Source organism: Brachionichthys hirsutus, unplaced genomic scaffold (genome assembly GCF_040956055.1).
Source record: "Brachionichthys hirsutus isolate HB-005 unplaced genomic scaffold, CSIRO-AGI_Bhir_v1 contig_985, whole genome shotgun sequence".
Classification (NCBI taxonomy): Eukaryota; Metazoa; Chordata; class Actinopteri; order Lophiiformes; family Brachionichthyidae; genus Brachionichthys; species Brachionichthys hirsutus.
In genome coordinates this window covers 73,350-145,178 of record NW_027180408.1, presented here as the reverse complement: position 1 = coordinate 145,178, position 71,829 = coordinate 73,350, and the positions used below count along the sequence as shown (strand labels likewise).

Genomic DNA, 71,829 nt, shown 5'->3' with positions numbered 1-71,829 from the left:
AGGAATTAGAAGATGAGCAGTCTTTTTTTATTTTGCCATATCTGGAAAAATAAATAAGTAAATAAATTTACTGATAAATTATTGATAAAAAAGTTGGTCTACCAAACTGTGAAAGATAAACCCAGCAGGCAGCATTACGTCACCTCATTTGCCTGTTACACAACCTCCACACAGGCTAACTTTAGACAAGCCGGACTCAGAAATATGCTTAAATACACAGAGTTATCACAATACACACCGTTTGTTGTAAATAAATCTACCGGTAAATTGATATGGTTTCTAATTGCAGTGCCAATGAAACAACAAATGCTCCAGTATATGAATAAAATCAAATAAAGGTGACAAACAGAGTGCATCCCAGAAGGATCTCATATATTAAAACTACACTGATGAATGGCAAACAAATACAAAGCAAACAGCAATGTTTTTTCCATAACCTTTAAAGCATTCAAAGCCTGAAGTTAGACTGATGTCAGGATGGAAATGTTGAATGCTGATCCACCTCGCCTCACATTTCCATTTGCTAACAAACATGACCACTTTAACTATGACTGAGTCGTAGTCGTTCACCTAACTGTTGGCTGATCGAGGCTGAAGGGAATGAGGAGACAGAGTACTGGCATAGGAAATAGAATACTGAGAGGCACGGTTAAAGCCGGATGTGCCAAAAAACAACAGTGAGTGTAGCTGCAGCAGGGAAAAGCTTCCCCAGACACGAATGAAAACCTGTTAGCCTCACTCCACTGCCTCCTCACTTCCATCTCGCCTGTGATTAATGGAGGAGGACAGGCACAGACGATAAAAGAGCATTGAGCGAGAGACGGAGGGAAAAAAAAGATGACTTTACACAGCGGTTTATCCGGTACTGTATAATACTGCATGCAATGGGATTTATAATATGAAATACTTACTCCACAGACAAAACTACTGCATCTATCTCAGTGACCATTTTTCTGGCCAGCAGATCATATGGAGACATCCCTGCATAAACAAAAGAGACAGAGGCGGATCAGAACAGATGGTCGACAGCAAAATGCAGTCGAGAATCTAATCAGAAGAAGAAAGTACTATAATGATAAACTCACATAGTATTCCTGACATCTTAAGTCACCTTACATGGATGCAAAACTGTAAAGATACTTCTCAGGCAAATCCATCTTACTGTAACCGTTAGTCATTAAACATATTACAAGAACGGTAAGTGTTGTGTCACGTCTTCGTCTTTGGGATTAGCAAACGTGAACTCCATCTGAGGGGTCCAAAGCAGACAGCATTAATTTTCTCAGGAAACTATGAAAGCTCTCCGATTTTTGCTTGACAGTCCACACCTCGTTTACAATCGTGTTATAACTCTGTCATATGGCGTTGATATAAAGGAATAAAGCCCTTTGGCACACCAATAAAACTGACTTTTACATCTTCGGAGTACTACAAGCCTGTTTGATGAACACATCACAGGGATCTTTCTGACAGTTACAAGTCATAAGTTACGCAAGAACCTTTAAACTTACTGGAGCTTCCTAGACACCAGCCGCCGCCATGAAAGTATACGACAGCGCTCCGGAGCTCATCGTCTCCAGCCTGCTGTTTCGGCTCATAGAGCAGTACGTCCACTCCATCGAGCTTCTTCTCCGTCACCTTGACATGCTCGTCTGATACAGGTACTACTTCTTCAGCCAGAGTAATGAAGTACATCACTCCCATGTAGTCCTTCAGCCCCAGTAATTCACTGAGGTCTGCCTGGAAAGATAAACGGAGCATGAGATAAAGAGAGTCTCGAGAACACTGAGATATTAATACTGTCTTTCATGCATACAGTAAAGCCAGGGAAATGCAGTTCATCCCTCAAAAACAAAGACTTTGGGCATAATATTCAAGAAGGAAATGGCTGGGATATGAAACCACGTGGCAATTTTATAGAGAAAGAAAGAGCTGGGGGCTAAAGTCAGCCATGTGACAGTCCCTGTTTTCAAAATGTCAACAGTTTGAGAAGTGATTATAAAATGTTACAAAAGGATCACTTGAACTTCAAAAGGTATACTCCTTTGTTTGACGAGGAAGGGAGTCGGTGGCTGGCCTGATGTGAATCAGCTGATGCCCTTTTCCTGATACCACAACAAGCTCATAGAATATAATAAAATAGAAAGCCTTTATTGGCATTGCATAGTGGATATACAACCAGATTAGGAGTGCTGCTCCGTTTGGTGCTTAGGTACAACATATAATACAAATAAGAGCAGCTCTTACACTGTAAGTAAACAGCTTGGTTAAAAAAAAAAAAAAAAAGATGAAACAATGGGGCATTTTATCTCTCTGCTTTCAGTAATAAAGCCAACTGAAAGTGAAAAGCATGTTTAGAAATGGATAACAAAATAAGTTTCAAGAAATATACAACAATAAAGTAACACATCATCCAATTTAAAGCACTTATCATTAGGCTGGGATTAAATAATCATTGAGACGAGCAGCTGGGTGTCGTTGCTGTTGAACAAGCCAAGATTTACTTCAGAAAATAATTGCGAGTGATACTTTTCCTAACCAAGTATTTCACACTCTCACTATAGCACTGTGTGGTTTACAGGCATCACAACTAATGCTGTGCTTTATTGACATTCTCCTGTTACATACATGTGTACACTAGCTGTGTGTTTTAGAATGTATAAGGGAGTCCTATTAGCAGCACCACAAAGGGATCACAGGCATCATGAACAAGTGGAGTTCCCTTAATAGGGTCTATTATTAGAACAGGTGAGCAGGACTATACCACACACGGATTATCATCTGACATAATCTGGTGTAGCCAGCATGTATATTCGCATTGATCAGAGAGATAAAATAATGAGACGACCTGACACAAATGTATTCTGAATGAACTGACAAAAAGCAAGACATGTTAGCACGTTTGTCATTTAGTAGCCCAGATGTTTAAATCATGTGCGTTGCTTTCTTGTTTTTTATTTACATTTTTTTTAAAGGATATTTCCAAAGTAATCAGTCCAAGCAGTCCCAAAATAAATGTCCTTACCAGGTGGCTGAGACTTCTGAAGAAAGAGCTGGTCAGCATAAGTTTCCATCTCTGCTCAATCTCATCAGGGAGAGGCTCATAAATATAATAAGCGGTAAAAGAGCAGGCAGCGATGAACAAGAGGACTCTTCTTAACCTCATTGTAACAAGGTCCGTTCCGGTCTACAAAGAAAAGCCCGGCTATTGGCTGCGTTTGTTACAAAATCACTGCAGTGCGCGAATAATAATAAATAAATAAATTTACATAGACAAAAAAAAAAGTATCCAGACCAGCTAAATATGGCAGGAGGTGTTTGATGTCATTTGTGTGTTGCCGACTTGCATGGTTGGGTCTCCCGTCGGTCTCCTGCAGCCGCGCAGACTCAATTGAGCTGTCAGTGATATTAGTGTACGTGTACGTGCACGCGCGCGCCCTCCTCAGCGCAAATTCCTCAGGTGTCCCACAAGGGCGCGTGCTGGCGCGCGCTCCCCCCAAAAAAACTTAGTGCCAAAAAAAAAAAAAAAAAAAAAAAATGCGACTGAAGCACAAACACGCGAAGCTGGCTTTAGTTGCAATGCAATTTGTTTTCTCTATTCTTATTCCGTAAAAGTTTGACTCTAACGTTATTTTCCCGAAGAAGCGTTACTCCGAATTCCTACACCTGATTCGGCGAAGTGTCGGCCGTGTGCGCGCTCCAGTCCACCGCGATCCCGCGCCGCCGCTGTAAGCCTCGCGTAATATCCGCGTGTCTTTCACTACGAGAGGACCCCACGGCGAGCGGTGACGCACAAAGAAATGAGGGCAGCTCGAAAAGCCAAAGGGTGCAGGAGGCTAATTATATGATCGGTAACAGAGACGGGCGACAGGTTCGCTCTTGCTGGCAAAGCCTTCCTCTCACCGCCGCCATGAAAATAAGAATAATAATAAAAAGGGAAGCTTCACGTGGAGCCGAAGTAGCGCTGCAGGATATTTGACAAAGAAAATAAAAGTCTCGTCCCTGCCAAGGAAGCGAGCTTTCTGCCCCCATTCTTTCTCTGTCTATCAACTGGATGTGGGCGATGATCTGGATCATTATGTGGATCAATAGTTTTGGCTGTCTGTTGTTGTTCGTCTTTGTTTTTTTAAGAGGATAGACGCAGTTACAAGATATTTGCTTCAAACATCATATACAATAAAAAGGTTTCACTGTAAATGAAAAATAAATAATCCGCAGATTTGCCTTCAAAGTACTTTTCAGTTTTGTTTTAAGATTTAAAATATATGTGTAAAAATAAATGCAATGTTCAATATTGCATTATTGTAATTTAATAACACAATACCTGATTGTACAGCGCTCAGCGTACATTTAATGAGAATTCAAGAATGAAGCAGCTGCTATTAGTAAATTGGCAAATGGATTTGGAGTGTTTATCCACTCTGAACCCAGAACCTCTTCAGAAAATACAGACACTGATTGATCCTAGCCTAACAAATTCCACATGATGAGCTCATTATAGCTGGAAATCAAAATAAATACCACAGTGTTTGTTGACCGTTTGACACTGATTAAACTGGGCTATGATCGCCAACAGAGCTGGGATCAAAAAACAACTTCTCTTTATTGAACATTTAGTTAAAAATTGTGCTCATAAGTTAAAGTCTTATGGGGGAAAAAGGGTGCGAGGATTGCACAACGATGTGACCTATCCTGCGTTGGATCAGATCATTCAGTGCAGTTGTTATGCACAAAGTGTTTCTAGAATCTAATGGGTTTATTTGCTTTATCCAGTCAATTCAGCATTGATCCATTGCAGTTTGCATACCAGGCAGGACAAGGGGTGGATGATGCCAAAAAATAAAAAATATTGACAAAATCTATGAACATTTAGATAAATCTGGTGAAGTTTTCAGATGACAGTGTTTTATTGTCTCTTCTACAGCGCCCTGAATCAGGGCATGGCAGGGCCCTGACTGATTTCATTGAGTGGTGTGAAGTACCAACTTAAATGTGGCGAAAACGAAATAAATGATAATTGACTTCAGGAAAAAGACACCAAACATCGATGTCTGTACTATAAGTGGAGAGAAGGTCGAGATTGTGGATGCATACAAATATTTGGGTACCATATTTGACTCCGACCTCAAATTTGCTAAAAACACAGAGGCTAATGTCAAGAAAGGTCAACAACGCCCTGAACTCTTTCAACGTCTCCAAAGCAATTTTTGTGTACCGGTATCTTTTATCGTTCTTTTATTGAAAGTCTTTTAACCTTTTCCTTTATAACTTGGTTTTATGGGCTGTCAGCAAAAGACAAAAACAGCTTGTCCAGCATTGTCAGAACGTGCTCTAAGATTATGGATGTGGCGATCCCTGACCTACACGCTTTGTGGAGTAGGTAGGTTCTCCAAAAGGCAAAAAAGCATCATTGCTCACCCAGATCACATTCTGAAGGATAGGTTTTCCTTGATGCCCTCTGGGAGGCGCTATCTGTATTGTTGTGTGTGTATTGCTGGTCGTGTCTGTTGTTTGGTTCTTTGCTGCGATCACAGGTCTGCAAACTGAATTGCCCCTTGGGGATAAATAAAGTAATCTGAATCTTGCTTATAAAGTGTTATGTGACAGGTAAAGAAAAAACCGGAAACGCTGTAGGTACTGAAACGACAGAAGATGGTAAGGAAATAAAAGCCAATCCAAAAGACAACGCCCCATCACAAAATAAAAAGCAATAAAGCAAAGAAACAATAAAACTGTAAAACATAACAATAAACTAGGCAAATCAAACCACTAAAACAAATAAAAGAAAAGAACAAATATAATAAAAAGAATGATGAAGGCAATTTGAAACAGTGAGGTTACTCATTCTCCAAGTCTTATTTGCTCAAACAGGTCATTCTGAGGCCAAGGCCAAACATGCATTCATTTTCCAACCTCTTCGTCCGGCACCGGGTCGCGGGTCATGCTGGAGCCTATCTCAGCAGTCAATGGGCAAGAGGCGGGGTACACCCTGGACAAGCCGCCAGTTAATCGCAGGGCAACACAGAGACAGACAATCAGCCACACACACACTCACACCTACTCATTTAGTGCAACCATTTCACCTAACAATGGTCACCTTTTAATTATAGCCTCAACATTGGCACAGCTGGAAGCACCCCACCAGAGGATCCGAGGTCACGTTTGCTCACTTTGTTTGAAGGTAGACCCAGATATGCTTTAAAAGTGATGAGTAAAAGATTTAATATAAATATAAATACACGTGTCAATATAAAAAAGCCGGGTTAGGAGCAATTTGGTGTCATCTCTTGATACCAGTGAGAACTATAGCTGATGCATTTTGATCCAGTTTGAGGTGATTTCGGATTTATACTAGAAAGGAAGGAGTTAGACGTCTAGTGTGGAGAAGATGAATGCACCAAGCACTTTATTCCTAAAAGGCATGTGATAGCATGATTTTAGCAATATATGTAACTGAAGAAAAAGAAGACAGTCTCATTTGTTGAAAAAAGGAGAAATGTGATCTGTAAAGTATAAAGTAACGTTTCTGGCAGCTTATTGTAAGTTACAGAATAATGGAACAAGGTGAAAATCAACAAGGCTGATGGGGCTTAGAGGAGTGAACAGGGAGCCATCCAGGATCCAGCAGGTTTCAGAGGAAGGCCTAACTGTGTATTATCAGCAAAAAGAACATGATAGTATTTTTGTTTGACTAAGAAGTAGCATGTATATAAACAATACAATTGGACCTAAAATGTAACCTTGAGGAACATCAGAAGGACTGTTACATGTGGATGATGACAGAGTCCCTGCAGGATCCAGAACGTCTACCAAATTTCAGAGAGTTCTGCATGACTGCGAAATGTTGCCCAACGCAATTGTAACCAAATATCATTCATTCATTTCTTCTTTTCTACAAAATCTGCCATTTTATTTCACAACAATCATAATACAACCCACAAAACCCAAGAGCGCCCCCCCCGATGCCCAGGTTTCAAATGGTCATGTTTCATAAACACAGTCCATAAGAACAGACCGACAGCTGGCCGAGGGGATACCCGATATGCCCTGGTTGGGATGGGGATAACAAAGATGGTGATTTACAGTACAAGTCTCAATAGTGAATAAAGGTCTGATAAAAAGCTTAACAGTTTGTAGTGTGTCCACTTAATTTCCCAAATCTATATTCCCCTATTTTCTTTCAACTGCCCATGATGCTCTGTTTACAGTTATGTATACAATACAGTCCCATACCCATATATCTTTATTACAGCGCTGCACAACTCCTGACGACATCAGTGGCATCCTCTATTATTATTTCAAACAGAGGTTATCTTAAGCCGCAAACAGCTGACAAATCACATTGATGTCGGTTTGCAAAGCTAAAAACATCTTAACACAAAATACTACAAATACACTATTCTCCTGACATGTCAAGGCACAGACTGCATTATCATAAGCCCTCAGACCTGATGCATGCAACAGAACAAAGGAAAAATCAAGGAGAAATAAAAATAAAAAAACAATGGTTGAAAGTCTGTGTATTCATTGTTTCAGACTTTCCCTCAGTCAAGTTGGAAGAGGTAATTGGCCTGTAGGCTTGTGTCTCCCTCCCTCCGTGAGCCATCGTACTCTCGTGAGATGTAATCTGCAGGATCCAAGGTATAAGGGAGGATTGGTTAAAGCCTCTTTGAGGTTGATGACTGCTGAGTGCCCGAATACTAAATCTCTCATCTGAATACAAAATCCCACTTCAGGCCCCTTTTCTCTGGTCTCCATATACCTCGAAGGAGACCACCTCTGTTGGTGAATAAATGTTTCATGGAGTTCTTCTCCCTCTTTGCATTTTGTAAGTGTGTATCTGAGGGTGCATGGATGTTGTTGCATTCATCTTTGTGGAGCCATGCTGTGCAGAGCTCTGCCACGTGGCTGCACAGCCCCCTGCTGTGTGTGGGCGTAGTTCAAGCTGATGTGAAAGTATGAAGAAGAATCACTTTGAGGCCTGAACAACAAATGGGTTTGAATGAGTCTTTTTTTTAAAACATCAAAGAATGTATGCTTGCTTGCACTTGTTTGTGGATATGCACTGTATGTGAGCAGTCTTGACTTTAAAGTCGCATAAAATACTCATTTTTAATGATTTCAGTTCTGGCTTACGCTGACTGGCAACGTTTGTGACTTTAATTAGCAAAATTCCTGCTGAGATATGAAAGAAAGTGAACTTATTTATATATTGATATAAAGGTTAACACACACACAGTTACACACCCAGTATGTGTTTGTATATGTACTTTATTATATTAGATATCTACTGCTTCATCAAAAAAGATGATTTGTGTGTTTAAATATACTTAGATTTAGATTTATGATAAAGACTCTACCCAAGAATGTGACCCATGTTTACGGGATTCAATAATGAATGAAGCAACAGATTTAGCTGATGTGTGCCCAGACAGAACATTTTGCCACACCATTGGATGTTCCACACTTTTCCCTTCAGGATGTTATACCTCCAGGTGACCCCCCCCCCCCCCCCCAAGAGTCACTGACCTACTGTGTGTTTCATGCAGGAATGTCTACCTAGAATAGATCAATATCTAAGAAGGCTAGTCTGTATCACGGGATCCCAGAAGTGATTCAGCATGCATATAAGGCAGCAAGAGCACCCATGCTGCATAGCATAAAACACTGCACTCACAGAGTTGCAACTTCTGAGTAGCATCTGTGCAATGTTGCAGCTTCACTGACTGAATGTTGCAGATTCACTCTCACTGTAGAGCTAGTCTGAAGAGCTCCTGGGCAGTATACATTCATGATGCCATAACAGGTTAGTGGACAGATGGCAGAAGGTAGGGGGCTGTCTCTGCCTGCAAGCCTAGCATCTGAGCATTCCAACACAACTAAGGTGCTAATATCTGTCAGCTGGGGATGAACTATTGTGTACATGAAATATACGAGTTTAGTTAATTTACTATTTCAATTTCTATTACAAAATATTTGCTTGTAGATTTTAGTTGAAAGACTGTCTATTGCAATTAAAAGCCTATTAAAATTGTCTATTATGTTCATATTCTCTCTAATTTTGTTTTGTGATAGTAATCTCATCTGAACAAACTGGGCTTTTCCCTTGAAAAGAATTACCTAAAGAAAAACAATTTCAACAGGACATATGCTTTTGAAATGCAAACCTGACATTTAAAGATATTATTATTTGGAACAGGCTATAATAAAATAAATTCATGTTAACAATTATAAATTTAGTCTCATGTAAAGATATATGCCAAACAATTTTAGGAAAAGATTGCGAAAAGGTTCACAAACACCATCTCTAAGGATTTGTTGACGCTGTCCAGCAGATGGCGGTATGGCATCAAACTTGAGCTATTGCCCTGCTCGTACGTTTCATATTTGTTCAGAAGGGTGATTATAAACCTAGAATTAAGAAAACAATCTAAACTCTCGAAGAAGCATGAAACATTCAAAACAGTAAGCAATCATAATCATTTTAATGTTTTGAACGTTGCACTTATTAAGAGAGATAAGCAGTTTCTATGACCACAAGAGCCACATTCAATGCTCTCTTAGGAGTCACACATTTTAAACAACTCAGATATGCATGAAAGAAGTTGAGAAAATATTTATCCAGCCTCCAGGGTGCAGATTGCTCTAGATGCATCAATATATTTAGCACAGATGTTTTTCTCCTTTTGCTATCATGCAGATGCCAATAGAGATGCATGCTGGGTAAACATTTCTTCAAACCAGTTTGCATTGTTAATTTCCATAAACTATGTGCCAAAAGTATCATCTGTAAGAAATTTAGACAATCATCTACTGAGATTTATAATATCAGAACTTCACTCAATGAATTACAGAAATACCAGTCATAATACTGGAGAGCTAAGACACACAGAAAATGATGACAGTCAATTTTGCTGCTCTTGCCATCGTTTTTGCACTTGTAATAAAAAATATAAATGGAACTGTTTTAGTGTTCTCTTACTCACTAAAGATTATTTCAAGTTAGTAAAATACTTGTCCTGCAAGTGGTTGTCCTACTCTTGTGCTGAAATATATCAATATAACACTTAACTAGTCAAATACGTCAACAAATACAACATTTCTAACTTGATTACTCTTATAATTTGATACACAATACCCCAAGGTCACTTCCAACCATCTAGCCCTTTACCAGTCCCTCTCTTCACTCATCACCTCCACAAGATGGAAAAAACCCTCCTCAAAACAGGCACCCTTGTCCATACATTCCAGTCACCATAATATAAAGCAAGTCAAAATAACTATCATCATTGTCATATTCTAATTTATAATATGTCATTGCTCCAGATCAGTGGGCTTGTTGTAGCTGAAGGCTCAGGAGATGAAGAATCACCAATGTTTAAATGCAAAATGAAATGTGCTTCAACATCCATAATGTTTTTGTAGCAAAATCACAAATACTGCTCTGTGCAGTTTTATGACTTCCTCTCTTTGAGCTACTACAACTTTGATCTTGCAACAGCTTGAGTGCAGAATACAATTTTCAGTTTCTTTGAACCGAAAAGCTCTTGATCTGATCAAATGTCAAAGAAAGACAGATAGATTTTCTCTTTTTACATGATGGTGGTTACTATGTGGAAACCTTTGTGCCACTTTCCAAGTTGTGCAATGAAGTATTGCTACATAAACGCCCCTCCAATGAAAATAAGAAACTGTTGTGGTGTTAATTAAGAAATAAGACTAGAACGCTCAATTCAGCATGTACCCTGTTAAACTTTTGCATTGATTCAATTAATTACCGTTTTATCTTTATGCAACAAAGAGATCACAAGCTGCTTCTCATTTTTGGCATTCTCCTCTGATGAATTAACGCACAGATGTTCAATGTGGGGATTCTTAGACATGCGTAGATGTAGAGAATGAGAATGAGTAGAGAATGTCACACAGGGCCCACCAGGGGGATTGATATCCTCAAATGCTCCTATATTATCTTTATCCGGGCCCGAAGGACCACTAGGCATGAAAATACAAAAGTCAGACAGCAGCACTTTGTTGGTACAGGTTGGTCGTGGAGCAACCACACAGAGAATTAGATCAGGAACATATGTTGACATCGCGATCAGTCAATGGAGCCTGTAGATGAAAGTGGAGCAACAACTGGGTGTCATAGTATCTACACATAGCATGATCAGTGCATCTTTACATCAGAATCACTTTGTCCAAACAAGAAGAAGGCTGATATACGAATCTCCCGCTCCATCCTTCCCTCACTCGTGAACAAGACCCTGAGGTACTTGAACTCCTCCACTTGTAATGTAATGATTAAGCGCACTTTTCACATTCATTAATTATTACTTACACTTAAGACATGTTTTGAATTTTGATAACAAAGTACATAGCTTTAAATCATCAGTGAACTCGTTTCACTCCAAGAACAGAAATACACCTTAATTTCATGTTCGTTCTTGCTTTAACACATTGGAAAATAAATACACCTCTCAGATTGTAACGGTTTTCCCTTCATTTGAAAAAGTTCTTTATACAGTTTGGTATATTGTTGTTTTTTACTCTATAAAAAATCTCTATTTTAATTTTCACAATGTCACTTAATTTTAAGGTTTTATTTTGTATAAATAATTGATTGGTTGATTCAAGATATCCTACTTTATTTATTATTCTAATAGAGTTTTTTTGTAACTTTCCTTTTACACATTGTCAGAAAAATTGATAGTTTGGTCAGAAAAATCCAGCAAAATTACTGTTTCTGTGTGAAGTTGTATCAGTAAGAACTGACAGAGGAGCCTCTGGTCTGACACGAGTGAAGATGAGCATCAGGGGGGGGGTTAGGGCAGGCATGGGCAAACCCAGGCCCGGGGGCCATATACGGCCCGTTGGTCTCTTTAATCCGGCCCGCCAAACTTGTCCAAATTATATTATTAAATAAAATTGTATTATAATTAAACCTCAGTCATTTGACCTTTTCCCTGTAGTGCTACCTGTAAAAGGCCAAATCCTTTAATGCAATAGCTTTCATGTGTCATTTATATTAGCTCACACAAATACTCCATCCATCTGTTCTTGGTCCGGCCCCTCTGCCAAATTTTAGAACCTATTGTGGCCCGCGAGTCAAAAAGTTTGCCCACCCCTGGGTTAGGGTTAGGTGGGTATGATGGCTCACATACTGCAGTGCGATGACTCAAGCCAGCCACTTAGCAATTAAATGATTCACAGATGGAAGGGGAAGTAATTGAAAACAGCTTTTGAAGTTATTTCAAATAAGTATCATGTCTTCACATCTGTGTTTTGCAGATCAGCATGTTTTCATTTAACCATTGAGACCCAGCAGCATTTATGTTCTGCAGAAAGCAGTGAGCTGAGACATCATTACCGCCACTAACAAGCTTACTGTATGTTTTCAGTGTTGTATGTTTGTTTGACTGTTTGCAGGATGTTATGAAAAGTACTTAACATATTTCTATGAAACTACGTGGGAGGGTTGGACATGTTTCGGCGCGGGTGTTGCATTTTCTGTTTTAATTCTTAAAGATGTCCAGTCAGTGTGAATAAATGACCTGACATGCTTAAGTGAAACTTGTTAGAAGGGTTGGAAACAGAGCAAGGAGGAGCCAGGCAAAGATCTAGAAAAATGAGAAGGTTCAGCTGAGTTCAGGAGAGCAACTAAAACATTGGATGTCCACAATGTTCAGAAAAAACCCTCTTGAATTCTAAACAAAAAGACGGCGACAAATGAAGCCAGCAATGAATTGAAACTGAGCCAAGCCGTTTCGCCGAGAACAGAGCGGAGAAGGAACTGACAGGGAATAAATTACTTTTGCTGCTGTCACTAATTATTGCTTTTTTACTTACCGGTATGTCCGGAAAGCCAAAATTGAACCGTCTGTTTATTATTTGTCTTAGTCTTGCAATTTAAAGTATTCACTTGGCCAAACGACTCACATTACAGTAATCCCAAAAGTAACATTGAGCTCATTTCGACTATTCACTCATCGAGCCGCCCACTATCTCAATCATTCCTTGCTATCATGAGCATCCTGCATGCAGCCAACACTTCTTTACCATCAGTGTGATCCTTAAGCTTGCTGACAAATATTACAAATGACCTATTTACATACCAGCAATCCTAGTGGAAACATCAAATACAGAATTTAAGGGTTTAAATATTTCATGTGTGTACAAAAGCTACCAAATGTGAAACTATGACTATGAGTGTATGTGTCCAAACAATGCATGAAATGCTGCTGTAGCATACACACATACATGCTCCTTCATACACATACGCCCCGCACACATTAGTTTGAGGGTGTCCGTGTCACATGAGCACAGTTACTGCACTCGGACATAATCTTCATTAGGTAAACAATGCTGTAGCCTCAGTATTACATTTCAATACACAGGATTGGAAAATTGCAAGAACTGCCAGTTTTTCTTTTAACAGTGTTTTGACCAAACAGACCTCAGACCACAGTTTATATTCATCATCCTATGATTAAGTGTATGACTGTCAGTAACTGCTTTTTTGTACTATTTGAACCATGATTATAAAACAAATGGCTTTTTTTTTTTTTTACAATTTAAGGATATGGTTTATAGCTACTGTCAGCATGAATTACATTTCCTAGTGATGCAAGAAAAGTTTAAAAACAACACCCCATATGAGCCACATATATTGTGAGCTGCTCCCACACAATAGTCACCATGCCATGTCATCATACTAACAGCTGTTAACACGTGTCCTTTTTTTCATCTGGATTTTCCAGAGTCCATGAAACCTGAGTCATAACGTGTGAAGTCACACAACCAAATTCCAGGAACTTAATTACTCTCAAGTCACACAACACAGCAGATGCCTTTGGAGTCTTGTGTGGGTCACTTGAGCTAAACAGAAACGGCCATCCATTAAAAACTGTTTACCTTGCTCATTTATGCTGCAATTCATAAAGAAAAGGCAAACATAGTAAAACTGCGAAAAAAGCATTATTAAATAATAAACCATTGTAAAATAATTCTGCTGGCTGTCCATCTACAAGTAAGGTATTACCATTCTTACTATTGTTGAATACTTTTCCAAAATATTGTACTTTTTTCCCTTTCCTCAAGTTACCCACAGCCTCAGCAGTCTGCTTGTGATCCACATCTTCTGCTTCCATGGCAGCTCCCAGGACTTCTCTGAGTGCACACAGGCAGTTACAATAGTTTTGAGTTTCTCATCTGGTTGTAATCTTCAGACTATGGGCAGAAAATGGAACAAACCAGTCAGGATCTGACAATGAAAGTATTTACCACGACTTGCCACCTCTTCCTCAGAGGCTCACAATTGCCCTGAACTAACCAACAACCTACTTATCAGGACTGCAACAAGTATCTCTGCTATATTCGTACTATTTTCCTACACGTCTGCTTGTTAGTTTTTTTTAATAAATAATAAAACCTCTACAGAATTGAAAGAAACAGAACAACAGAAAATGTGCTAATTTTTTTTTTTTTTAAAGACACTTCCCACATGAGGAAAAACATGTTCTGGACTCTGACAGAGGGCCTTGTGTCATGTGGTATTTTTTCCAACCACGCTATCCTTGTCAGTCGCCTCCTACAGTGGTGGGTTTTTACTCCAAACCAAGAAGTGAGTGTCAGGAGTTGAGGCCAATGCTGTATGTATCTACAGATTCCTGAGAGCCTACCAGCTCCCTGTGACTTTTAACGGCTGACCCATTTCTCTCGACTCCCTTCAGAGAGAGGAGAGAGAAGAAGGGTGAAATATCAGTTTATTTTCCATTTCAACCAGCCAGTGAGAAGATAAACTGTCTATGCAAACAAAATGAATCATGTTTGCATGCACAGCAACTCAGTCAGTTCCTTAAGTCAAACAATATGATGTCGAGCCAAGATCATAAAAAAAAAAGAAAATACCAGTATTTTTTTGTGTATTGTAGCTTCGAAACTATTACCCTTGTAGTACTCCTGCATCTGGAGTAAATTGAAGCCAAAGGGAAACCATTTCCTTGGCAAGACAAAGGATGGACCAGAATAAACGTTTTGATCAGCAGAATTACAAATAAACAAATCATTTTGCATTGACAACAAAGAGTCACATGAAAAAAACACTATGGGCATACAATAACAGAGAGAGAGAGAATTTTTAATGGTTATTGAATCCACAACATGCCTTCCAAGAATAAGAAATATGTTCTGTTGGCAGATGAAATCCTATTTAATGTGGGTTTACAAATACAATCAGAATGAAGTGAAACAATGATATACATATATAATACATATTTATAGGAATCTGTTTTTATCAAGATTTCCTATGAGCCAGAGGAAGAGCGAAGCGGTAGCATCAACTGTTACATAATTTAAGTGACTCACACCTGTGGCTGTCTAACAGTCACCAGTCCTCATCACTGATGCTAAACCAAGCTAAATCAACACATTTTAATTTATGTACTGCTAAATTACGAAACCCAATTATCTGGACCCACCCTGACCTGAACCCATTTATTGGATCAATCATTATTTTGGCAAATACGTAAAAAAAAAACTTTTTTCACTGTTAGAAACAATTTGCCTTTATTCAAAACTATCAAACACATGCACACTCACGAAAACACACATTACACTGTGATAGTACAACAATGATTTGCTGTAGTGTGAAATAAATGCTCAGCAGTGTTTTTGTCTTGATTGGCTTGGAGCTTGATCTAACAAGATTGTTTGGTTCAGCACAGATGAAACTGTTTTGATTTTGCTTGAATTTGATTTTATGCTCATGGTTGTGAAATGTGGCAAACCAGTTGTTAAAAACTGTACAAATGTCAAAACGTGACACAGAGGAAAAGAGAAGAGAAGAGAAGAAAAGCTGCTGTCCATATGTGTTTGTTTACTGTGCAGATGTTGAAGTAAACATTGATGACACAACGAGAGAAACATGCCAAATATGCCTGCACCTTAAGCAAGAAAGGGATCCCCATAAATCTGCATTTTATTTAAATTACTGGTCAACTCTGATTCCTATACTTCTTCCATACCGCTTTGAAAGTTTTTTTTCATCACATATAGTTTATGAAGACAGCATTGGGACACTATGTCGAAACGTTCTAAATATGTAATTTATTTGTACTATTATAGAGCTGCCCAAGCAAAAATCTAATCGTCCAATTATTCCAGAGCTATAAATACTATTGAAGACCCATTAGTGATTAATAATTCCTCTTGGTCTTCTCGTCAGAAAATCATTTGTCTTTGCGTTTAATAGTCGGGGTGTTTTCTTTTTCGATCAGACCACTTCCCTTCGTATTTCAGACTTGCAGTAACTCGAGAATTACAGTACAGCAGATTACAAGGGGGGGGGGGGGGGCACCGTCTTGTGCGCTCAACTGCAGGCGCGCTCGCAGAAATGACTGCCGTCCCTCTGCGCTTCAGACAGACAGATTGGTCCTGTGTGAGGAATCAAACTGGAGAACGACTCAATATCTACACCCTGGATCTTTAGCATTTACTTTTTCCAACCTGGATTCTTACATCCCGACGCGTGCATCGCTTCAGTTTTCCACAGCTGTGTGCGGTAAAATAGTTATCTGTTACTCGTGAGAATATTTTTAATGCAACATCCTTCTATGCTTCGCTTCACTTATCTCATCTTCAATCTAACCAATAACTCTGCATTCTGTGACACTGATAGACAGGAAACTAATTCTAATAGAGTGTGATGTGTGAGAGGTTGACTGAAGTGATCCAAACGCCACGTGTTTATAGTTTGTCGATTCTATTGTTCCTATAACAGGATTAAATATGTCCAGCTGGATTTCATTCATGGTCGAGGACAAAGTCTAGCCCCCTGTGTTCGTCCAGCTGAAGCCCCCTCCATCAAGCAAAATGAGTGCGCGTGTGTGCAGCGCTTCATCCCTGCGGAGGTGGACGCTGATGGCTGCGTTGTTCTTGGCTGCAGCGCAGCCGACGAGCGGCGACTGCCCCAAAGCATGCGTCTGCGTCGACCCCACGGAGGTGCATTGCACCTTCAGATACCTGAGCGCACTGCCCGACCACGTCCAGCCAACTGTAGTAAAGATCAACCTCGGGTGAGCCTCGCTTTTCTTCCAGCTGGTAGCAGAAATGAGCGTAGCTGGAAACAGCCTTTCAAGATAGACTCAGGCAGCCAGTGGTATCAGTTAACCACCACCAAAAACATGCAACTTAGGTCCAGGTCGTTACTGAAAAAGAGAATTAATTCTCAATTGACTTACCTGGTTAAATAAAGGTAAAAAAAAAAGAAAAGAATGACTAGTATTTAATTAACTATACTTAATTGGTTAATGGGGGGGGGGTTATTTTAAGGTTTCTTTCAGCTTGGCAAACAACCTAACAGGTCAGTATTTTCTTTACGCATTTGTAGCTAATGTTAGTTACAGCTAAGAGCCCCCTTAACTCATTTAGCGAACCAAGAACATTTTAATGAGTAATAAGTATTAAGGAAAGCAGAAATACCCTAAAAAATCATATTATTTACCAACAGGTGTTTGTTGATGACACTAAATCTGTGTACATTTTTTTTATTCTTAAATCTTCTAATTTAATTCTTAAATTCATACAAGTTTAACATATTCAGACACAGAGTTGTCAGATTACTTTATAATTATGTATTAGTGTTTAATGCAATCCTCAGAATAAATGTCAGGAAGAATAGCATGTGGCACATTGTTGCTCTGACAACTGCTTATCATCTCTTTGACTTTAGGTACAACAGTATATCTGTCTTGAGAGAAAATGATCTTGCAGGACTTGAGAACTTAGAGTTGTTGATGCTGCATAGCAACATTATCCAAAGGATTGAAGACAGAGTCTTCCAAGACCTCAAGTCTTTACAGGTAAAACCATATATTTATCAGTCTCTTGTGATCAGATTACAGACCTTGCATCAATCCATTCATTTTCTTCTGCTTTTCCCGGGTCACGGGAGTTGCTGGAGCCCAGCCCAGCTTGCTATGGGCAAAAGGTTTTGTGTCGCTGCTTTCTGCTTACACTGATGTTAAACTAATTAGAATTCTAACAAATGGAAAACATCTAAACAGCAGTTTTACACAACCCAATACACACAAAGAAGAAAAGATACGACACATGTAGCAAAGACACAAAATAGACTTGCTTCAACTCCTCTCTTTTACTGTCTTAATGCAAAGAGGTCAGCACTGCTAGGTTTTTCTATTTTCTATTTATAATCCACAAGCTCGCCAATGACTGATCGCTGGCATTTTTTGAGATTGGTAACATTATTTCGAAATTATACTGCAGCTTTGAAAGTATTTAACGTTATCTCTGTAGTTGTGTGTTAACCTAACAAAATAAATACATCATTTTTTTGGAAGAATAATATCCTCATCATGTTTTCACAGGTCCTAAAGTTATCCTTCAATAAAATAAGGAAAATCAACAAAGAGACTTTCGCAGGCCTGAAGAGTCTGCTGAGACTTCACATAGACCACAACCACATAGATTTCATCAGCCCAGAGGCTTTCTATGGCCTTAGCAACCTGCAGTTGGTCCAGCTGGAGGGCAACCACCTCCAGCAGCTCCACCCAGACACATTCATCACATTGAGACACAGCCAGGTGTTCAAGGTCTCCTCAGTAACAAGCATCCACCTATCAGACAATATACTGACAACTCTGCCTGCAGATATTTTCTCTGGTTGCAGCCAGTTAGAAAATCTATTCCTCCATGGCAACCCGTGGTCATGTGACTGCCGTATGACATGGTTCTCAGGCTGGACACAGATGAACGCAGGTGAGAATGCACTAGCTTTGTGGCATGCAATGTGGCATGTAAAATTGCAAACGTAACATGCTCGTAAGCATTGCTGATCCATTTTGGCTTGGCTTACACTATTTAAAATCTTGAATTTGTTGTCACGAAACAAACAGCTAAATACTACATTGCCTGATTTAAATGTTTGCAGGTGTGCTGAAATGCAAGCGTGACAGGAGGCATCCAAGAATCCAGCTGTGTCCTGTTTGTCAAAGTCCCACCCCTTACCACAAAAGATCTCTATCCCTTCTCCCCACTGATGCCTTCACTTGTACCAAACCGTGGATACAATCCAATCTAAAGCAGAAAAACATCAGCGTGGATGAGGGTGAATTTACACCAGTTACACCTAAGGACTTTATTGCCCCTCTAGGCTCCATGCAATTGAACCTGACTAATCAGTTTCATAGCGATGCCAGTCTATCCTGCAGTGTCCAGAGGCCATCTGCTTTTGAGAACCTGACACAAACCTTTGAGGAAGAGAGGGAAAGAAATGTCACCCTAATTACTGCGAGTATTACTTCATATTTGGTGTGTAATATTGACTACGAACACATACAGCAGCTGTGGCAGATCTTGGCAATATACAGTGACTCTCCCATGAGAGTGGAGAGAGGTGAAATGCTGAGCAGAAGCCCAGAAATGATGTATAGGTATAGTGAGATGGAAACAGATGAAGAAGAGGAAGACATTTACACAGGTGTTGAGGCCGAGATTAAAGCTTCCCCTGCGTGGCTTATGCAAGGAAAAGTAAGCTTCCAGCTTGACCGCACTACAACCACTCTCTCTACTCTACACATTAAGTACCAGTCTGTTGTCAACCTACGCGTGGAAAACACGTCACCGAAGAAGAACCGCTACTCCTGGACCATGATCAGGCGAGATAATCAAACTAAGACTGAGCACACTGTCCTTAGAGGTAGGAAATTATACATAAGAAATTACCTGTTTGACATGACCTTCTTTTCCATCTAAATGCCTAAACTTTTAACTTATATGTGTTTGTAATAACCTACTAAATTACTAAAACAAATTATGTGTTTTACTTTTAACATAGGCGGCATGGCAGAACTAAATTGTCATATCCAGGGTGAGCCAACGCCTTTGCTGGAGTGGATTTTGTCAGATGGAAATAAGGTCAGAGCTCCATACTCCAGTGAAGACAGGAGGATCGTCATCACTGCTGAAGGGAGGCTCACTTTGCGCAGTGCGGATCCCTCAGACACAGGCATATACCGGTGTATTGCCACAAACTACCTGGATGCAGACATACTCGTCTTTCGAGTGACAGTTCTGTCTCCAGATGTAGAAGAATTTCAGGTCAATGGTGCACAACTGGTTCGGCCACTCGGTGAAAGTTTGCTTTTTGACTGTAGCTCCTCAGGGAATCCTAAAGCCTCGATCCAGTGGATACTCCCTGATCACACGGTACTGGACAAGTCTAACAGGAATAGGAACGTTTATGAAAATGGATCTTTGTTAATTCAGGGTCTGACAGAAAGGGACAGAGGATTTTATAGATGTTTGGTTGCTAACCACCTAGGAGCTGACCTGCTAGTGTCGCAGGTGACCGTGACTGAAGAAAAATCTGAGACAACAGTTCTGGACAGTGAAGGGTCGGGGATAGAAATGGCGGAAACAAGTGGCCCTACTTCTTCTGAAATCATAGTTACCCTCAGCGAGAGCCCATCTTCCAGTCCCTCAGAAATAAACAGCCAGGAATCCAGGACTGTCACCTCAGATCGACCCTATGCCCGTTTCGGGTCACAAGACAGAGGTTTAGGGAAGAATAGGAGTGGCTCAGTCAGCAACAGGCGACTGTGGAGTAATAGAGTGCACGACAAAGCTTCCAGGAGAGTGGACCCAGAGAAATTTGCTGAATTAATGAAAAAAGCTCAAGATGCATCAAGAGTGAAGTCTGACACTGGTGCTTCTGTTGATGGGAAAATTGGTTTTGGCGACGGCCATAATGAAGACCATCACATCATTGTTCCAAGTATACCCAAACCAACCGAGGATCCACAGAAGGGTACAGCATACACTGGAGATGAGCTGCACATTAATACAGCTACAGAGGCACGTCAAATCTTTGAAATGGAAACCCACACACTGGCAACCCAGTCATATATTCAGTCAGATTCACCAATCAAGTCCACTTTCACAAACAATCCAAGACAAAGGAGTGAAAGTGAAGTCGATGCATTCACACCATATCATATCATTCCAGACAACATCGGGCTTTCTAGTATTGACGAGATCTCTGACCCAAATGGCTACCCAGTCACTCTCCAACTGACTGTGACAGACTCGTCACAAGAGACTCAGCTCCAGTTCTCTGGGGAAAATCCTGCAGAGCCAGAGATGTATAATTGGGCACCGCCCTCAGTTACCACTAGCCCTAATATCACCCCAGTGAAGGACAAGCCAGATCCAATGGAGATAGTCGAGCACATAGATCGGAAAAGACAAACGACATTCACAGCCGTTGCCACCACAGAGAGACAACAAAACGAAATAACCCTCCGTACAACCCAAACAATCAAATCCCCACACCTTTCTGCTGGATCCACCATCATATCCCGGCAACAGATTCATATCATCCCGCACAAGAACAGCAGAGGAGGAGGGCGCAGGAGGGCCTTCCAGGGCCGTAGGAGGATCATTAAACCCAGCAGGATCACAAACATACAGTCCTTCATGAATAAACTTAAACAGCCCTCAGTGAAGAAGGAAGGAGCTGCTACAGTGCCGTTTAAAATTGAATTGACCACTGGTAAGAAAACCTTTTTGGGAAGTCATTGTGAATATTTTTATCATTGTTTAGTGCACTTCATTTTCTGATATATTAACAATCTGTATTAAAAATGCCAAATGTTTCAAAATTTTATTTCCACCAGACTGTAACCGTGATGAAGATAAAAAGAAGACCACAACTACTGATCTGCAGGTGCTCAAACCAACACCGTCCCCCAGTCGATCCTTACACAGAACAGAAAGACCTGCCTCTACACGAAAGACAGCTGGAGTAAAAACAAATGACGACACCGAGTTGAAGCCAGAGGTTTCCGGCGGCTATGTATCTTCAGTTGATGCCCCCGACTTTGACTCAATGATTGATCCATATTTGGCCACACACGGGAAAAAACAATTGACGTCCACCATGGCTACCACTACGACAACGGCCTCTAAAGTGGTGCGTGGAAGAATTCCGTGGAACAGGCTGTATGGAAATATAGAGAGGGAAAAGATACTAAGCAGGCTGAAGAGACCTTTCATCACCAAAAAAACTACAACTGAAACTACAACAGCAACCTTAAACCCCACCCCTTCCCTTCCTGTTAGCACCACTGTAAAGTCACTGCATGAACTTGGGGTACTGTCTCCATCCAGACACACTGGGAACAACGAGGGCTCCCTAGATGACGACTATGGAGATATGGCATCTGCAGGTTTTGAGTTCCCAACAGTAGAACCTCGTTTTCATCATCTAACTACAAGTCCGCCATCTCGTTCCAGGTTTTCTGCTACTTCTCAGACACCCCCAATATATCTTTCTACCCCACCTTCAAAGGAAAATCCTGATGAAGACATAACATCTGGATCTGGTGGACTACCTGATAGTTTGTTTGTCATCAGAGAGAGACCCAGTGGGAGAGGAAGGCAAGGCCATAGATGGAAGCCCTTTCGGGGTCGGAGACCCTATAATAGGCCCAAAGTCACGAAAATATACTCCAGTACCACAACTGAGCCTTCAACTACAGATGTAAATACTGTGGAAAAGACAATGGAAATGACCACACTGCCACAATGGTCCACTTCCTTCTACAAGCCACTGTACAAACCATCTAGAAACACAATAGCTGTTTCCACTGACCAGATAAAGGAAGATATTGATTTCTATGATGAATATGATCGGAGCAATTTGTCAGCCAGAACGCCCCTGACCCCCACCACCACCTTTACGCCTACAACTACAAGAAGGCCTTCCACGACAACTCGTTCCAGACTGCATGGCAACATCCAACCGCCAACACAGAGTAGTCACAACACTAACAAGCCACCAGCGACGTGGATCAGACCTACTGTGCCAAGCAGGATCGATAACGGCCTTACCTTTGACACAATGACCAACCATAGAGCTGAGCAGGACAACATCATCGCAAACAATAATGCCATTTCTAGTTTTTACGATGATTTTGAGGACATTGAAGCTACAAGTGCCATTATCGTCGGTTTCATATCCACTGCAAGGTCCATAACAAACAAACCTAAGATTGTAGGAGGCAACGCTGCTAGCTTCACTGTGTTATCCAACTCAGACGCTTACATGCCATGTGAGGCTATTGGAAACCCTCAGCCAATGATAACCTGGAAGCGTTTCTTGTCAAGCACAGGTACAAAAACAGTTTGACTGGTTAATTAAGAAATAAAAAACATCTGTAGTAGGTCCAGCTCGGTTAAAGAATTTTAAAAATGACAAATAAAAGTCAGTCTTTATTTTCATGCACAGCTGTATATCTAGTATTTGGAAGTTGGCAAGGAAATTGTAATGTTTTTGTATTCAATGGTGAGAAAGAACACTGTTATATCGGGAATTTAATGATAGTATTATAGTAACATCAAAATGTATCCATAAGCAAAAAAAAACACAATGCACTTGTTATAAATATAAATCACAATTTTACAGTCAAAAAGATTAAAGAAGTACTTTATATCTATTTTAAATGCAGTCATTTTGCATCTGTGTTTCCATCTGTGTTTGCATGTGAATTGTTTTAATGATCTATATTTCTGAGAAGAATTTCTCTTCCTTTCAGGAAACACCGTTACCATTAAGGGGAAGATGGGCAAGTTTGAGGTGTTCAGCAATGGCACACTTTCTATCCAAAATGCCAACATTAAGGACCGTGGACAGTACCTCTGTCTAGCAGAAAATCATCATGGATCAGATAAACTTCTGGTCACCCTCTCTGTAGTGGCCTATCCCTCACGTATCCTTGAGCCAAAAATCCGTGAGCTAAAGTATCATGCTGGAAACACTGTTGAATTAAAATGTAAAGCAGAGGGTCGTCCTCCACCAATGATATCCTGGATCCTAGCCAACCGAACCCAGGTCAGGGGTCTAAACAAAGACATGGGTAGGGTATCAATATCTGGTGATGGGACTCTGGTCATTGAACAGGTGTCTGTTTATGACAGAGGTCATTACAAATGTATTGCCAGTAATCCAGCCGGAGCTGATACCTCTACAGTCCGACTGCAGGTGGTTGCTGCTCCACCAGGAATTGTGGAAGAAAAGCGCCAGCAGTTGAAAGCTGATATAAGACAAGACTTGTGGCTACCTTGCACTGGTCAAGGCAGCCCTCAGCCTACTATTCACTGGGTCCTTGATGACGGGTCATTGGTGCTATACAACAGACCTGCAAGGACCACGAGGATATCAATGCATGTGAATGGAACCCTCCATATTAAGGATGTGACTCAAGCTGACAGCGGGAAATATGAATGCATTGCCACCAGCTCTACTGGCTCAGAGAGAAGGGTAGTAACTCTGACGGTGGAGAGCGAAGAGACTGCGCCGCAAATATTGGAGGCATCTCAGCGTTTAACGGAGTTGTTCTTCGGGGATCAGCTGAGGCTAAACTGTTCGGCGACAGGTGACCCTAAACCCAAGATCGTTTGGAGACTGCCCTCTAGAGCAGTGGTGGACAAGTGGCACAGGTAAAAACACCTTGATCAGCAACGGCAATGTATAAAGTAATCATTTGCAACATTTCTTGCTTGATCATAATTGACTTGGTGAAAGTATTAATTATTTTTGGGGGGGCTTTCTACAATGATCATTCATAGTAAAGAATAAGCTAGCAAAGTGCTTAATGTGATGTTCCTTCCACACTTTTTCAAATTAGATAACAAGATAAATATACCTAAGTGAGCTAAATTTGATTCAAATGAAAATGTGGATATTTCCATAAGAATCAGCCTTTTCACGTACCGGTACATAGTAAAAGTATAGAAAAAGTACACGATCAAGAAAAATAGTAAAAGGAGGATAGCAGCTTAATTTGCATAACTGCTGATAACAACAGTATATTTTCGGAGGAAAATATATATTTTATAATCAGTCATTTATAAGAATTATAACAGTTTTATATCACTTATATAATGGTGATGTACTTGTGTAATGCAAATACAGAACTTCATCGCATGTTATAATTAGCACGTGAAAAAGATATTATAGTATCCATCATGGTAATGTTATGAGATTGTGGTTTAGTTGCATTGCCAGATTTCTTCCCTGTGTAACTAAGATAATTGTCTTATCTTAGCTGTCTTCGTTTCTTGCAATGCAACTCTTCAGCTTTATATCAATGTCAAGTTATGCATTTGTGTGTGCGTGTGTTCATGTGAAAGTGTGCATGCATTTGTTTTTATACTCATATCAAAGTCAGAAAATGCACTCATATTCATATATCCCTCTACGAGGTTTCATTATTTTAGTATTTCCAAAATGCTGATTGTCCCCCTTTCAAATACAGCATGGCAATGAGACCAAAGGTTTTGCACATTCACCAGAGAGCCTACGTTAATAAAGAAATTATGTAGGTCATTATGTCATTGGGCTGAGTTGGGTTGCTTTATTGAACCCAGATGTCCTACAGCGAGAAGCTGGCCAACAACTAACAACAACAACTTGCCAACAAAGCAGCTTCAGACGTTCTCCATTTTCTTAAAATATGAGCCGAAAAAAAACAAAAATGTAAGTAGCAAAGAATTTTAAATTTAAATCCCCAACACACGCATAGGAAAGCCTGAGTGTTATTGCCTCAGTAACAGCACAATGCTTTGTCTAAAAACAATTTATATGACCTCCCTCTGTACATCTACTATATAACACCAATATAATGACATTCCAGTCTTCCTTGTCGATATATTTGTGTATGTGTTTGGTTTAAGAAGTTAGTTCCAACTGTTAATTAACATTAATGTTTATTTTCAGTTAATTTTGTGTTTTTATTTGATGTTTCTTTCAAGAACGCTGAACAGGATGGTATAGATTCAAAATGCAGTGGCACAGACTGACGGTAGAGCAATAGAAGGGTTTAATCCCCCCAAAAGAAGCTTCAGTACATAGAAAACAGTCCACACTGGCAAAGATATCCAAATTGTTAGTCAAAAGGCAAGGTAAAAAAAATCAGGCAAAGGTTTAGAAACGAGACTATGGCGCTGGCGTGAGGACTGAAGACAGAGGGATAAGGAGGCAGGGTGACGAAGGGAATGAGGAGCAGGTGTGACAAACAGAGCAGGTGTGACAACGAGGGGAAAAGAGGTCAGACACAGAACACAGGAAGAAATGCAACAGATAAAGGCAGCGCATGGAAGCAAAAAATACTAGAAAAAACATGAGCATGACAGTTGTTTTCATATCCCTTTACTTTTATGAATATTATTTTTTAAATTACTGTTATTCTGAACATCTGAACACTGAATAGCAACATGCGAACACACTGATAATATATGAACTATGTGGGTATGTTGATATAATATATATAAAAAGTAGAGTTTATGGATTTTAATATTTTGCTCATCTAATTGTCACATTGAACAGCATGAGATAATGACAGTATTAGAAGCCGTGCACTGTAGTAAATGAGGCTCACATGCATTTGATGCATTTTATTCCATTCTCCCAAATACTCAGTGCAATCTGTCATGAATCTCTGCAGGATGGGCAGTCGAACTCAGATCCTGGATAATGGAACGCTTATTGTCAGCGCTGTGAGTGATAAAGATGCTGGAGACTACCTTTGTGTGGCACAAAGCAGAGCTGGTGATGATTTCCAGCTCATGAGGGTCACCGTGTCAATGAAGCCAGCCAAGATAGAGCCAAAGGTCCATGAAAAAAAGCAGGTGCCATTCGGGAATGATGTGAATGTTGACTGTAAAGCCTCAGGAGCACCAAAGCCTGACATCTCCTGGGGTCTACCAGATGGTACAGTGGTCAGCAGCGCTATTCAGTCTGATACAAGCAGAGGCGGTGGTCGAGCACGGCGATACACACTTTTTGACAATGGAACGCTCTATCTTAACCAGGTATGTTATCACCTACCTTATCGTCACAAAATTTAGAATCTTTACAAAGATTTACATCACTGAGTATTTCCTTTCAGGTTGGGATGTCGGAGGAAGGGGACTACACCTGTTACGCTGAGAACCAAGTGGGCAAGGATGAGATGATTGTTCATATTAGCGTGTTAGCGGCTGCGCCCAAGATACGTCCAGCCAAGCAGAACTATGCCATGGTGAAGCCTGGAGGGAATATACTCTTTGACTGTGATGCGCTTGGGGAACCCAAACCAAAGATCCTTTGGCTACTGCCCACCAATGATGTAATTGCAGCATCTAACGAACGCTACCTAATCCATGTCAACGGCTCCCTCGATATCAGGGGTGCGAAGGCTGCTGACGCTGGGGATTATGTATGCATGGCTCGTAACCCTGCTGGAGAAAAAAGACAAGTCTACAAGCTGGATATAGATGGGAATCCACCAGTGATCAATGGCTATCGCCAGAACAGGACCGTCATCAAAGATGTGGCTGCTAAATTCTCCAGGAAGTTAATAGACTGTAAGGCTGAGGGTAATCCCACTCCTACTATTACTTGGCTTATGCCTCACAACATCTTTCTGCCAGCACCATACTTTGGCGGCAGGATTAATGTCCACCATAATGGGACATTAGAGATCCGTAACGTACGGCCTGGTGATTCAGCAGAATTCATTTGCATGGCGAGAAATGATGGAGGGGAGGCAGTCATGGCGGTCCAGCTGGAGATCACCAGTGTGCCCCGTAGGCCGATCTTCAAGAACCCCTTCAACGAGCGCATCGTGTCTGCGATTGGGAGAACAGCAGTTCTGAACTGCACAGCTGATGGGAACCCGAAACCAGAGATTATTTGGACTTTGCCAAATGGAACACGATTTAGCGATGAAGACGACTATGGCTCTCACCACTACAGGGGTGCTGATGGGAGCCTAGGCATCTACAGCTCTCGCAAAGAGGATTCTGGGAAGTATCGCTGTGGTGCCAGAAATTTCATGGGCTACATAGAGAAGCTAATAATTTTGGAAGTTGGGCACAAGCCTTTCATCCTGACAAGGCCTAAGGGCATCATACGTAGTGTGTCTGGAAACCCTCTCTTCCTTCACTGTTTATCTGATGGAAGTCCCAGTCCCAGGATCTACTGGACCCTTCCTGGAGGTCATACCCTTACTCGGCCTCAAGTCTTTGGGCGTTACAAGTTACTAGAGAACGGTACTCTGATTATTCAGGCTACGACTCACCATGACCGAGGGAACTACATTTGCAAGGCTCGTAATGATGCTGGGGAGGCTGTTCTCACTGTCCCTGTTGCTATAATTTCCTACGCTCCACGGATCACAACAGGGCCACCGCCCAATATGAAGGTAGTTGCTGGAACACCTATCCAGCTCAGCTGTGCTGCAATTGGGATTCCAAAGCCAAAAATCACCTGGGAGCTACCAGATCACTCGGTTTTGTCAGCTGCACAACGGGGCAGGCCTGTAGGTAGTGAACTTCTCCACCCTGAGGGCACACTTATCATTCAGAGGCCCACATTCTCAGACTCAGGCACATATAAGTGCGTGGCCAAGAACCGCCTGGGTACGGACTCCAAGGTCACGTACCTTCGTGTACTGTGAGAAAAAGACAAGACTTGAGGGAGAGCCGTGGTATATTTGAATGAGAACATTAATGTGCTGTGCATGTTTAGTCACGTGGATTTCTGAAGATCAGGGCCCATGGAACATTATTGAAATGTGTCTGGATTAAAAACTAAACATCACAAGAAGAAAATAGAACTATAGACATTTTTAAATATTTGATTTTTTTCTACTTGGAAAAACCAAGTCTAGAGTCAGAAAGATTTTATTGTAACTGGGTCTGGAAATTAGGTGGTTCTCATTTGAGTTGGTTCCCATGGGAGTGGCAGGGGCCAGTATAAAGAGTCAGACTGAAATTTCCCTGACCACACATGCAGACATACGATAGAGAAATGGAGAAAATGTTCTGGAAAGAAAGAAAACAAGCCTCCAATAGGGTATTAAGTCCCTTTGGATGTTGTCCAGAAGTTGTTTCTGATGTGTTGCTTTGCCCTTTAACAGCTAATGGAAAATACAGCAGGTAGACTTTTCAGAGAAGCAGGAAAGAAAAGGTTTTTCACCAGATGAACACGGAACTTCCCAAAATAGAATCAGATGTAAGAATTTCATTTTAAGAGGTGGAAGCACATTAATTTATGGCAATTCACAGTTCATTGGTCAAAAATTACATAACACACTATCTGTGTTATACACAATAATTTAAAGTAATGTTATACATTATGTTATGTTATAATACAGTATATGTATTTGTAGTATCTACTTCGTCAAAGTACAGTATGAAAGAAAAAAATACCCAGTTCATCTGTGAGTAAAACCCACAGGGGAGCCTTTGATTCTTGTTTGTGATCGTGTGCTGATTTTACAGAGCTGATGGTCTGCATTGAGAAAGAAACCGGAGACAAAAGCCATGCATGTTAAAGAATTATATATCTGCTACAGATGTATTGCAAACATTAAGAATAATGGTGAGTGAATTTACTTCAGGGACTAGAGTTAGATGGCTTCTATAGTTTTGTTTGCTCTCCACCCACGCATCCAGCAGATTAACATATCATGTGACTTTTTGGTTTGGTTTTGTATGTTCAAAAAGACAAATTCTCTCTGCACTCAGGGCCACAACTGGAAGCAATTTCTCAATTAAAATGCACCTCGTATAAATTTCCTGTAATGATGCGTGCTTATAAATGATAAAAATGTTAATTTTTCCAAAGACTTGTTTATGATGTTTTGACTTGTATGATGTTGTTTTTTTACAGTAATTAGAAAAACAATAGAAAACAATATTTAAAAAATATTCAGCTATTTTTTTTAGAATGGCTCTGTCATGCGGGTGGGGGCTGAAGCCTATCCAAGTTGATATCTTTACCATAATCGGTCACCAGTTCAGCACAAGGCTAACACAACAAAGAAAAATATTCAGTGTCACATTTACACAGGCCATTTTTGAATTGGGGGAGGAAGCATGCAGACGGCAAACAGAAAGGCCCCACGCTGCAAAATGCACGTCTTTGAACTGTGGGATGAAGCAAGATCTGTGTTGGAACCTTCTTGGTGTCAGAAGACATTGTTAATCTCTGCAGCCCACATAAAAACAATGGACTTTGAAGATGAGTCCATGTGACCTGAACTTGTCAGTAAACCCTTTCTATTATTTTCCTATTGCCCAAATTTGAAAACATTAGAAAACTGATTCTTTGCTGCAGTAAAGAAAAGCGTTTATATGAGCTTGCTAACATTCAGACAAATTGTAAACTGGTGGAATGATGTCTTCAAACAACACCCCATTTTAATGTATGACTCTTAATTTGAAAGGTAGCTCCTCATTCACACCACATGCCCTCTGTGGGTGTTTAAGAGTTTAATTGTTCACTTCTGTTTTTGTGGTTGATGTTTGGAGAATAGTGGCATTTACCCTCCGCTGACTTTTATTTATGTGGATTTTAAAAATGGTGTTTTTCCCTTTACTCATTCCTCTTGGGAGTTTTAAGGAAAACAGTTGAAGTCTAAGAGATTAAACTTTAATTTTGTATGAAGCTACTGAAAGGAGTAGTGTGCTTTTTTTTTTTTGCATGTGTATATTTTTCTTTTACTAGGTCAAGTATGTTTTACAACCATTGAAGACTTCGAACCGATCGACATGAACAGTTGCACAATCAGCAAAAACTGTAGTTTAACAGAGTAAATCCTTCCCCATGTCCCAGAAATGACTGAAGTAACAAAGGAACATAAAAGGAAAATGAGGAAATGCTGCTAGTTTCCAGTGAGCCGCCAAAATTGATACAGAATTTAATGTTTATTTTCTTGAACAGTTGATTGAAAGAAAGTATTTCTCTTATCTTAGCCAAAGTATTCCTGTTATCTGAAAGTAACATAATATTCTCATAACATTAACCTACATGTTCTTGTGACCTGAGCCTTATCACAGACCGGAGTATGGACTCAAAATGTGATTTCTGCGCTTCCGCTGGACATAATGTTTCATTAAACCTATAATAAATTTTAGAACAGGGCAATACCTGAACTGAGTATTGGAGGAAACGTAGAGCTTGGTGAGAAAAAGGAGAGGAGGAAGAGAGTCTAGAGTGGGGGCATGGATGAGGGAAACAAGAGAAGGGTGAGACATATTTTTGGTATTGCTGTGCATTCCATACTTTAAATTGAACGCTAACTGTCTGAACATTGAAACTCATGAGAGGACTGCTGGAAGCAGCCAGACAATGCCCGTCTGTTAGGTGAGAGCGTCTACCATGTTTCTTTGAAGCCGCAAACTTGGCAGCCAGTTTTCTGCAATGCAGGCTTGAAGGTGGGGTATAATCTTTACTAAATATTGAATTGGGCACACACACTTTTTTGGTCATACAGTAGACCTGCATTTCTCTCTCTCTCTCTCTCAGTGCTTGGGGTGATGCTGGAATTCCCCACCAGCGTGATAGAATCCACATATCCACCTTCCAGCCACAAGCAAGACAGATTCATCTTTACACTTCTCTGCCAGGTAGCATCCGTCACGCTGCGATGCTGATTCCAGGTTTCCCAGTGCCTTTCAGGACTGTGTTTGATCGCTTCAATTTCATGTTGGCCGACAGCAAGGAAAGGGAAAATATTCAACCGTCAGTTGTTATTTTGCTACCTGGTTTGATTTTTAGACAAGAAATGAGTTGCGGAAGCACTAAATACATCAGTTTCCTTCAGAGCGAGGCCTTAAGTGCTGCAAGGCAGATACAAAGGTTCATTAATCAACAGAATGTGCAGCAATTCTGAAAGCTTTCAGTAATTTGGTGCTGCAGCCTTTAAACACGAGAGATGCCAAAAATAACATACTTTTCCTTTAGAGCATTGAATGCAATACTTAATGGAGTCCTATTTCTCAGTCCAGAGAGTAGGGGAATGATGATATAACCTCCCATAATGCTTTGCTTTTTTTTTTTTGGTCAATATGCATGATCTGTTGGAAACTGGTCAAGTTTGTATAAGGATGCATCTTGGTGTCAAATAATTGATTACATTTTAAATAATGTTCAGAATGTTATGACACAATTTCTAAATAACTTTTTACTTTTCTTTAGGGAGACAGGGACTTTTTACAATAATAATGATACATGCCAAATAAAATAAAATTACTCAAGTATGTCATTATTTTCCACATAAATGCACAAATTGGATCCAGATTCAAATCCTAAGCCACATCAGTGATATTAAATATTATATTGGAGTGGCGTCAACATGTGTCGTGTTACAGTGGGATCACAGAGAAGAGTGGAGATGTTCAAATAATGTCTGTGAGACACATGGAGTAAAATATTGACTAAAAAGAGATACAGATCTTTTCTATTTTTGGTGATGACTCAAAAACCTCTGATAATGAATATTTTATTTCAAATGCTGAGAGCAGGTTTTCAGAGTCAAAGAATTAGGTGGTATAACAATTTGGCATGAAGCATTTTCAAGTATAACACCATCATGGTGACATCACCACACATGTTTGTTTAGTTTAATTACAATGAAGATCTCATTAAAGTTATTTTTTTTAAAGAAGAAGAATGAACATGTGGCTTGCACTCATGAGCCCAATCTGTTCTTCATCCAGAGGCTGAACGATGATGGGAAGGAACCAAAGAGCTCTTGAATGAGAAAACAATTTTCCACGTTTTCAATTCTCAGTGGTGTTGGTGTCTGGAGTTAATTAATAATAAGAGAGTACAAACATAATCTTCATCATCAATGTAGCTGTGATGTAACGTTGTGCCTGCCAACCTCAATATTGACTTTGGCCAGTTTTATTGATTGATTGATTTATTTTATTAAGGTGTACAACCTGATTGAAAGTAACACTTTCATACTTATACATAGAAGGCGACAGGGAAGTCAAAACTCAGACAGACATGCAGACACACGACATCAACACATCCACTACAGTATATCCTCTGTGTTATCCGAACAGTCAACCAACAGATGGTGATAACACCGCATATATATATATATATATACCGCATTTATATTCTGTGATTCTCAATAAATCATACAATTTATGACGTATTACACACACGTCTCTGCAGGAGCCTCCAGATACCACAATGACATCACCGATTGGAAAAACAGGCCCTCCTTACAGCTCTGGGCTGATTGGTTGCTGTTAAAATCACCTTGGCTATTTGAGTCAAATACATTGCTCCCTATCTTATCTCTTGATAACTTACTGCTTTATGTCCAGAGCAGACGAGGACACTGTTAGGATGACTTTGCTCCAAGTAATTGATGCAGTGGCTGTATTTCAACTGGCCTTGACATTTCTCAGGCATTTTTTTCAAATTTTGGTTTGTGCATCAGACCAAATACTTTTTCACTTCAGTCCAGCTGCCTCTATTTGCAGTGCTCACTGTCCTAGATTGTGCATGACAGACATTTCATCCATGCATTCTCCACCTCTGTCGTCAACACCTGAGGACGACACTTTGCTGCTGCCCTCTTTGTGCACACAGAGACATCCTGTCAAGTACGTCTGGAATTCCAGGTCCATTCACTCAAAGGGAGCCGTTCCTCTATATTCCAAGTCTCCAGTCCCAGCTCTGCATCCCTTTCTCGGGCAGTGGGGTGAGGGATTACCAGACAAACTTCAACACATTACTGAGAGTTTAAAACGGGAATGCCACTGCTGAGATGCCAGTTTGCCCCCATTTTGGTTTGACTCTGTTGATGACTTAATTCTTGTATAGCGTTCTCGTTTTCCATGTCCGATGTCAGCGTCAGTCTAAATAAAGCTGTGTTGATTGTTCAATCAAAACTGAAACTTACTGATCTTCATCTTCACTAATTTTCCACATCCATTTGCCAACATCTGCCAAGATACATATTTAATTTGTCAAATTTCTGACCACATAACAAATATAGTCAAGACTGGCTTTTTCTGCCACGTTTTGGTTCCTTCCATCTCTTTAGGGAAATGTGCAGCTCTGTAGCTGCGAAATGATCCAAAATCTTCACCAACAACTTTTTAACCTTGTCTGTCTGCCATTTGGAACTGAGCAGGCAGCACTCATTTATTTTATTTGGGGGGCGTTTAACTGAAAACAGCTGCCAGCTCATGTCTAATATGTCACTGATGAGAGCAGCAAAGATGAACTGCAACTAGTCTGCACAGATCTGAGCCGTAAAACCGAACCAGAGGCCTGAAAGACTCTGACATTTGGTGACACATTTTATAAAATAATCTTAACAAATAACTGCAGCCTATAGTTGGATGGATGTGTGAGCTAAATTAAACAGCTATTAAATCTTGACATGCACTTGAGGGGAGGCATCTTTTAAAAGATCAGGGGCCTCTTCTGGATCAGTTCAGATCTTGAGTTGGACTTAAGTAAAAATCCATGTAGAAGGATCTATAAACATTCACTTTGAGGGGGGAATTATGTTTTTGCCAAGTCAATTCTTTTGACATAAGTGATTTTCCTGCTGGGTTTGTCGGTTTATTGCTGCTGCTTGTTGTTGATATATGCGCCTCAAAGCTTGCAGTGAACTTTGCGTGATCTTCTTGAATGTGAAGTATCAGTATCACTATCCACTATTAGAGTGCACATCTGGCTGGCTTATCTGGATGGCTGATGACAGACCTTTAAGTTTAATTGATATTTGTCCTTACAATTATGTTTAAAAAACAGACTATTTGTAATACTTGTTCATTATTTCTAAAAATAATCTCCACACCCCACTTTTGGAGTCTCGTGACACCCTGATCCCAACTTCAGGATCCCCTAATTCAATCAATACAATAATGTCTCACCTGGCTTTATTCAACTCAGCCATCCCTTGCGATCTCATCATCCCAAACGTTTGTACTGGCATTGCATGAAGAGAAACTGCAAATAAAATGCTGTCAAATAAAGTGAAGTCCGGAGCTTGGCAGCCTGCATCAGCAAAGTTTCCAGTCCTTGTATGAATCAAATGAAAATGACCTGAACACAAAGTTCAAGGATAAATCGAAGAACATTGAGATAAATGGAGCACCAGCTTTATCACTCTTTAGTAGGTCCTTGACTGACGCATATTCCAGACCCAGGATGAGCTTTGATATTTAGTAGCACCCAAACAAAGTGAGTTGCTAAGAAAACACCAATATGAGAAACACCCTGGGCCTCAAGAACAAGCACTTCATGCACCAGTAGAAACTAAAGCTCAGATGAGTGTGTGTGTGTGTGTGTGTGTGTGTGTGTTAGATTGCGCAGTTGCAGACAGTCAACACACCCATATGGGGCTCAGGAGAGATGATGGAATGTACCTCAGTCAGCAAGTTGCCAAAGTAGAGCTCTCACAAAGATCCCACAGAAATAAAACTAGCAGCTTCAGAAGGACAAACACACCGTTTCTAGACCTAAACAGAACTGCGCTTTAGGCCTTATTATATAATGTGGCTTCATCCTTAATAGAAGCGAGTAATCCTGTAGCTCCCAGGGTTAGATCCAGCTCCTTCTGCTGCAGGTGAGGGGCTGTAGAGCCATCTGTCTGGATAACCAGACCGGCTGAACAGAATAAACCTGATACTGTCAAATCAATGCACACACATTTCAACCGTGTTTTATTTAAGCCTCTACCAAAAGAAAAGCCAAAACAAAGACAGTCGCAAACAAACCTCAAGACAGGACCTCCCTGGATGGTTTTTTTCTCTCTATGTGGTGCGGAAATCCCCTTTTACATTTTTCTACCTGTCTCGAAGCCAAAAGACGCAAGAGGCAACAGTTTGTAAAGGTCAAGGGACGCAAGTCGGCTTCATTATGCCTTTACATCAACCAGGCTCACAGCTGGGACAGTTCTGCTTCCGGTAATAGCTTGATGTTTGCCCTCAAACTCCATGATTTATGTGAAATGCATTTTCCCCAGCCTCGCCCTCGACGCCGTCATGAAGCCCCTAAAATTACATCCACACAGAGAAGTTTCTCAGTAGCAGGGCTGCAGCAGTCGAGGCTCCGTGTGCAAAGCAAGGAAGTTAAGTGTTTGATCCTGCACTCCTCAGCTGTACTGTCAACAAAGGGTGGAGGAAAGTGCCAGCGGTGTTAACCAATCCCAGACTGCGAGGTGACTTTGACTGAAAATAATGAGTGGTGACTCGCAGGTCAGCAGGTCAGCAGGTGAGGTGAGGAAAGCAGCACAACAGCATAGCAGATCAGAACAAGCATCTGTGCACGCTGAGGAGATCGTTGAGGAGGCTCCGAGAGGCAAAGCCAGCAAGCTCCCTCTTTTCTTTTCCTTGTTCCCTCCTTCCTGTGGGTGAACCCAGCGCAGCTCGTGTCTGCAACTGTTCATTTGCACCTGATTTGATTACGCCTTTGAGTAAATGATTCATGTAAATGTAAAACATCGGCACTAGAGGTCGGGTTACACACGAACCACTTGTCCTGTAGAATGCTGTCATTTCAGAGCTTGAATGTCAAAGAACCTATAAAGCATAAAACACAACTTGCTTGATCATTCCAGCAGACCGACGGTGAAACCCTAGACATCCAACAGGGACAAGAAGCAAAGAACAAAGAGTCAACCAGAATGCTCGATGCTCGATGTGGCCCTGATCAGACCCAGATGGGCAGAGGACACAGCTGTGGAAAACGTGACTACATGTAAATATGGGTGGCTGCGTTACAGCCTATATGACAGCATTCAGACCGAGCTACACGTGCCGCAATAACTAAAGAGCTCCTTAGGCCTAGTGCTGCAAATAAATGCTGCTGACAGTGACAATTTGGCTCCGGACACAGGAAATCGCAGACAAGTAATAGACTGAACTTACTTTTTAAACTAACTGAAATTGATAAATCAGTTCAAGGTCTTATGATACAAGGGGCAATCAAAGTGATTACTTTGATTCATGAGGACAAGCATCCCTCCACTTCATACTGACACATCCTGATTGTGTAGCCCTCACTGCTGTAGCTGTACACGTAGATAAGATAATACTCAGAATATGTGCAATATTTAGAGGTCTGGATCGAAGCATTCTGCGGCAACATCCCAGATGTTTTGCCCAGTTCTGCAATATTCCAATCCAGAGTGACCGTTATCATCACATACAAAGCCAGGTGTTCAGCTACCTTTGGCTCTCAACCTCAGAATGGCTCTGTGTATCTTCACAAAATTTCTGTTCTACTTGATTGCTGTAAGTTACAATGCTGAAAATAAAATGCATTTCATTGGGTATGCTGCATCTTGGCAACATTCTTCATTCTTGCTTGGACAGCGCTGAGTCTGCTGGACATGAGCCGACTGTTTGGGGAAGTTTCTTCATGTTCTGAGAGAGAGTTCAGAAGGTGAAAATCACTTACATAAGGGACAAATATGCAAATAAAGAATACCATAGTTAAATAGCTTATTATTTCCACTTTTATTTACATATCTGACCTGCATATAGACATTTGTGTGATTCTTTAAAAACTTTACCTGCTCCATTGTTGCTGCCATAACTTGGAATTTCCCTTTGCGGGACTAATAAAGTGAATCTCTTATATCCTATCTTGTCTTATCTTATTTTCGCATTTTATACCAGACAAGTTTTAAATGTGAAAATCCATCTCTAGTTCCGACGGAAGTGAACCTCTGACTAAATAGATCCCGAAGTGTCTGCAGACATCCTTCCTCATGACAGGAAACGGACTGGAGAAGTAAAAGAGAAAGCGCTATTGCAACATATATTTGCTACCAGTTCACGCTGGTGTCTCCCGTTAGTCTGAAACACTGAAGCGCGTCTGCGTCTGACCGAGGAGCCTTGTCAGATCACAGACCTACAGCGTGAGACAAGACAGGCCAGACCTGCACCCCGACCCTGACAGGACTCCACCCAGGTCAGCCGTAGAATATTTAACTGCGTGTATTATTGTTGTTGTTGTTTATTTTTGCTATTGTTTATTATGACGATATTTCACCAGCATCGTTCTATTGTTTTCTAGATGACCCTCATGGAGAGAAATGACACTTTTGCCATGTTCCCTGGCAACCGCAGCTACAGCAACAGCACTTGTTCCCGTGACGGTGTTCTGAAGACGGTGATTTTCCCTGTGCTCTACTCCGTTCTCTTCGTGCTGGGGCTGTCGCTCAATGGCTTGGCTGTGTGGCTGTTTTTCCGCATTCCCTCCAAGTCTCACTTCATCATATACCTGAAGAACATCGTGGTTGCAGACATCATCATGACTTTCACCTTCCCTTTCAAGGTGGGGTTTTCCTATAGCTTTAACTTACAAGACAAATATACAGTATAGGTTTAATAAAACTCTCTGTTTCTCCAGGTGTTATCGGATTCCAACATGGCGTCAACCGGGCTGCGTGTATTTGTGTGCCGGGTTTCCTCTGTGCTCTTCTACCTCACAATGTACATCAGCATCCTCTTCTTCGGCCTTATCAGCATCGATCGCTGCAGAAAGACCCTGACGCCCTTCAGAGGGACCACTGCAGCCCGGCTGGCTCGACGTAAACTCCTTTCCGGAGCCATATGGACCTTCCTCCTTCTTCTCTGCCCGCCCAACGTGATCTTGACGCACAAAACGCCGTCTTCTGCACACTTCAAGTGCAGTGACCTGAAGGCAGAAGCCGGGCTCTACTGGCATGAGGTGGTAAATCATGTCTGTCAGGTTATATTCTGGGGCAATCTGGTGACGGTGATAGTCTGCTACACGCTAATCACCAGAGAGCTGTACAGATCCTATTCCCGCACCAAGGCTCACACCGCCGGAAGGAGAAAACATCCATCACTAAGCGGTGGATCCGCTCAGAAGCCTGGCCAGACCAAAAGGAAAATGAGTGCTAATGTGTTTCTGGTTCTGGCGGTGTTCTTTGTGTGCTTTGTACCATTTCACTTTGCCCGCGTGCCTTACACCATGAGCCAGACCCGGGGCGTCCTCTTTGACTGCAGACTCAAACTCTTCTTCTTTCAGCTGAAGGAAAGCACGCTCTTCCTCTCATCGTTAAACTCTCTCTTGGACCCTCTCATCTACTTCTTCCTCTGTAACTCCTTCAGAACCACTTTGTTCAAGACACTGCATCTGCAGGCTGGAATCTGTGGCTGGCTCGGAGCAGGTGGGTCTGACCCAGAAACAGGCAGCACCCGTCTGAAGGACTCCTCCGCCGGTACATGAAGCCAGTCTGATGGTGCATGCTGTGTTGGGAGGTTACAGAGAATATGAGTACAAATGCAGAAGATGCTGATTTCTTTTATTTGCTGTAAAGAACTGGGAGCGAACTGGAACTGTAGCTCCTCCCACAATTGATGATGAAGCAAGGAACACTTAATTACAATGACATCATCATGCTTTTAAAAACTTGCAAAAGGTTGCAGGAAGTTAGAAAGTATAAACATGAGTAGTCAAGTACTCAAAGAGAGCTGTTTTGTATGAAATGGCTGTATTGCTTCCTACTGTCATTGACTCATTACAGCAGTGCAGAAAAATGTTCTGCAGCAGCTTAACCATGAAGACGTTGAGATTGTTCTAATGTTTGCTTTCCAACACATGTGCCAATTATTTTCATACTAAACCCAGATTGTTCTAACAGCCAGAATATATGAAATATTTACTTTTGAACCCAAACCAGAATCATTTCATAATATAATCAATATAATAATAAAGAAGAAGAAGAAGAAGAAGAGTATTGAGCAATGACAGATGAGTTCATGAACTGGGGTTCGACTGCTGTCCTCCACTCAGCAGCTGCAGCATTTCTCAGGGATCTGTATCCCTCCGGTTGAATACATTTACACACTCTGGTAATGCATCTCGTGAAAATGATAATACACAGAATACACAGTTTGGATTGGAGGATAAAGATATTGTCAGTTCATGGCTTTTTTATATATATATTTATCAATCTTGTATCTTTTTCTTGATGATTTGTAAGTTTTTCTCTCAGTATTTTTTGAGTATGTAGTTTAGTTTACTCTGCATACTGTTCAAATTGGCTGCCTTTTCGTTACACTCATGGGTATTTCCGATACTCTTTTTTTTTTCAATGCTTCACCGCCTATTTTTGATTATTTAAGATATGTTACCACTTATGCTATAGAAATGACAATGATGTTTACGGTTTCAATTTGATTTCTCACTCAGATCATTTCATTTTCTGTTGTGCCGTAGCTATCTAGCTGTGACATAACATCTTATATCTAGTGTATCCAGCATGTTTACAAAATATATATTTATGGACCTGAGCCCACACATTTACTCCAAATTCTCCCTGAAACTGGCTGTTATTTTTCCACTCATCACTAAATGATTACCCCAAGTCATTTTATTGCAAGCATTATATAGTCTAATCCCTTTTATTTCACCATTTGTTCATTTATAGGAGTGGTGTGCTCTACTGCTGTCACTCCTCTCATACTGTTGCTTGTACACAAGTATTACTTTAATGTTTCTATTAAGCCCTTAACATCTTTTCAAAATTGTAGAACAATAACAACAACCGCAGACAGACCCACGTGAGCTCAGAGCGGGAAGAAGTCAATTAATGCACAGATTAATAAAATGTTGAGTAATTGAAGCCAGAAACTAATGACACATCTGTAGTGACAAATGATGCCGTTGTTAGCAGTAATTTTAAATTGTATGTTGTACTGCCCTCTAGCGTTGCGATGAAGAAAAGCATCTGTTGAGACGAAAGGGCCATTAAAACAAAGTATTTAAAAAGGTTATGACGTCAAATCCATCACCAAAAATACACAACGTAAATCCATTATGTGATTTCAAATGGATTGAAAAAGAAGTTCAAACAAAAGAAAAAAACAGCAGCGAGGGTAAAGTTGTTCACATCTTTTTTTTGATTTGATGCTGGATATATTTATTACAAGTACAGTCCAACAAGAGTATGTATCACAGTATAAGTACAGTCAAACACCCTGTCTAAGAGGAGCATTTCAAAAAAGCCCTTGCGGTCTTGTTTCCGTTGAAAGTCCTTTGTACGTAATTCATCGACATTTAACAATACCAATAAAAATCTGAATAAATTACTCAATTTGACTCAATTTGGCACTGCAGATACAATATTATCATTAATTAGTTGTCTGAGTAATTATTATCTACTTTCCTGGGGGTGAAAATGTAAAATATTTAAATGAAATGCTAAAATACATTTTTGAGAACTTTTGTTATTTATATTGTTTTATAAAAGAGAAATAACATCCGAGTTCAGGTCCAACCAGCTCTGGATGTGTCCTGTCTTCTCTGCTCTCAGCAGTGATCAGATTACGGACTGCGTGTGTGATGTCTGACAAGTTTTCAATAATTTTGCATACATCCTGATAAAGTGGCAATCTTAGGACAGCTGAGATGTCGATTTGCTTGCTAGGAAAATCAACTGCGTTTTTATACACCTAGAGCATCGTCACACGAGTCCAGGTTGTTGCTTTGTGTCTGAGAAGAGTGAGTCACCAAATCCAATGTAAGTCATCATCAGCATGAGTTTTATTTGCCTCATTATGTTCTGTTTGATGCATCTCATTTAATTCTCTATAATGCAGTTATGCATGTTGTATTTGCATTAAAATGATAAATCAGCACACTGTAAAAAAGATCAGAAACCAACAAAGTATATGTTTATTTTTGATTTACTCTTAGAAAGAACTTGGATTTGCATTTGAAAGAATTCAGTTGCATCGCTGTCTTTCAAAGTAGAAGAAAAAAAACTTCTTAGAAGTTAGCCATTTCCAGTCTATTTTTTCCAAGTTAAAATAAAGAAGAAGCAGCCCTGTGAGGATTAGGATGTTTTGAGAAGCCAAATTGACTCACTAACTCTTGACTAAGTCTAAAAATAAAAGCAGACAGACAGCAGACTTTTTTTTTTTTACAGCAAGGTCCCTTTGCTTTGTCCAGCATGCAAACCTGATCTGGACGACCAGCGGCTGGTGCATGAATGTGAGGAACTCTTTATTCGTGGAACAAGACAGTGAGTGGAGACATTAAAGAAAATGAAGAAAACAAAAACACTAAAATGCCAAATGTTTTAGCTCTTGCAGATTTTCTCTGTGACATACTATTAGACTAATTCTCCTGAATTTAAAGACGTTGTGCCCTATATTCAAAGTGACGAACATTGAACAATTATAAAACTCTTCCCCTCAGGTGCAGTGATGTCACACAACCAAGCATTCCCCAATGGGTCGGAATGTGTCAGCTTTATATCCAACTCCAATGCCATTCCGGTTCTCTACTTTCTGATGTGCCCCATAGCTCTGCTGCTAAACGGCGTGGCAGCCTGGGTCTCGCTGCACATCGAGTCCTCCTCCACGTTTGTGGTGTATCTGAAAAACCTAATAGCTGCTGATATCGTCATGACTCTGATCATGCCAATCACAGCTGCAGGCGACTTGCAGCAGGCGTCAAAGTTTGTATTCGTGCTCTCGTGTTACGTCAAGCCCGTCTTCTACAGCGCACAGTACACATGCATCTGTCTGTTGGGTCTGATAAGTCTGGACCGTTTCTTCAGGATCATGGCTCCCCAAAGCAATCTGTTCATTCAGAAGGTGATCTTCAGCAAGCTGGTATCGGCTGCGGTCTGGGTGCTGCTGTACGGAAGCACAGCTTTACCTAACATCATTTTAAGCAACAGATCCGCAGCCAATATGACAAAGATCAGCTCCTGCGTGAGTCTGAAAGGACCCGCCGGACTGGAATTCCACAGGGCCACAGTGATTTACCTGATTGCTTTATTCTGGGGTGTCGGTGTGATCATCACGCTTTGCTACATTTGCATCACAAATAAGGTCATCCAGTCTTTTAGGAACTCCGGCAGCAACAATAACCAGGGAAAGCAGAGGATAAAGTTACGCGTTTTTCTCGTCGTGATTGTGTTTTTTGTGTCTTTCGGCCCGTATCACATTTTCAGGATTCCGTACACGTCACGTCAAGTCAGCCGGGCTGCTAATAGTGCCTGCTTGGACTTAGAGGCCAGGTTCATCAAGGAACTCACGCTGTGGTTTGCCTCCACAAACATCTGCATGAACCCGCTTCTTTACATCTTTCTGTGTCGGGAGTTCATGGAAAAATTCACCTCTATGGTGGAAACCGCGTCCTTCTCAATGCAGCTGGCCAGACAGGAGGGAAAGCAGCAGAGCAGATTCTGATGTTTCTTCATCACCTTGAGCTCAGATTTTTACTGGATATTTTGTAGAAAGTATTTCATAATTAGTATTCCTTGATGTTAACCTTTTCCCCTACGCAGTAGTTTTGTTTTCCTTGTCACTCTAAAAAGGTTGAAAGCCCTCAACAGGAAATGTGATAAATATTAATTAAAGAGGTCTGAGCAGCATGAGACAAGACGGTGATGTTATCACAATGTTTTTATACCAATGCAATATATGCACAATACAGATGTGGATGAATAAAACCAGGCTATTGAGCAGAGTTCAGGGACTGACCCTCTAAACGAGCCTGCTGTGCAAAACAAGTAAAATTTATGCTGATTAATATTTGCAACTCGTATCAAGAGAGACTCTTTTAATAGTGGTGTGTTGTGGCGTGTCTGTCAGGCGGTGTCAACAGTTTGCACCATAATAATCATGTAAGAATAAAGAGTTATTGAACTGTAAAAGTGTGTACATCAATAATAGGATGCAATAATCAAAACAAAAATAAACACGTGGATGCCATTCTGCTCACGGCTCTGCTGTGGTTTTCATATTTGTGCAACCGCTGGAAAGTTCTTGACCCGTTTGCGAAACGAACATGACCGTTTGAATGTGGTAACGCTAACGTCATCTTTCATTTGGTACGCTATGCAACCGAATGAGAATCACATGAGCAATCTGCAAACGTTACAAATGCATTGCGTGTCATTAGTCAGCTATGTTAGTCAGCCTGACTCTCTTGGCCACACAGGAAATGTTTTTTTTTACACTTAGGATGTGCTTTTAATATTTATACAAAGATTAAACTGAGATGAGTAGTTAAGTGTATATCTAGTCCTAGTGTCTGAGTCTGTTTGTCTTCATAGATTTGTCACAGAAATATTAAGAAAGTGATATTTGTGGCACAAGTACATCGAGACAAATGGAGATTTTCATTTCACACAGAGACCTGTCTTAAGTGATGCATCTTATTTCTGACATATGTGGAAGGAAGAGTCAAGATGCGCATCATTCTGTCCTCTAAAACCACAAATGTTTGATCTGTAATCTCACGCCGACAGCGCAGAGAGATGAAGGTGAGGTAAATAAGCGACAGGATGGAGGGAGGAGCAGGTTTCTAGATATTAGCCAGAACTGAGTCCATGGTTCTGGTGTGTGTCCGTAAGCAGCTCAACAAAAAGGGAGACTGGCACAGAGCAGAAGGAGCCTCTCAGAACACAATAGGGACAGGAAGCAAGGAAGGAAAGGGTCTTTCACTCAGAGGAAGTGGAAAACGCATTGGGTTTGAGACAAGACAGCCACACAGGAGCTACAGAGACCACCCATTGTAAGAACATTAAACACACACACACACACACACACACACATGAAGAGATTATAACAGTCACAGAAGCTGGACTCGCTTTAGAGGTACTTTATTTCTTGATTGATTAAAGAAGTAAAGCACGCCTGACAATAAGGGGGTTTCAGTTTGGGCTTTTCTTTCATTTCTGTCACATCCTGTGGAGAGACAGGAGAAAGGGGAATTGGTTATTTCACTTCTTCCTTTCTAGATGTTATATATTTTCACGTTGTCTGTCATTTTTCCTCTCGTGCCTTACAGCTGCATGAGATGAAGACACATTAAGAAGGTAAGACTCATTTTCTGGCTCGACAATAACAAAGATCAGAGGATGTGTGTTTGTTTCCGGGCTATTAGAATGTCAGTGTGAGCGCTGCAGAGGAAAATATATGTATATAGTGGTTACCATGGCACCTGCTCCTGGATAAAGACATTGAACACAATGGTCAGAAAGGAGGAGGATTCAGAATAAATTACATTCTCATCAAAAGTGAGGAGATTTTGGTTACTATTCTGTAGGACAAATGTGAGGTACTTGTACTTTTCTCCAGTATTTTCTTTTCTTGTCAGTCTTCAACGATACGTAACAACATTTAAGAGGAGTAAAGTGTTGTTTTCATGGCACTAAACACACTAGTTTAATTTACAAATTAATTTATTTTAATTTCATAAAATAAAATAAAAATATTTATAGATACGGTACTTAAATATATTTTATTAGAAGTTTATCTATTCAAACATCTATTAAAATACAGCCGAGATATTTCATCAAGATTGCGTCAACTGTTTATAGTTATTATTATTATATTATTTATAATTCTTACATTTAAATCTATTCTGAATTATATTTATTATTGATTATTAAAACATTTTATCTCTACAGATTGTGGTATGGTAAAAGTGCTCTTGTGGTTGAAACAACGAGCTTCAAACTTCCTTCAGTAGATCATCAGAAGTGTAATCAACTGCAATTCTAGAAATTTCCATACAGGCGACCCTGACAGCAGAAAAGAAAACACATTACAGAGCTTGTATTTTCCTCTTTGTCTGCTTTATGTAGGGTAAATAAATGGTACGAGTGGTAAAGTGGTGCACCTCAGGTTTTCTTATTTCCTGTCGATAACAACGCTCATCACAACCTCTGCTGCCAGTTATGCATGGTTGCTGGTGACGTCCCATAATGGGAGTGAGGGTCAGTGGCATAGATGATCAGAAAATTATATTAAAAAGAACATCTTGCAGACATCAATGTTATCAGATGACGTTTAAGAAGTGCCACATATGAAATAATATATCTCTTCATCTCATGATGAGAATCTCTGTCACTGATCCACAGGTCAACTAAAGATCAGAAGATGAACAACACCCTGTCCAACACTTCCTCCAAATGCATTCGGGACACCAGCGTGACAGCTGTGGTTTTCCCATGCCTGTACAGCATCCTCTTTGTAGTTGCTCTGATACTGAACTCCTTGGCTGCGTGGATCTTCTTCAGCATCCCCAGCAGATCAACATTTGTGGTCTTTCTAAAGAATGTGGTAAGAAAAGAGGACTTTTTTTTGCTCTGTGAATGACCTTGTTAGTGCAGAACTACAAATTAATGAACAGAAATCCCCACAAACAGGTGGTAGCGGACCTGCTGATGACCCTGACCATCCCTCTGAGAGTCCTGAGCGATGCCGGCGTGGGCCCCTGGCAGCTACGCGCTTTCCACTGCCGGTACTCTGCAGTTCTCTTCTACATCACCATGTATATCAGCATCCTCCTGCTGGGCCTCATCAGTGCGGACCGCTACCTTAAGATCGTCAAGCCCTTTGGGAAGTGTGTCCTGCAGCGAGTGCGTGTCGGCCAGGCGCTGAGTGCAGCCATTTGGGTGGTAATGTTATCTTTAGCGTTGCCCAACGTTATTCTGAGTGACCAACCACCAGGCATCTCTGGAGGCAGAGTGAAGTGCACCTCCATGAAGAGCAAAGCCGGCCTGATCTGGCACGAAGGATTCAACTACTTCTGTCAGGTAGTTATAATACAGCGCATTCATGTGCTACTAGAATAATGGGAAAAACGAGCTTTATGTGAGCATGGCCTCAAGTCAAACATGAAATACTATGGTATGAGGTTGTAACCGTTAGTTGCATGACTGCTGACTGACTTAGCTTAGCAGCAAAGTAATTTAATCCATTATTGTAGTGGACGTATGAAATTTATAGTGCAGCAGAAAATGTGAGAAAACTAGTTTTGCAGCTGTGAGCAGTGCAGCTTTAATTCTAATGAATCAATATATATTAAGGGAAGCTTGTCTCGTACAAGGATTGAATAGTAACAACTTGAGCTTCTTGTCCAAGAGTTGTGGCAATTCATGTTAGTTTCATAATTAAATACATTTGACTTCTTTTACTTAATCACTCTGTTGAACAAAGATGGAACGGCGTATGTTAAAAAAATGTCAAAATATGCATTTCATATATTAATAATATAATAGTTATATCAGTGAAATACAGAGGAATGAAGGTGAGCAGGAGTAAGACCAGAGTATATGTGTGTAAATGAGAAGGTCCCAGGGGGGGACAGTGACATTACAAAGAGTAGATGTAAAGAAGGTAGAGGACTTTAGGTACCTTTAGGGTCAACAGTGCGGAGTGATGGAGAGAATGTGGAAAGGAAGAGAAGAATCGTGTGCAGGCAGGCTGGAATGGGTGGAGGAACGTATCAGGTGTGCTCTGTGATAGGAGAGTGTCAGCGAGGATGAAGGTAAAAGTCTACAAGCCAGTGGTGAGGACAGCCATGATGGACGGCTTAGAGACAGTGTCTCTGGGGAAAAGACAGGAGGCGGAGCTAGAAGTGGAGGAGATGAAGATGCTGAGGTTCTCCTTGGGAGTGACCTGGTTGGGTAGAATTAGAAATGAGACAATAAGAGGGACAGTGAAGGTTAGACGTTTTGGAGACAAGGTCAGAGAGGACAGACTTTGATGGTTTGGACATGTCCAGGCGAGAGACAGGGACTATATCGGTAGAAGGATGCTGATGATGGAACTGCCAGGGAACAGGGCTAGAGGACGACCCAGGAGAAGATGCATGGACGTAGTGAGGAAGGACATGAGAGTAGTTGGTGTTGGGGAGGACGATGCAAAGGACAGGGTGAAGTGGAGAACGTTGAAGGGACAAGCAGAAAGTACAGTAGTAGTAGTTATATACAGTGTAATAAAATGTTAATAACCCAATTGAACATGGAATTACTTGTTGTACAACTGATCAAAACGTGTCACGTAGACTTAATGTTTGCTAAATGTTTCCTGACAGGTGGTTTTCTGGGGAACGCTGGCCTTGATGGTGTTTTGCTACACCTTCATCAGCAAGAAGGTTTATGAGTCATACAAAGCGTCAAAGAGCGGCTCTGCAGCAGCCAGTCGCAAAACCAAGGCAAAAGTGTTTGTTGTGGTGGGAGTGTTTTTCCTCTGCTTCGCCCCCTTCCACTTCACCCGCGTCCCCTACACTCTGACCCAAACCGGAAGCTTTGGGAGCCATTGCAAGGCGCAGAACGCACTCTTCATCGCCAAGGAGACGACCCTGTGGCTGTCAGCCACCAATGTGTGCCTGGATCCTCTTATCTACGTCTTCCTGTGTAAAATGTTCAGGAAAAAACTGACAGCCGCAATCTGCCGCGAGCCACTCCAAAAGGGCGCCACGGATTCTCCCACGGCAACGTCAACTCAGCAGGAGATGACGCAGATAACCAAAAGTAACACGTCGTGTAATGGCAGCCCACGAGTGTGACTGGAGGATTTACTGGGGGGGGGGGGATCAGTCCCTGCACAGAAAATGTCATTTTACTTAAGTTGTTTTTATTTTGATGACGTATCTCGTAGATTTAATACGGTTTGATGGCAGCTTCATACATGCACGCAGGTGGTCCTGAAGATTCCTGCAGACTATGACAGCTGTTTTTATAAAGTACGAACCAGGCATTTATGCTATGTCATCTGACACATTTCCCGAGTAAGCTCACTGTATTTTTTGCACTTCCTTCTCTCTAATCTTTTCCAAACTGAACTTTCCCTTATGACAACAGAACGGACGCGATAACAAAGTGAGCATGGCACTCAAGTAGAAGCAGTTCAAACCTAGAACTTCAGTGTATATTAATGACAGTAAAATTGTAAATAATAACAAGAATAATAAAAATCTTGGTAACATTTTATTACTTTATAAATGCATGACTTCTTGCTGGAGATTCTTGTGCACACGATCATATCTGATCACTATGCAACAGCAGCCAATGAGCACTGAGGACGAAACCATTTCAGGCGGGTTCCTCTTCCACGGAAAAAAGGAATTGTGGACTCATATTTTGTAAGACATGGGACTGCATATCTGCAGCTTGTTTTAAAGCTCTCCATGAATTGTCATTTTCATGACATTTTCTTTCACTGCTAGAGATGCAGTTTTATAGCGTAAATTTAAACCCAAGCTAAAACGACATCCTGGAAATGTAAGAAGGGCCTTTCTCATCAGAGTTAATGCGGCATTAATTTATGAATTGAGCAAGAAGAGAGAAAAAAAAAAATTGAAATGGATATATATTAGTTTTTCCCCAACTTGGCAACACCCTGAGATCGGGTTCAGGATTATCAATGACAAGTCCCTCCTGATTTACATTTGTCTGTGTGTGTGTGTGTGTCTGTGTGTGTGTGATTAATCTAATAATGAAATACGATCATGCTCACACACTGGGTTGGTTACAACATAGAATGATGTTTGCAGGAAATTCATAAGCGACAGAGCGGAAGGACAGTTTGCGACATTTAGATTAAATCCTGTGGCAGATGACCCTGGAGTAATACAGTGTGAAAGATTTGAAATGACAGATATTAAATGAACCCCAGTGTTGAATAACAGTATGGCCAGACACAAGTCAGATATGGAAAAGTGTAGAATAAACACAGAAAAGACCAAATGAAAAGGTCGTGCATCTTGCATGTGTATCGAATTTGTCAAAGATAGTAGTGATGCTGACAAGCAGTTGTTTCATGTCAAAGTGGCTCATAAGCAGCTTATTGTTAGACATAAGCTTTAGATTGGAAAAATAAAGTCATATTGCACATTTTAAAAAAAGTTCAAACTCTTGGTGAGTGAAGGAAAAAGAAACTGGTGGCTTTACCTCATTATTCCCAAACACCGTAACTGAAATTTGGTCATCATAAACACACAAACACAAACAGAGCTTAATCTCTACAACATATGGGACACAGGTAATTTGAACTCTGACACTCAAAATGGAAAAATAGAAAGCCATCAAGCCAAATAAATTATATTATATAGTACTGCTACTACTGTATCTTCGGCTTGTCCCATCAGGGGTCGCCACAGCAAATCAACTTTCTCCACTTCACCCTGTCCTTTGCGTCGTCCCAACACCTGCCACTCTCATGTCCTCCCTCACTGCGTCCATGTATCTTCTCCTGGGTTGACCTCTAGCCCTGTTCCCTGGCAGTTCCATCCTCAGCATCCTTCTGCCGATATAGTCCCTGTCTCTCCTCTGGACATGTCCAAACCATCAAAGTCTGTCCTCTCTGACCTTGTCTCCAAAACGTCTAACCTTCACTGTCCCTCTTATTGACTCATTTCTAATCCTACCCAACCTGGTCACTCCCAAGGAGAACCTCAGCATCTTCATCTCCTCCACCTCTAGCTCCGCCTCCTGTCTTTTATAGAGGTAACTAATGATGCTGCCATATACATATATATATATATATAAAATGTGGCAGATATGCTCACTGGGTGTCCTTATAACTTGAGAAAATTTGATGAAAATGAAGTATTTATCTGTACCTGAAGCATTCTAAACTCGGTACAGAGTGAAGTACACACTATGAAGCAAGTCGTCTTTACATGCTGCTTTACTCAAAAATAATAAAATATATAAATTAAAAACATATTTAATACATTTCGCTGCGCGCGCGCCCTTGTGACGTACACGTTCCACTGGCAGTGACGCGTTGACGTAAAACCCGGATGGACTCCGGACACGCTGCTGACAAAGCGATCACTATCGTCACGTGCCTGCCGGGTCACGTGATCTGATTAGGTTAACTCGTCCCCCTCCCTCCGAGTCCCAAACGGAGTGAATATGGAGAATTATGAAGACCGAGAGACGCTGTTGGGAGATGAAGAAGAGGAGGCAGCGCCAGCCCAGGATCCCGGCAGAGCCATGCCGCTCCTCTGCGACCCCCGACACCTCCCGCACCGGCTGGTTGTCCTGCTGTTTATGTGCTTCCTGGGCTTCGGTGAGCGGAGAAAAAGGGAATAACTTTATCCCGAATAGTTGGGAATCATGTCGTCAAACAGACGCAGCGTCCTCATGGCTGCCCTGCGTAAATAACGCTGGTGTGTTGCAGGAAGCTACTTCTGCTACGACAACCCGGCTGCGCTTCAGTTTGAAGTCATCCAGGTAATGAGGACCGAGTTATTCACTGCTTCTAATATGTCAGGTGGGGGTTGATTCTCACACAAACAGGCGTTACATTCAGCGACACACACTGGGATAGTGAAAGGAACCGACTCCACGGTGTTGGTGTTTGATGATTCATTATGGGGTAGTGTCTATTGGTCTCCTGTTCTGTGATTCGCAGCTAGACTTGATGAAGGTAAAAACGTGTATCAGTGACTGACTGACTGGTTTCTGTGCGGGCTGACTGGTTTCTGTGCTTCCTCACCGGCTGATCCAGGATCTGAAGCTGAACACGGCTACGTTCATGCAGCTCTACGCCTGGTACTCCTGGCCCAACGTCGTTCTCTGCTTCTTTGGAGGATTTCTGATTGACCGAATATTTGGCATTAGGTACAGAGATCAATATTTATTTTCGTGTACTTTGACTAAAGTGTGCATTTGTTGTTTCACCAAAGTGAAATTCAGCTGCTTGTCTCTTCATTAATCATTAAATGTCTTTGATCTTAACAGGCTGGGGACAATCATCTTTTCTCTCTTCGTTTGCGCTGGACAGGTAGGCGTACTTTGAAATATTGACCCGAGGTAATATAATTTAAGATAATTGATATTATATCTCATTATCAATGGGAACTGTAAATGGATGCTAGCTATACGTCTCTGTAGGTTCTCATTCATCCAGGTCCAGGTTTCAACCAGTCTGATTCTCTTGTTTTTTGCTGCCTGGTTTTCTTCTTTATAATTTAACTGTTCCACTCTACCAAGGTAATATTTGCTGCTGGGGCGCTGGTCAATCGTTTCTGGCTCTGTGAAGTCGGACGTTTTGTGTTCGGGTGAGAAAATAAGTTTTCCTTTAACCGAAACCCTTTGCTTTCATTGTGTTTACATGCGACTGTCCCGCAGTGAACACGCTTCACCTCCCTGTCTTGTTGTCCTGCGTAGGATTGGAGGAGAGTCGTTGGCTGTTGCTCAGAACACGTACGCCGTCAGTTGGTTTAGAGGCAAAGAACTGAATCTGGTGTTTGGCCTTCAGCTGAGCATGGCTCGACTGGTAAGGCCGCCGGCGTGAAGCGACGTGTGCGTCCAAATGCCACAAAATCCGTTTCCTTCGGTCCATGCGCCGTCTGCACAGGGCAGCACGGTGAACATGAACATCATGGGCTGGGTGTACAGCGAAATGACGGGCCTCGTCGGCTCCCCCGGACACACGGCGCTGGGCGCTTCACTCATGATAGGTGAATATGAGACGCTTTGTGCTCGGCGGGGGGGGGGCAAATGAGCAGAAGCAAACATTAAGGCTCAGGTTACAAATGTTTGATCTCAAAGTCTGCTGGAGAAATCTGCTCTCTGTCTGAGCATCTCCGATAACACAGACGGTGAGAGGGGGAGAGTAGAAAGTGTTGCTGCTTGCTACGGATGAGTCGGGTGTCAGTTTCTCCTCCGCTCACATTTTAGTGTTTCCATTTATGAGGAGATCAACTTTGAAGAAAACGACATGGCTTCGTCTTTATTTCCTGTCTCCTCGGCCGTGTGGATTAAGCTTTCGTTCTACCGTTTGAGATAAATTTGTCTGAAACCAGCCCATCGGTCATTATTATTGCCTATTTTCCCCTCTGTAGCTGCAGTGACGTGTCTGTTTTCACTTCTCTGCGCCTCGGTGTTGGCGTTCTTTGACAAAAGAGCAGAAAAGATCCTCCACAAAGAAGGTGGCAAAACAGGTGCCAAGTTAAAGTAATTTCTTTTATTCAGAGAATACATTTTACCCAGAGAAGCTGCTTCTCTTCTTTCACCATGTTAGACTGGAATCGTGTGTTCATCCTCAATTTCAGGTGAGGTGATCAAGATGAGAGACGTGAAAGATTTCCCCTTGACCCTGTGGCTCATCTTCATCATCTGTGTGGGCTACTATGTTGCCATTTTCCCCTTTATTGGGCTGGGACAGTGAGTACTGCAGGAGCAAATAAATGTTATGCAAATAGGCCAGAAAACAACGTATGGAAGAGTTCCAGCTTCCAGCTGCAGGAGTTTCCCGCCCTGTGTGACATCGGCATGGTGAACCTGTCATCTTGTCTTTTTTTTTGATTTGCAGGGTGTTCTTCATTGAAAAATTCAACTTCTCCCCGGCACAAGCCAGAGCTGTAAACAGGTAAAACAGACCAGGTGTAGATGGCCTCTGTCATTTATTGGCTTGTCTTGATTTCAGCCAAAGTAACACGAGACCTGTAGCATATGAGTTTTAGAGACTCAAACTCAATACCACAGTGTTTGAGGCAGTGGCACGCAACATTATTTGTTTTTCTGTGAAGAGTTGAAGAGCTAAATAAAATCTTTGTTAATTATTTAAATGTAAAGTTATAATGTGTTTGGATACCTTCACTTTTTTTTTGCTTGAAATCATCCGAGCATGTTTTACTGAAACTGACTCCATATTAAAACACGATTTCAGTACATAGCTCTTTAGTTCTCACCCTCCTTATCCTTCTCCATCGTTGCCAGTATTGTGTACATCATCTCAGCCCCTGCGTCTCCAATTCTGGGCTTTATGGTTGATAAGACTGGGAGGAATGTGACTTGGGTAATGGCAGCTGTGGTCATCACCCTCGCCAGTCACATGATGCTGGCCTTCACCTTCTGGAGCCCGTGGATCGCTATGGTAATGTACTCGGCACCCCCCGGGGCCTGTCACACTGGTGCTTGTGAGGTGAATGAAGCAAATAATGGTTGGTTCTCTCTCTGGGACTGTTATTGTCACCCAGGCAGGATGAAGCAACCGAGTCAAAGAATGAATTTAAACTTATTATGGCATTTTGGCCCGACTGTGGTTGCAAACCTTTTCTTTTTTTGTTGTTGTTGCAGATGACACTTTCTTTTTTTGATGTTTCAGCACTTCCAGCCCTCAACGTTAAGGGAAACGAAAGTTTGCATGAATTGAAAACTAGACACTGATTGTATTTCTGTTTAATATAGAAACCACTGCACTCGACTTCCTCTGCCTTAGCAGGAGGGGTCGAATCGGTAGCTGAACACAAATCTTTCTGTAGGATGTTTAACTCGTGGCACTTTATCAGTCTGACCTTAGGAAGAAGACTTTTCTCTTGTACATTTAAAATAATGACCGTATGTGTGTCCCTTGCTTGTTTTCCAGTCCCTGCTGGGTGTCTCCTACTCCTTATTGGCCTGTGCTCTGTGGCCCATGGTGGCCTTTGTGGTACCGAACTATCAGCTGGGGACGGCCTATGGATTGTAATGGCAATATTACAATTATATCAAATATTTCCAGTTAAATCTGAACATTATTGACTTTTCATTGTTAGTGTGTTATGCAATCCTCACTCCTGATGTTGTTCTTCATCCAATAGCATGCAGTCGATCCAGAACCTGGGCCTTGCTCTCATTTCCTTGGCGTCTGGAGCCATCCTGGATGCTAAAGGATACCTGCTTTTGGAAGTGTTTTTCTGCACCTGCGTCTCTAGTCTGTATCTTCTGACTGTTCTTTTGTATCGTTTTAGTTTTTAGATGATTATTTTGCCTGTTGGCTACTTTTCAGGAGCTTCCCAGCCTTTTCCACATTGTTTTCCTTTCTTGCAGTTGCACTGATGGCAGCGGTGATGCTGTACTTTGTCGATTATCTCAAAGGTAAGGCGGGAACCTCAAACTTTCCCTCAGCTTCATCTCTCTCACTATTCTCTCTGAGAGTGTGACACCTCTTCACTTTGCTCTGTCATTCTCCACCTCATCCCTCTCCTTATCACCAGGCTGAGTAGCTTTTTAATATCCCTGTCTCCCTCTGTTGCTGCAGGAGGAGATTTGAACCGATCAGCCGCAGACAGAGCGAAACTCCTGAAAGAAACTACTTCACATTCAGAGTGAGCAGTGTTGACCCTTCTTCATGCTTCGTCACTTCTTTCCCATCCACTTGCACAACAATTCAAGAAGCATCACTGTGATAATATTAGCAAAGCACTCGTATAATCGAGTAGCTGAGGAAGCAACACTTGGACGGGCTCTGGTTCTTATCCTCTGCGCCTATTACTGTCAAATTGATCTATTTTCTGTTCTAGTTTAGATTCCACTGAGATAAAAAAATTAAGTTAATTTTTTATTAGCATTAAAAACCCAGTTTAAGGATTAAATACACCAACACTGATTCGCTTTTTGTGGTTGGTGTATAAAGATAACAAGGATGTTGGCACTCTGAGTGCTTTTCTAGTTCTAACCGTTTTCAAGACAAAAACAGGCAACGGGATCATTGATATGTTGAACTGTCAACTTGACCTCAGGTAATGAGTGATTTTAGATGGGATCTGTGTGGTCACCATAGTTATGTACCTTTCTTCCACAGCACACATTTATCTGTGGTGTACTGCAAGGTTTAATTTTTGGCCCAGTTTAATTGTCTTCCTGTCGGACAAATCATCAAATATTTGATTACATTGCTATGCAGATGACACACAGATTTACCTTCCCCTGGTACCCTATTTCCAGAGAAGTCTGACTGCTGCGGTAGATTGTCTACATGATGTCAACTTTTGGATGGCACTTAACTTTCTTCAGCTCAATAACCCAAACAAAAATCATATTGTCCAACCCCCACATCCAAAATACCCATCACTCTTAGTCTCTTTTCCACCCACTTGAGCCCACTGCCAGTAACCTTGGACTCTTATTTGACTCCGAATTGAGTTATAAGTCCATATATCAAGAGTAATCCATTCCTGCTTCCTCCAGCTAAGAACTATCTCAAAAATCAAACCAAGGATCTCACTCTGACCTAAAAAAAAAAGTTATTCATGCCTTCATATTCCCAAAATGACCTGCCTGAGGAGATAAGAGTTGCAGAATCAGTAACTTCTCAGCCAGATCTTAAAACTCACCTACACACTTTCTTTTATGTGGCTTTCTCTTTTTCTATTGTGTTTCCGTGGACCTTAATTGTCCTTTAATCATATTATTCATCCCTTCATTTTTCTTTGCGTTCGACGGTCTTCTCCATGTCATTGCTTCCTGTTTAATGCGCTTTAACCTTCTTGCCTGTTTATTGGGCTGCCTATGCTTGGTCTGTGAATCCACTTTGTGAACCCTTTTTCTTTTTTTTTTTTTTTTTCTTTTTTTTTTTTTTTTTTTTAAAAGGTTCCATGTTAAAGATTTCTCTTAGTAATAATAATAATTATTATTATTTAGTTTGACCACACCTGACATGTGAAAAAGACAAGATTCATGAAACTCTTAACTTACTGTAACGGGGTGGAGGAGATGGTCTCTTCTGAGATGAGTAACGATGAGCATTCACAACATCTAATTCTGTCTACCTTAATTAATTTCACTCGTCTGTGTAATCTATATACAGGACATGCAACGCACACACATATATATATTTTGCATCTGATATTTTCCAGATGATGATGATGAGGGAACACGCATATCCCTGGGATTCAGAGCCAGAAGGCTGCACCTGTCCACCTCAGAACTGTCAGTCAACTGCCATGGGGTGGGACTCTGCTCGGTTCTGTCACCATTGGTTCTTCTCAACAGTTCTGTCTGGACCTGGTTGTTGCATAAGCTACCCTGTGTTAGTAGGGTAGCACTGGGGATGATGACTGGACGACACACTGCTGTCTGGACTCCATGGTCCCTCTCTGATATTTCACTCTAACTTCTACATAGTAACTCGTGACTGACTTCTGTCTGAGTCAAAATCCAGCAGGGAATTTTATGTGTTGCACAAGAAATTTAAGATGCTTGAGAAGTGTTTTAAACTGCTACCCTTTTTTTTAACCTCTCATCCTGAAAACGGGCCCTGTGTCAAAAGTTTGTACTTGATTTTATTGCGTGCTAATAGCATTGATGATACAGGCGTCCTATATTTGATATATATGTGCATAGGGGTAACGCTGATATATTTTTCTGTTTACAAATTGCTTCAATATGAATTGTTACTTGCATTTTTGCTGGTGACTCAGCAGTTCACCACAATTATTCCCAACAACCATTTCCACAGACAGATCGAGTTCGTATTCAATTTTAATTCCAAGCATCATTTTAAATGAGACGAGCATATATATATATATATTTTATTGTTTGAATATTTACTGATCATTTCTTAATTCTCTTAATTCCCAATGCTGCTCATTACTGCATTGGGAAGTTCATAAAAAAATATTTTTTGTTGCATCATCAAATGGTTCATTAATATAACTATTTTAAAAGAAATCAGACAATGAAGAAGGCCCACTTTTGAATGTCGTAATCTGTGTAATGATGATCACTATTTCCACTTTTTACAAACTGTTTTATTAGCATGATATTTTAATTTCCACATCTACAACATGTTTTCCAGACCGTGGTTTGGTCAAACTCGGGTAATGACCTTGTTTCATTCTCTGCTCTGTCTGACTGGGGCAAGACATGTCTTTGTGTTGCATATTATGGATGATCCATATTTACTACCTCAGATGAGCAAAACCAGAAAATCTTCAAAATCGTAACAACGTCTTTACCTCGCATGGCTCCACTGATGTAGAAAAGCAATCCAAATTGTGTCAGCACAATGTACCTGTCATAAACATTGATTTTCTGTCTTTATAGTAAAAAATAAAAACGTGCCACAACACTCAGAGGAGCATTGGAGCTGATATGCTGTACTGCTCGCTGAGATGATCAGTGTCATACAAACGGGCAGCTCCCTTCCTCTGCCACTGTGACGGCAGCATACGCTGATAGTGTTGACTGTTGCTGACAAGTAACAGAGGAATCTATGTACAGTACTATTAAAGATGTTGAATCAGAATTTGGTACCAGATAAATCATGGAACATTTAATTAAACACAGCTTTGAAAGCATTGAAGTTCTCTTTTTACTTTTTCTGCAGTATACATCTACGTTCATCTTCTCAGCCTTTAGCGGCAGCGTGTGGGTGATTAATCATGTTGGTAATACGAATGCGTGTGTGCTTATGTAAGTGTTTGCTGTAGAGATGGTATAGATGGGAACATTATTCCTGCAGGATTATTAGACAAGCCGTTAAGCCAACAGCGGGTGAGCTCACCAGACTAGAACCAATGTCTACTTCTGCATTCTGTCCGAGCTGGGCACACAGGCATACACACTTATTCACACAACTTATAATTAGACTCAATTCAAACTGTTTTTTATTCATCCAGTGCATAATCTTGAGGCTGGTTTTACTTTTTTTTTTTTTAACAGAAGCCCAGGAGGAGGCGTTTTACTGCAGCGCTGCGTAATTAAACATCAGCCCCTGTTCCACCTCACCTGCTGTCTTTTTCCCTTCAGATCTCAGCTTCAAATCTCCAGCTCAACCCATCTGTCATCACTAACAGTGTTCTGAAATGATGTTCTTCATTCAACTCTGCTACTCCAAGCCCTTGTATTTCAGTCTCCAGACAAGTATGCACTAAAAAATGTCCCTTTTTTGCACAAGATGTTTGTATCACTTTGTTTAATCGTCAGTGTATTTAGACCATGTGAGAGAATGACCCTTGAAGCTGTTTACACAGGCTTGTGTTTCCTCACTTTAAATGTTATTTTTGAAAATATATTCAGTTGTATTTTTTTTTATAATTATAGTAATTATGTACACTTGAAATATTGCTTTATGGTGACCTGAGGCTTTTATAGACGGCATCCTTTACAGACAGCAGAGGGGGCCGTTTCACTCGACATCACATGGTCATAACAAATTAACCGCTCAGGATTTTAATAATATTAATGGGTTTGCAAAAATCCTAATTAGAATATAAACAGTTAAAATAAAGACGGGCGAAAGGTTATTGCGGGGCTCCACTCGCTTCCTCCTCCACAACCATGCAGGCCCAGAGCTCCAAGAGTAGAGGGGATTTGCGCAGCAGTTAATACTGACCATTGGCTTCCAGACCTTGTAGGATATGATGACCCTGTTCACGAGGTCACAGCCAATGGGAAGGTGGACTCTCACAAACAAGTAGACGGTGCGAGCAATGTGATGAGGCACGGAACACCACGAACACCAGACACACGGCTACGAGGGGGTACAGGGACTTGTTGCGCCTCCGAGCCATCCTGGGACTGAAGGAGATCACCTTCATCATGGAGCAGTAACGGGTGGTGACAACCAGGAACGGGATCGGAAAACCCACCACGTCTAAAAAACAATCCGTAGAGGAAGTAGAGCTCAATTTGTCTAGGGTCGGTCATTTCAAAGCACACAGTTCTGTTGTTGATCACACCCGTCTGCGCAAAAAAACAGTGTTAACGTTTCCAAAGTGGCCAGGGTCCAATACCTACATGGTGCAAACTATTATGGTGCAATTTCTATAAGGAATATAAGTATAAGCAAATATTACAGCGCAACAAAAGACGCGAGGAGACATGTTGTGATGATCTGTGGGAAAATCACTCATCCACGGAGTTAAGATGTGCAGAATAATTAATGCACTGACTCTTTCCGTTTGCCAAGTTCAATGACACGAGCGCACACTCTCGGTGGGCGCCGGCTAATGAGGCGCGCACACGCTCGGCATCCCATTGGCTGAGAGAATTCTCCAGGTCTGGTCTCTCACCGGCTGCTCCCGGCCCAAACTGCTCACTTCATCTCTGACTGACCGGAGGAAGGGAGAGGAAGAGAGAGAGAGAGCCATGCTGAGGAACGGCACGCACGGGTTAGTGGCACCGCCCTTCGACTGCTCACACATGCATGGCAATGAGGTTTTATTGGGGGGGGGGGGGGGGCATGCTGTTTCATTACGCACCGATAAGTGATAAAATCCCGCAGTAACTGCTCCCTCATCAGCCGCACGGGGGGATGCGCGCAGGCTGATCGCGCACCAAGGGCTGACAGCGTTACGCGTTACGCGTTGGGAGTTGTTGCGCCTTAACTTGAGCCGTGTCGTTCCAGGAGCATGCTCCAGGGAGAGGAGGCGAGGCTGCGCGGCGGGACGCGTGCTGTGGTTCGGGAGAGGAAGCACCTCGCGCTGTGCGTTAATAACCAGGTAAGGGCGGATGGGCTGCCTGATGTGTCTTTACTGTAGAGTGGCCTGCAGCAGATCTTCCTCTTCCTCTAGCAGGAAGGAATAATGCTGATGGGTGAAGGATGGCTGCTCTGCTGATGTGGAAACCTTTCAGCAAAGATGTTTGATGAGCAGCAAGTTGATGCAGCTCCGGAACTAAAAATAAAACTAAAAATATGGAGGTCATAGACCATAAAAAGAGAAGCATGACGTCCTGGAGTGTGGTAATATGCAATTAAGTTTAGCAGCTTGGAGGGAAACTTTCATTTAAACCCCCCCTCACCCCCCCACAGAGGACCCTTCTCTTCACCTGTTCGGCTGAGTTAAATTGGGAATTGCTTTCTTTCCACGCTGACTTTCAGCCGTGTAAAAGATCCTGTCAAAGCAGCAACTCTAAAGGTCTCATTAATGCTACATGTTGCACCTGCGTAGCTTTGAATGACTTCATTAGGAGCAGGAGCAGTGAAGGTGGCGCTCAGCTGAGACGGAGTTCCCGTCAGCCCTCCTCCGGTTTGAGAGCAGCACTCATTAAAGCCAGGCCGGTTTAAGCAGGGCGGCTGCTTCACTTCATTAAGTACAGCATGCGGTGCTTGCATGTGTGTTGCTGGCCTCTGAGCGCAGGTGCGTGAATTCACCTGCTTGTAATCGTGCTGCTGAATATTTAATGCCTGCGATGCATTATCAGTGGCCGTGGATGTTGAGCGCGGTAAGCTCTGAAAGCACTGCCCCATCACAGCTTTAGAATCACTTTGCAATATGTTATAAAGGTGCAACACACATAAACACGCACACACACACACACAGAGGGAAAGACTCAAATTCATGAGCCTAAATGTTCCCCTAGAATCCCTTTCCACTGCTCCACCTGACAGCTGAATGTTATTATTGAGTAAAAAAAAAAAAAAAAAAGAATGGATCCTGCTGAAGTGAGACGACACGCCACAGAGGAGGTTCAGATTCGACTGCCGAGGAGGACGTGAAGAAGCCTGGCGAAGGTCTAAGCAGTCATCACCGTGTGGAATATGAGCGAGGGTGGAAATGCAGGTTATTGGATATGGATGCCTCTCCGCTTGCTGCATCTGTGTGAGTGTTTCAGATTCACTGCTGAGGTCTAAACCCCCAGAGAAACTTATTAATCTGTCCGGCTATTACCTCGTAATCAATGGGACGGCTGGAGTTTACGGCCGGGGGGGCTTGTGATGTTAACCATTTTACACAGAGCTTATTTAAACAGCCTGCCATGCGGGGGGGTCAACGTCGATGTCACGCATGAAGCCTCTCGCTGCTCCTAATTGGGCGAAGATGTAGAGAAAATGTGAGTGTAGCCTCCTTTTTAATGAACTTGTGTCATTTGGAGCCTCCATCATATAGGATGAGGCAGCGGACACAAACATGGGAGTCAGACACAGCAGCGGACATGCTGTAATATATAGAGGGATGCACGGGGGGGGGTCATATTTCAGAAGTGCATTATTGTCTTCCTCTCCCGGGGGGGGATGGAGCCGTGCTGAGTGCTGGTGCGGCTGAATCGTCGTGGAGACGCTGGATTCTCTTCATCTGCCACAATCAATCGCGCTTCAGAAAGAAAGATGCGCATAAAATGTTTTTATTTTGTATCTTTTGTTTGTTTTAATTAAAGCTGGAGTTCAAATAAACGAATGGAAAAAAAATAATCATCATAATATTCCAGCCAATTTCGTGGCCATTTCCCTCCCGTCTCATTAGTGAAGAAGAGTGAAGAAGCCCCTCCTTCACTGACGATGGCACGAGTGTGAACGTGCTTTCACTTTGTCCAGATTAACCAGAGCAGGCCTATCCCGGTTAACAGCAGCAGGGGAAACGGTCCCGATGGCACGCTTTGACATTTTGATGGACTGCCTCGTCTTCTCCTCGGTCTCACCCCGCCATCTTCCTCTCCTCCTCGCCCATTATGAAGTAAATGTATGGCCTCATTTTCCATCCCATTGATAGCCTCTCGCTTCCCTCAATGTGCATCCCAGATGCTCTGCTTCCTGCCTGTTTTAAGGCTCGCTTTAATGTTGCCTGCCTGCTCTGTCTCTCCGTGACAATGATTCCTGATTCTAATGAGCAGCTGATTTCGCAGTGGCGCTCCAAGTCAATCAAAGTTCATAATTTTTGATTGTGTGTTAATTTACTTACAGCTCTTAAATAGACTGTCTTCTTCATTCTCTCTCCTCTCTACTCGAATAATGTTTAAAGGTTTAGGCAAATTGGCAGTGGAAAGTACTTGATTTAACTCGCAGTCATAAAAAGGAGAGAAGACATCATTTCAAATCACTCCATTGAGGACATCAGTTACAGTTACGCCTCTCTGCAGGCTCTTTTTTCACTCAATAGAGCAAATGTTGACTTCCCCGCTACTCCCCAAACACCCTGCACATGTAAATGGATGGAATAAAGAGCATCTCCACGGCTCCTTGTCTAATTGGACGCTTCCCTGAGATCAACGTCCAACGGCCCGATGCCGTTGACTCGCCGCCGCCTTGCCGGCATGCAATCAAATCCTCTGATGTGTGTGTTAACATGTGATTCTGTGTGTACAGGAAGTGTTTGTTCTCAGGTGTACACTCATGTCTGTTGGAGCTGTTCTCACAGCGGTGTGAAGGACACAGAGAGTCCATCATCTCTCACACCCTCAAGGGAATAAAATATTGTCTTCCTCTGTGTGTGTGTGTGTGTGTCTGTGTATGTCTGCCATCGATCTCTGTCATAGAACTGGGTCTCTGAGAAAATATGATTTTAATAACTCGAAAATTAAAGAGCAGCAGACTTTTTCTGTTATTGCTGCTCCCCCCCCCCCCCCCCCCCCCACATTTATTTTCCTTCCTCCTTTCATTTTTCAGTGACCTAATGGTTATTACTTTCTACCTTCACCTCATCTAACCCTCCAGTTTATCAATTAGCTTTATGTAGCCATTAAAAATGATGTGATGCTGCTGCTCAGATGCCCAACAGAAGATGTTCAGCTTTGTGAATACCTCTGTTTTTGTGCAGTTTAATAAAAACTACTGTGTACAACGTACTGTCAAATGAATAGATTCTCCTCTTATCAGCTCTAGATGAGCTGTTCCCTTGGTATTGCACATTTTGTGCTCAAAACCTTCATCAGTTCATTTTTTTGACCCGGCAGCAGATTCAAAATGTAAATGTCTTACCTGCTAGTTGCTGCCATTGTCTGTCGAGCAATAATGAGCAGAAAAACTCTCCTCGCAGCTAATGGCATGTTGCTGAATGGGTTGAATTCTCCATAGCCTGTCTTGAACAGATATGGAAGATGAGTGTATCCGTGTGTAGATATAAAAACAAGCACATAAACGCAAACCTGACCAAACACACCCAGTTGGAAGCTTCCTGGTAACGCTGACACGAGTGAACATTATAAAGATCAGCTTTGCTACCTTGTCTGGCTGTTTGGCTGACTGATACCTGTGAAAAGCCCACAGACGTGCTCAATGCTGCGCCTAAGGCTAATAAACACATTACAGAAAGAAATATTTATGCCAGACAGACGAACATGGGAGGGAAGCAGAACCTAAAAATGAATATCTGCCTTTATTTTGTTGACATATTGATGCTTTTCATTGTGCAGGAAGGAGTGAAAAGGTATCATCACAACTGCAACCACAGTGGAGGGCAAGCAGTTCCTCGGGTGGCCAGGTAAGAGAAGCAGAGCGCCGACAGCCAAATCCTGACATTTCTTAGAGGGCACCCAGGCTGTTATCAGCATGAGCTTTTATCATTTAAGAACCACAGAAAGTGTTGCACTAGGTCCTAGGACCTAGGTTCAAGGTTACTTTATTTGTACCCGTAGGTAGACTTGATTTGCTGTGAGATCAGTTAAAACATCCTATATCCATTCAAACCAGCAAACTTCCATTTAAAACTACACAACTATAGAACCGATAAAAGTGCTAAAATAACATTTCATAATTTCATCATGCCCCAGTAATCGGGATATCATAAAACGTTTGTAAACCACAATAATAAGATAAACGACAACCCAAGATTATGATTAAGATTATGAGTAAGATTAAACCCAATAAAAAGATAAATAAATAAAATACACGAGGAGCTGCAGACTAATGCTTATTCAGCAGAATCACAGCAGTCGGGACAAATATGTTTTTGTACCTCTGAGTTCGGCACCATGGCACTAAAAACCTCCGCCCAGAGGCCAGATACAAAAAGTAACCGTATGTGGGGTGCAGGTCATCCTGTAAAATGGAGGAGGCGATCCTCTGCATCCTCTGCACCTACCGACTGTACAAGGTGGAGCGATGTTGGCTTCCTGGTCCTTGAGGCCGTGCTGGTGATTAAGATTTCAGAAAAAGGCTCTCATTAACCAAAGATCAACAAATCAAATTAAATTAAATGCTTCCCTTGATGAATGGCTCCAGTAAGTTGGAATGACATGTATAGGAAGGCACACTGATACAGCATTGCCTGGTGCACTCGCTACACAAGACACAAAGTCTTGAGTTGCATTGTCTTGCAAGAATCCAAGCAGAGATGCAACCAGTGTGCTCTTTTTATTTCTTATGTTTAGCATTTGTCTCTAATTCTCGCATTTTGGTTTACCTTATTTTATTTTTTTAAATTATTATTGCAGAAGCCATCCGTGCAGGAGTGAGGAACAGGATGACAATAGTTCTCGTTGTCGTGAGCAACAGCAGAACCTGGAGATCAAGGCTATTGTGTGAGTAATGCATGTATTGTATGATTTACTTTTTATAAGATCTCAAATTCATTTCTCTCCATTTTCTGCATTTCACTCTCTCATGGAGTGTCACCTTTGTCTTCCTATGACTTCACAACTGCATGTATGTTGTGTGCGAGAGGCTGATTTACGCGTGGCTTCATGTCAGTCTTCCCTCCGGTTGGCTTTTGGAGTTGGGGTCAGAGTTCACCTTTGAGTGCATGAATCATCGCAGGCTGCTGTGGAACAGCATTTTAATAAAACATAGAACCGACCCTAAGTACATACTTCTTCCTACTCCTTTTCGCTCATGTAAACTGCATAGTTACTGCATTATGGCTATTATTTATTATTTGAGTTATTATTATTTATTAATTACTATTACATGTGATGCGTGTGTGTGGATATGTCTTTATATATGTATGTATATGTATGTGTGTGCATGTATTCGGCGTTGTTTTATCATTTTTATTCTTTGTTGTTTACATGATTGAAATAATTAAAAAAATAAAAATAAAATAAAATAAACCCGCTTCACCAGTGTAACTGGAAAGGACAGCTGTCACCTCGGGATTTCAGTTCATTGAAGATCAAGGTTTAGAAAGAGAAGGATGAAGTTTCTACACCGCGCCAGTCTTGAAAAGTGGGACAAATAGAAAGAAAGTAGAAGTGTCTGTGGCATAATGGTAAAACCATGTAAAGATATAATAAAGATAAATTATATTAAGTTTTCATTAGTATAATTTTAATATTTATGTCTTTAATGCTAAGCTGAAAACACTTGTATTTATTTAGTGTGATTTTGTCAGGGATTTTCTATTTTTGTTCGAAAATGATCTAAAATCTAAAGATCTAAAAATAAAAAATGTTATTTTGTCTGTTCCCATTTTAAAATTTCAGTCTTAATGCATAGAAGCAGATTAATTCCAGAATGCCATTGTATTGAATGAACTTAATTTACTTATTTTTAAACTTAATATCTGAGGGATTTTGTCTATCGGTGTGATTTGATGGCCAGCTCTGCATTGGCACCACATTAAATCAAAGCTTTATTTTCCCTTTTCTTGTTCTGTAACTCAATAAATGTCAGGGCTAGAGTTCCACAGCCAGGCAAACCTCCAACATGCTTTAACAGACCCTCTGACACTGTTGTCTGTGAGGATGATGAGGTGTAGAAGTCATTTGTTTACCCATTTCTGTCTCCAGGATCCAGCGGGCCTGGCGTGCGAGCACGTCCCGTAGGGGACACTGGCATAAACGGGACAGTAACCGCACCAAGCACCTTAAGGGTGAGATGCTGCCTCCCGAACCCCTCCAGGACCCTGTGGTGATCACCAATATTTCTCAAGTAAGGCCCTATAAAGACAATCAAAAGCATGCGATGAGTGCTGAGGACGAGGCGGGTGGACACAGATCTGGACGTATTCATGTCGTCTGAGTTATCAGCTGTGATCTCCAACAAAAAGGGAACAAGCACGATGCTAAGATAATAAGCAATTTGATTCACAGATGGATAGACTAATAAGGGAGAGAGAGAAGGAGGGAACGAGGGAGGGGTGTTTACCTCGAGTGTCATCTGGGGGGACTGCAGGGGTCGGAGTAGGTGGGTGGATGGGATGCCAGCTGGCGCTGTGCCAGATCTGTAATTGGTCGTTAATTAGGCAAATTTTCAAAGCTGGTTGATTGATTAATGAAGTGCCTCTACCCTTGCATTTCAATCCTCATCCCCCTCAGCCGACCACCTCCTCACCGCCGCGTCCTCCCGAGGGAGCGCAGAGAGAAAACTAAACCGTGCTCACGGGGCACGGCAGCCAAACAGAAAAACACAACTAGATGAGCCGCAGATTAACCGTGAAAAGAGACGGAGGGTGAAAGAAACAAAGTCACGGGGTGATAGAGAGGGAGGGGGGGGGGGGGGGGGGGCGAGGAGATGAGTGAGAAGATACAAGAGGCCTGCAGATCGACTTCGGTTCTCAGTGACAGACGAGGACACGCGCACACACACACACACACACACACAGTCCGCTGCTACTGCAGCGGGTGCCGGTCTAGAAGTGTAGTAATGGCGTCGAGGCACGCAAGGTGGCCGTGCACACCTGCCCACGCTCCGAGGCTCAGCACAGAAGTGTATGATGTCATGTCTGCTTCCTCACTTAGAGTGTGTGGGATGTATTTTTGCCCTGCTGCTAGAGGAAGGCAATATTCCCTCAGCAAACAGATGGGCTGGGCTCCTGGTGTGTGCACTTTGTTTAAGGTTGTTTGTTCTGCTTGAAGGAGTTTGTTGATCATTAGCACAGCAGCAAATGTCTTCCTGATTAGAAACTTACTGCGACTTAAACACCAAGAAGACAAAGGACACCATCTAGACAGCCATAGATGTGTTTCTATTTACCATCCTTATAGTCCTTGTAACAAAGTGGAGATTTGGGAGGGCATCCTCTGCTTTGTGTAATACAGTATAGTAATAAAAAGTATTTTTACTCAACACAGTTACTTTAATTACATAGAACGATAAAATATGTTGTTGTTATTTCTCGATGACATTTCTTTTGGAGATATAGAACTTTTTTCTGCACAGTATTTATCAGATCTGTCTCTTGAAAGTGATTGAATGGGTGTCCGGTCTAAATAGCACATTAAAAAGGAAATACAATGATACAAGTTAATGAATAGAGATGGGTCTGATTGAAATCCTTCAGTTGTCTGTGCAGATCTAATATGGACTGATAAGCTAGGCTGCTTCCAAAGCGTGGAGCATAATATAGTACACAGACATACCACACAACCCTTGATCTGCAGAGTAATCCTGTGCTGTGGAATATTTGTTGTGCCACCGATGGCTGGGCAGGAAGCCTTGTCTTTCACTGCAGTTCTTTTCCCTTTGCTGCTCTGTTGCATCACTTCTCTCACCTCCACCTCCTCCACCAGCAGACACTCTCCTGCTTCTGTGTTGTCTTACGTCACCGTTCCACCTCCCACCTTCACCCGTACTCGCTCACATTGTCTCGCCCTCTCATCGCTGCTCCCTGATGGCCAGACATTCATCACTGTGAGGTTATAGGTCCTTCGCTGATGTGTGTGTGTTTGTGGTGAAGGGGGGGGGGTGTCTCATGCAAGCTTATGTTGGCTGGAAGGACCTTGCCACTGGCCTGCAGGAAGAGGAGGGGAGTTGTTCAAATACACTTCATGCATTTTACATGACATTGCAGCACACGCAGAGGGTTTTTCCCCCCTCATCTGTTCTAATGTACAGGAAAATGTCCTCACTTCACGCTGTCATAACCCTCGCCAAAATGCAACTCATTGACTTTATATCAATGCCAAGTCTTAGCGCGCGTGTGTGTGTGTGTGTGTTGTATGTCTTCCCAGTGGTGGGAGTAGGCCTTCCAACACAAGACCCTAATAAATTATTTATTCAAGCAGGGGCCAAGTCCTGCATGTCCTGCCATGGTCGTATCTGATAGTAAATCAATGGTAATGACAGCTCTGAACACACACTGCTGCTGTCTGTTGCCTGGCCTGCAGGGGGCAGCTGTGCCGATGATTGTGTAAGATGTTAATTGGGAGTTGTTTCAAAAGAGAATCAACACGAATCGTTCATGACAATCAGCACCTGGTAAAGTAATGATTTGTTGTAATCTTATAAATCCCCTCTGGTCATTAGATGATCTTCAGCAGCAAATGTATGTGTGGAATTGTTAACACGGCTCCACTCAGCCAAGGATTGGAATTGCAATATGAAAAATGTGCCTCTATCTAAGGAGGTTATGAAGCATGGAGAAGCATCATGAGAGATAAGTCTCGGAAATGAGCAAGGAAGCAGAGGCTTCGCTGTCCAAACGTCCATCCTGTCTATTCCTAGCTCCAAGGAAATAACATGTCCATGTCCAGGCCATTGTGTCCCAGACTGTCTTGAACATCAGCCAATCTAGGTGTGCTTAGGTTGGTCTGCCTTGTTTTAGAGTCTCAGTTGAACACTTTGGCAACTAAGGTGGTAGTTAGGACTTCTGGACTAGTGCCTATTCAACGTAGATACCATGTAATTAAGGGGCAGGTTATGGACTGGAAGTTTGACAGTGTCATTTTGTTGTGCGGATCCTTCCTGATCAGGATTGTCCTGCCTTGTCTCAGCCAATCTGAGCAAGTACCCATACTCATGGCAGTCCAGCCATTTTGGTGACCATGTCCCAGATCCGTTGTTGGATATCCGAATTTGCGATGTTGATTGGTTCTTGTTCGGAGAGGTTGCTGTGACCCTTTCTTCGGTCCACCAGCCCAGGAAGTTCATAAGACTTTCCTTTATGTCCTTATGGTATATTTCTGTCTCTGCTCTGGAGACCACTGGCCAAAGAGCACTTTGTTGGGCTTCTTTTCTCTGGAATCAGGCCCTCGTGAATCCCATCTGCACTTCTTAGGTGAGGTAATAGCATGTTCTCAGCTCTTGTGCACCTTTCTTTAACTGTCCCAATTCCAGTGTGGAATGGGGAACATGTGTGATGGGTTACAATTCTCTCATATTCCGAAGCACAGAAGACGCCATATTTGTAGGAATTAAAAAAAAGATGGCTAATATCTGATTTGGCTGCGTTTTTGAATACAGATGAGGTCTAAGACAGAGTAAAGGGCCTTTAGCTATGTGGTCTAATAAATGACGATCTGTGGGCTATGACGAACACATGAGGGATTTCAGTTCTGCTTTTTATTAGCATACATTTTTTAATTTCGTAGTGTGACTGGAATGTGTATGAAGGCTCATTTGCATATGAGCATTCATACGTGCTGACTTTGTAGCTTTGAGTGGTACTGCGTCATTCACAGCTGAATGTGGTACTCTGGGAGCGTTTGAGGAGTTTTAGTCAGAGGTAATAATCCCATGATCAAAATAAAGTGTGTGAGGGAAGAATGTGTCAAGGTTTTTGCCTGTCATCAACTGGGTTGTGGGATTTCAGTGATGGATGGTTGGAAGAAGAGAAGGATTCTCCATAGATAAAAAGTGTGAATTGAAGAAAAAATGCATTACATCACATGTGCTTGGTACACATTAAGGTTATACGTGTGTGTGTGTCTGTGCCTGAGTTTGTTTGCTAACAGGGTTTGTGGAAATTGATCTGTTCCTTCCTCTGCAACGTGTTTTTCTACGCTCGTTTTCTGGGCCCAGGTGGAGGGAAAGCCTTCCTGCAGCCTGCGTGGGAGATCATTTCCTCATCTCTCACCACCACGAATCACACAAAGCAAAATGATGGCTACATCCTTACCTCTATCCCCCTTAATCCCTTTTTCCACACCATCACTCTGTGTCCCGTGTCATCTGTCCTTTTCCCTCCCTCAGCCTATTGAAGGACACGGACACATTCATGTTTAAATACACACACACACCAGTTCTCCCATTGCTGCAGACAGGTGATAACAAATTACTTATTTATTGATTTCAGTTTGGCTCTCATTTAAAATACATTTATATGCCTCTGCCTTGGAGTTGACATCGATTGGGCTTAACTCATATAATAACCATGCCATTTCCATATTAGCCTATTTACTGTTAAAACGGGCGCAGGCGGCTTCTTGAGAGACAGACACTCCGGCATTTGTATCAGGTAAGGAATAAAATGTGATTGCATTTGCAAAATATTAATTGTGAGAGGGAAATTTAATTGTAGTACATGAATTCATACATGCCGAAATTAAGGACTGTTTCTTGCACCGGGCAGCATGGTGGCGCTGTTGCCTCACAGCAAGAAGGTCCTCGGTTCGAGTCTACCTGGGGCCTTTCTGTGAGGAGTTTGCATGTTCTCACCGTGTACATGAGTTCTCTCCGGGTTCTCCATATCTCTCAGATTTTAAAGTCACTTTTAGAGTTAATTTTAAAATCATGATCCTAACTTTCAGAGCTCTTCATGGACAGGCTCCTGATTACATCAGTGGCCTGATCCAGCCCTACAGCTCTGTCCGTAGTCTGAAGTCCTCAGGTTGGAACCTGCTGATGGTTCCTCAGACTCGGTACAAAACCAGAGGAGGCAGATCCTTTAAAGCGGTGGCACCCCGTCTCTGGAATGACATCCCTCTGTCCCTGCGCTCCCTGGATTCAGTAGAGACGTTTAAAAATCAGCTCAATACACTCTTTTTTTAAACAGGCCTTTGAGGACTAGTACACTTTGATTTTATGAATTTTACTGTCATTTTTTTTTGTTTCTTTCATGGTTCCTGTGAAGCACTTCATGACTCCCATCTGTGAAAAGTGCTGTATAAATAAATAAATAGAGATTTTAAAAATTTCTCCATCCGTTTTTATAAATATACAGGGTCAAAAGAAGAAAGTGTTTGCAGACTTTATTTTTACCTAAAAGTTCATTGATGAATAAAATAAGAGATGAGCACATTAAACGTAACCAATTTTCATGCTCGACACACCATTAGCTATTCTTTGACACTTAATTTTGAATTTCCAACAAGTGAGAATCCACAGTCACAAAATTCCATCATACATATTATCGTAAACCGAGAAAGTGATGCTCTAAAATAGCAATTTATATGTGAAAGCCCATTGGGGAGATGTCTGAGAGATTTATCGTGGCTCTGAGGAGGAGAGAGCCAATATCTCCAGGAGGTGGAGAAAGAACAATGAATGATTTTAAGGCTGAAAGGAGAGGCTGAGAGAATATCGTAATTTGTGGTGAATTTGAGTGGATGGGGATAATAACTCCGCATTAGGGCCTCCACGAGCCTCCGTTTGTGTGACTCTGAGGTCTGCTGCCTGCGCAGGCTCAGGCATGTCTCTTACAGTCTCTCATTTCCTCACCGTCTCTGCCCAAGCTGCACCAAAAATGAACGCTCACCATTACATACATGCACAAATGCACACGTCCAGGCCATGCAGACAAATATAAGCACACTAAGAATCGTCACTGGCAAATAAAGAGCGTCTTATGTGCATTCTGCAAAAAAAATCAATGAAGCTGTTACACAAATGGAGAAGAGCTGACAGGTGAAAGAGAGCAAGAGGGCAAGACGGCTGTTGATCATTGCCCCGGGGAGTAATGGATGCAGCCTTTCAGCTCATTTCGCTGCTCTTACTTTGTGGCATTTGCTGGTGTTTTTGTGAGCACTGGAATCTCAAATCCCTTGATTGGTAGTTTGATTTACAGCAGGCTGTGTGTGGCATTTCAATGAGTGAGATAGTTTATAGCTGCTGTATGGGGATTTGATTGGATGCTGCGGCTCCCTGCAAACCCCCCCCACCCCCCAAGCTTCAAATTGGGTA

At 41.7% G+C, this 71,829-nt stretch overlaps 4 protein-coding genes across 4 annotated transcripts in view; 3 read left to right on the top strand and 1 right to left on the bottom strand.

Annotated features, from left to right (window-relative positions):
• The window catches only part of LOC137914712 (arylacetamide deacetylase-like), a 6,809-nt gene extending 3,643 nt beyond the window's left edge, over positions 1-3,166 (bottom strand). Inside the window, exons 1-3 of the mRNA XM_068758210.1 lie at positions 3,026-3,166; positions 1,512-1,740; positions 912-981 (exon numbers count right to left, since the gene is read on the bottom strand). Coding sequence (XP_068614311.1) covers positions 912-981; positions 1,512-1,740; positions 3,026-3,166 — 440 coding nt within the window. The remainder of the gene's footprint in view (positions 1-911; positions 982-1,511; positions 1,741-3,025) is intronic.
• Positions 3,167-16,869: 13,703 nt separating this feature from the next.
• Positions 16,870-28,517, top strand: LOC137914711 (immunoglobulin superfamily member 10-like). Its single transcript, XM_068758208.1, has 9 exons — positions 16,870-17,072; positions 17,729-17,858; positions 18,384-18,774; positions 18,947-19,714; positions 19,853-21,568; positions 21,693-23,189; positions 23,613-24,516; positions 26,523-26,889; positions 26,967-28,517. Exons 1-9 carry the CDS (start codon positions 16,870-16,872, stop codon positions 28,515-28,517), a joined length of 7,527 nt encoding a protein of 2,508 aa, XP_068614309.1.
• A 9,398-nt stretch (positions 28,518-37,915) lies between these two features.
• On the top strand, positions 37,916-48,181 carry LOC137914713 (uncharacterized). Its single transcript, XM_068758211.1, has 6 exons — positions 37,916-38,167; positions 38,243-39,080; positions 42,065-43,054; positions 45,725-45,948; positions 46,035-46,424; positions 47,708-48,181. The coding sequence occupies exons 1-6, from the start codon at positions 37,916-37,918 to the stop codon at positions 48,179-48,181; spliced, it is 3,168 nt and encodes a 1,055-aa protein (XP_068614312.1).
• Positions 48,182-50,534: 2,353 nt separating this feature from the next.
• Positions 50,535-58,248, top strand: LOC137914710 (lysosomal dipeptide transporter MFSD1-like). Its single transcript, XM_068758207.1, has 16 exons — positions 50,535-50,691; positions 50,803-50,855; positions 51,133-51,245; positions 51,366-51,408; positions 51,618-51,685; positions 51,795-51,903; positions 51,985-52,087; positions 52,472-52,570; positions 52,682-52,793; positions 52,942-52,998; positions 53,349-53,505; positions 53,998-54,095; positions 54,212-54,324; positions 54,441-54,488; positions 54,652-54,718; positions 58,143-58,248. The coding sequence occupies exons 1-16, from the start codon at positions 50,535-50,537 to the stop codon at positions 58,195-58,197; spliced, it is 1,452 nt and encodes a 483-aa protein (XP_068614308.1). The 3' UTR covers positions 58,198-58,248.
• The last annotated feature ends 13,581 nt before the right edge of the window (positions 58,249-71,829 follow it).

What these genes read in the sequence shown, in the direction of transcription:
- LOC137914711 (XM_068758208.1), top strand. Translation starts at nt 16,870, where the DNA reads ATGAGTGCGCGTGTGTGCAGCGCTTCATCCCTGCGGAGGTGGACGCTG. An exon ending in GTAGTAAAGATCAACCTCGG is followed by an intron (nt 17,073 to 17,728) that starts GTGAGCCTCGCT and finishes CTTTGACTTTAG; the next exon opens with GTACAACAGTATATCTGTCT. An exon ending in CTGGACACAGATGAACGCAG is followed by an intron (nt 18,775 to 18,946) that starts GTGAGAATGCAC and finishes AAATGTTTGCAG; the next exon opens with GTGTGCTGAAATGCAAGCGT.
- LOC137914713 (XM_068758211.1), top strand. Translation starts at nt 37,916, where the DNA reads ATGGAGAGAAATGACACTTTTGCCATGTTCCCTGGCAACCGCAGCTAC. An exon ending in TCTGAAGGACTCCTCCGCCG is followed by an intron (nt 39,081 to 42,064) that starts GTACATGAAGCC and finishes TCTTCCCCTCAG; the next exon opens with GTGCAGTGATGTCACACAAC. An exon ending in TGGTCTTTCTAAAGAATGTG is followed by an intron (nt 45,949 to 46,034) that starts GTAAGAAAAGAG and finishes CCCCACAAACAG; the next exon opens with GTGGTAGCGGACCTGCTGAT.
- LOC137914710 (XM_068758207.1), top strand. Translation starts at nt 50,535, where the DNA reads ATGGAGAATTATGAAGACCGAGAGACGCTGTTGGGAGATGAAGAAGAG. An exon ending in CAAAGAAGGTGGCAAAACAG is followed by an intron (nt 52,571 to 52,681) that starts GTGCCAAGTTAA and finishes CCTCAATTTCAG; the next exon opens with GTGAGGTGATCAAGATGAGA. An exon ending in CTGGGGACGGCCTATGGATT is followed by an intron (nt 54,096 to 54,211) that starts GTAATGGCAATA and finishes TTCATCCAATAG; the next exon opens with CATGCAGTCGATCCAGAACC.